The 72,089-nt window shown below is 45.9% G+C and overlaps 1 protein-coding gene across 2 annotated transcripts; it reads right to left on the bottom strand.

Annotated features, from left to right (window-relative positions):
• Positions 1–41,280: 41,280 nt before the first annotated feature.
• On the bottom strand, positions 41,281–44,231 carry her9 (hairy-related 9). 2 transcript variants are annotated; one of them, XM_035380934.1, is made up of 6 exons: positions 43,901–44,231; positions 43,412–43,527; positions 42,919–43,043; positions 42,695–42,790; positions 42,480–42,567; positions 41,281–42,233 (listed from the first exon to the last, which is right to left on the bottom strand). In XM_035380934.1, the coding sequence occupies exons 2-6, from the start codon at positions 43,413–43,415 to the stop codon at positions 41,653–41,655; spliced, it is 894 nt and encodes a 297-aa protein (XP_035236825.1). In that variant the 5' UTR covers positions 43,416–43,527; positions 43,901–44,231; the 3' UTR covers positions 41,281–41,652. The 2 variants fall into 2 exon arrangements, with proteins under 2 accessions (XP_035236825.1, XP_035236824.1); XM_035380933.1 differs by having other exon boundaries at positions 43,412–43,485.
• Positions 44,232–72,089: the final 27,858 nt, after the last annotated feature.

The following is a 72,089-nucleotide window of genomic DNA, read 5'->3' as shown; positions in this document are numbered from 1 at the left end:
TTTTGTATTGTAATAATATTTTTGCACTGTAGGGGGCAGTATTTTGCATAACAAAAGCCTCGATAAACTTAAGGTGAAATAAACACCCTATCATTATTTAAATACAGTTCTAAAAAATGTAATCAAGTAATTCAGAATATGTGCTGAACTCTATGCTAAATTACCCTGTAGGTAAAAATATTAATTTTTCCACAAAATCATGGTGAGAAAATAAATGTTTTCATAAGATTGGTGTGCGTGTGTGTGCCTATGTATGTGTGTGTGTGCCTGTGTATGTGTGTGTGTGTGTGTGCATTTGCGTGCCTGTGTGTGTGTGTGTGTGCGTGTGTAAGTGATTGCATGTGCATGCCTGTGTCTGTGTGTGTGCATTTGCGTGCCTGTGTGTGTGTGTGTGTGTGTGTGCGTGTGTGAGTGAGTGCATGTGCAAGGCTGTGGGTGTGTGTGCATGCCTGTGTGTGTGTGTGTGTGTGTGTGTGTGTGGGTGTGTGTGTGTGTGTGTGTGTGTGTGTGTGGGTGTGTGGGTGTGTGTGTGTGCTTTTATTTGTATTAAAGCCATCAGTGAAGACAGCAGTTGCTTTTTTGGCTTTCATAGACGTTGCCATTTATTCAGCTGTGGGTGACTCCCATCAAGAACAGGGGATGTCAAGGATTCCCCTTCTATCAGAAACAAGCTCCTGGCACAACAGCTTCCTGTGCTGTTTGTCAATAACAATAGAGGCCATAAATTCTGTTAATGACAATGAAAAAAGCAAATAGTCTGGCAATAAAATGGCGTGCGTGGCGCACTTCCTGCGGTGCACTTCCTGTGGCGGCGGGGCACATGACCGGCGCACGCGGGGGCAAACGAGACTGAAACCGCCGCTAGCGCACGCGGGGCCGCCGCGGAGAAGAAAAGGGCAGGAAAACGTTCCCACCGCTCTGGCTTTTGTTTTTCTTTCTCTCGTTCTTCTTCTTTTCTCCCTTGTTTCTTTCAGTACTGCCAAAGGTTGTCCACCTCACCGTGCGGGCGGCAAGGGGGGGGGGATGGGGGGGGCGGGGGTATGGGGGGACGTAAGCCACGAATGAATGGATGAAAAAAAAAGAGGAAAAGAAAAAAAGAGAAAGAGAGAGAAAGAAAATAAATGTGATTCGCCAGACTCCTGAAACTCACCTGTTACTTTTCTTCTTTTTTTTTTTTTTTAATTCATTAACCGTAGGCCTGCTGGCCCCTCCCTCCCCCAGGTGACTGTGGGTCTCAGGTAGAGAGAGAGTTTTGTGAAAGACAGAGAGGGGGGAGGAGAGTTCCCACCGTGTCCTGCCCGTGGTTCTCACAGACGCCGATTGGTGGAATGTTGCCTCATCGCTGTAACGTGACCCCCCTCCCCCCCCCCCCCTCCCCCCCCCCCCCCTCCCCTCCCCCAGCGGAGCGGGGGCTGGCAGGTGTCCGCAACCTGGAGAAAAGAGCAGCACTGTGGAAGCATCCGAGATTACCACTGGAGCGCTGTCCTAAAAACCGCAACGCGTCGGTCCTGGGGAGTGGGGGGGGGGGTGACATACAGTATCAGCCCAAATGTCTTCATATGAATTCATTGCTAGACTAGCGAGTTTGCTCGTGAGACTTGACGTTTCACTACTCAAGATTAGGTGGTCCAGCAGGGTGTTTCCCCCAAAGTTGAAATGAAATCTACGCCAATGCCAAAAACCATTTGTTCTGACAGACCTTCTGTACAGAGTACAGTCTTCATTGATCTGATCTGAAGCTCAGCGTTGCTAAAGAGCTTGTAGACATTTTACATCCAATCAATAAGGAAATGGCTGGATTGCTAGATCAACACTTGTTCGTAGTGTTCAATAAAATTGTTGAATACGGTTAACATAAAGTTCAGAAAAGTCTGGTTTGGATAGTATTGCTAGTACAAGCCATTTCCTTTGACATTTTTAGATACTGTAAGACAAAGCCACAAGCAGTATTAGTGGCTTAATCGAGACATACAGAAAACACCTACACTTGTTAGCCATGTCAGATGTTTAAATCATGCCATCATTGCTTTTAATCCTTTAAGGTGTGAGATCACAAATATGTGATCAGAATTTTCTTAACAGAACATTCTAATGCTGATATAACAACCTCTACTGGTAATTAAAAGCAATGGAGTGCTAGAACACTGCATTTCAAAGAACCTACTCTTCAAAGGGTTAAAAGGGCAGTTTGGTTCTGAGCTCTTGAGGCTGAAGGTTTTGAGCACAGGTTGTTCACTCCGAGCAGTCCAAACTGGCTACGACAGCTTGCCTCAGGCCTTGCTTTTATATTTTACCTGTCATCATTAACAAGGCAGTCATTTTAACACATGCATTTGTCGTCTTCTGTGGTGTGCACCTAAAAAAAAAAAAAATGACGTCATTTTATTTTCCAAACAGACGAGACTGCCGAAAGATTATATGAAAGTGTATCAAACAGGGAAATCATGTGTTTGTTTTCTGGCAGAGGCTCATGGGATTGATGTAATCTGTGCCCCCGAGCGCTGGGGGAGAAAAAGAGGGACAGTTTTATAGGCAGGAAAACACTGCTAAAGACCAGGGTCTCTCTCTCTGTTTCTCTCTCTCTCTCTCTCTCTCTCTCTCTCTCTCTCTCTCTCTGTCTCTGTCTCTCTGTAACTCTCCCTCCTGTCTCTTTCTCTCTCTCTCTCTCTCTCTCTCTCTCTTTCTCTCTCTCTGTCTCTGTCTCTCTATAACTCTCCCTCCTGTCTCTTTCTCTCTCTCATATACACACACACACACACACTCACACACACACACACACTCACACACACACACACACACTCACGCACACACACTCACACACTCACTGAGCCCTGGCCTGCTACGTCATGCTGCTTCCTGGTTTGCTCGTGATCCCTCTACTGGTTTTTTTTTACTAAAGACACGGGCCGCCACTCAACCTGGCCACAACGCGCTTTGTTTTCTTTCTTTTCTGTTTTATTTCTCTCTCCGCGGTCCATTAAATGTGCCGGGCGCTCAGCTCTGGAATGGGTTTAAGTAGTTTATCTTGCACATTATCTCTTTCAGTTTGTTTTTAAAACATGACTTTAGAGTACGCTGCAGCTGATAGAACGTGCTGGAATGGTTTTTATAAAGCTATCGCTCCATCATGTGACAATGATGTGGTTAAAACAGAACACAGGCTTCAGTTACAAACTCACCGCAGAGAAAATTTGCATGTGCATTGGTACACACGACTCCCTTGCGGACTGTTTAATACAACAGCGGTGTGCCTGTGAAATATGGACCCTTGTGTGAGTACGCACAGCTGCATTATCTTCCCCATTTGCTTTGCTCATAATTTTCCTGATATTTTATTATCATGATAATTAGACGTACGCCTGCCAATTTTAATTTCACAATGGCCAGGGCTTAAAAGAGCACAATCATATAACCAAGCTATTATAATATTTACCCCCTTCTCATTGTCTGGATCGCTCGTCTGGAGCATTTTTTTTCTTTTCTTCTTCACCATAAGGCTTTAAGTGCTGGTAACCAGGGCCACTCCCACACTCAGCGCTGCGTGAAAGCGCCGGTCCCCTTTCCGCAGGGATCAGTCTGTACAGAGCGCCGCTCCCCCTTCCGCAGGGATCAGTCTGTACAGAGCGCTGGTCCCCTTCCACAAGGATCAGCCTGTTACAGAGCGCCGCTCCCCCTTCCGCAGGGATCAGTCTGTACAGAGCGCCGCTCCCCCTTCCGCAGGGATCAGTCTGTACAGAGCGCCGCTCCCCCTTCCGCAGGGATCAGTCTGTACAGAGCGCCGGTCCCCTTCCACAGGGATCAGTCTGTACAGAGCGCTGGTCCCCTTCCACAAGGATCAGCCTGTTACAGAGCGCCGCTCCCCCTTCCGCAGGGATCAGTCTGTACAGAGCGCCGCTCCCCCTTCCGCAGGGATCAGTCTGTACAGAGCGCCGCTCCCCCTTCCGCAGGGATCAGTCTCTACAGAGCGCCGGTCCCCCTTCCGCAGGGATCAGTCTGTACAGAGCGCCGGTCCCCTTCCGCAGGGATCAGTCTGTACAGAGCGCTGGTCTTGTTCGGCAGGGATCAGTCTGTACAGAGCGCTGGTCTTGTTCGGCAGGGATCAGTCTGTACAGAGCGCCGGTCCCCTTCCGCAGGGATCAGTCTGTACAGAGCGCCGGTCCCCTTTCCGCAGGGATCAGTCTGTACAGAGCGCCGCTCCCCTTTCCGCAGGGATCAGTCTGTACAGAGCGCCGGTCCCCTTCCGCCGGGATCAGTCTGTACACAGCGCCGCTCCCCCTTCCGCAGGGATCAGTCTGTACAGAGCGCCGGTCCCCTTCCGCAGGGATCAGTCTGTACAGAGCGCCGGTCCCCTTCCGCAGGGATCAGTCTGTACAGAGCGCCGGTCCCCTTCCGCAGGGATCAGTCTGTACAGAGCGCCGGTCCCCTTCCGCAGGGATCAGTCTGTACAGAGCGCTGGTCTTGTTCGGCAGGGATCAGTCTGTACAGAGCGCCGGTCCCCTTCCGCAGGGATCAGTCTGTACAGAGCGCCGGTCCCCTTTCCGCAGGGATCAGTCTGTACAGAGCGCCGCTCCCCTTTCCGCAGGGATCAGTCTGTACAGAGCGCCGGTCCCCTTCCGCCGGGATCAGTCTGTACACAGCGCCGCTCCCCCTTCCGCAGGGATCAGTCTGTACAGAGCGCCGGTCCCCATCCGCAGGGATCAGTCTGTACAGAGCGCCGGTCCCCTTCCGCAGGGATCAGTCTGTACAGAGCGCCGGTCCCCTTCCGCAGGGATCAGTCTGTACACAGCGCCAGTCCCCTTCCGCAGGGATCAGTCTGTACACAGCGCCAGTCCCCTTCCGCAGGGATCAGTCTGTACAGAGCGCCGGTCCCCTTCCGCAGGGATCAGTCTGTACACAGCGCCGGTCCCCCTTCCGCAGGGATCAGTCTGTACAGAGCGCCGGTCCCCTTCCGCAGGGATCAGTCTGTACAGAGCGCTGGTCTTGTTCGGCAGGGATCAGTCTGTACAGAGCGCCGGTCTCGTTCCGCAGGGATCAGTCTGTACAGAGCGCCGGTCCCCTTCCGCAGGGATCAGTCTGTACAAAGCGCCGGTCCCCTTCCGCAGGGATCAGTCTGTACAAAGCGCCGGTCCCCCTTCCGCAGGGATCAGTCTGTACAGAGCGCCGGTCCCCTTCCGCAGGGATCAGTCTGTACAGAGCGCCGGTCCCCTTCCGCAGGGATCAGTCTGTACAGAGCGCCGGTCCCCTTCCGCAGGGATCAGTCTGTACAGAGCGCCGGTCCCCTTCCGCAGGGATCAGTCTGTACAGAGCGCCGGTCCCCTTCCGCAGGGATCAGTCTGTACAGAGCGCTGGTCCCCTTCCGCAGGGATCAGTCTGTACAAAGCGCCGGTCCCCTTCCGCAGGGATCAGTCTGTACAGAGCGCCGCTCCCCTTCCGCAGGGATCAGTCTGTACAAAGCGCTGGTCCCCTTCCGCAGGGATCAGTCTGTACAAAGCGCCGGTCTCGGTCAGCAGGGATCAGTCTGTACACAGCGCCGGTCCCCTTCCGCAGGGATCAGTCTGTACAGAGCGCCGCTCCCCTTCCGCAGGGATCAGTCTGTACAAAGCGCCGGTCCCCTTCTGCAGGGATCAGTCTGTACACAGCGCCAGTCTCGGTCAGCAGGGATCAGTCTGTACAGAGCGCCGGTCCCCTTCCGCAGGGATCAGTCTGTACAGAGCGCCGCTCCCCTTCCGCAGGGATCAGTCTGTACAGAGCGCCGGTCCCCTTCTGCAGGGATCAGTCTGTACAGAGCGCCGGTCTTGTTCGGCAGGGATCAGTCTGCATGCTCACCGTCGCCTGCAGAGCTGAGGCCACGCCCAGTGTTTCCGGCGTGCGACACGACACGCTTCGAAACAGGACAGACGCGGCTGTTACCGTCCCCCCGGTAATCTGTAGCGCGCGTACTGACAGCGTCTGTAGCGTGTGTCTGTGCACGGCGTGCGTACTGACAGCGTCTGTAGCGTGTGTTTGTGCACGGCATGCGTACTGACAGCGTCTGTAGCGTGTGTCTGTGCACGGCGTGCGTACTGACAGCGTCTGTAGCGTGTGTCTGTGCAGCGTGTGTCTGTGCACGGCGTGCGTACTGACAGCGTCTGTAGCGTGTGTCTGTGCAGCGTGTGTCTGTGCAGGTCGTGTGTGTGTAGCGTGTGTCTATGTGGAGCCGTGTGTCTGTAGTGTGTGTGTAGCGTGTGTCTGTGTGTGCGTAGCGTGTGCCTGTGTGTGTGTGTGTAGCGTGTGTCTATGTGGAGGCGTGTGTCTGTGCAGAGGCGTGTGTCTGTAGCGTGTGCGTAGCGCGTGTGCGTAGCGCGTGTCTGTGTGTGTGTGTGTAGCGTGTGTCTGTGTGTCTGTAGCGTGTGTTTATGTGGAGGTGTGTGTCTGTGTGTGTGTGTAGCGTGTGTCTATGTGGAGGCGTGTGTCTGTGTAGCGTGTGTCTGTGTGTGCGTAACGTGTGTCTGTGTGGAGGCGTGTCTCTGTGTGTGTCTGTAGCGTGTGTCTATGTGGAGGCGTGTGTCTGTGCAGAGGCGTGTGTCTGTAGCGTGTGCGTAGCGTGTGCGTAGCGTGTCTATGTGGAGGCATGTATCTGTAGTGTGTCTATGTGGAGGCGTGTGTCTGTGTGTGTGCGTAGCGTGTGCCTATCTAGAGGCGTGTGTCTGTGTGTGTGTGTAGCGTGTGTCTGTGTGTGTGTGTAGCGTGTGTCTGTGTGTGTCTGTAGTGTGTGTCTGTGCGGAGGCGTGTGTCTGTAGTGTGTGCGTAGCGCGTGTCCGTCGCGCGCGCGGGCGCTAGCAGCAGCGGTCGCTATCAGGGCCACACATCTCTGGCTCCGGCTGCGCTGGCTGCTCCGCCGGAGGGGAAGGAGCCTGCAGGGGTTGCGGAGAGCAGCGGTTTCCCACGCTCGGCGCGCTCAGCCCTGGCCCGGCCTGCGCATTCCTGGGCTGCCTGCGCTCTGTAAATGTTTGGACAGCCCTGAGCAAATAACACACCTTGCAAGGCGCAAGCACTGCCTCTCCTTTCCCTCTCACACCCTCAGCGCCGTCCCTGCCCTGCCCTGCACTGCCTCTCCTTTCCCTCTCACACCCTCAGCGCCGTCCCTGCCCTGCCCAGCACTGCCTCTCCTTTCCCTCTCACACCCTCAGCCTCAGCGCCGTCCCTGCCCTGCCCTGCCCTGCCTCTCCTTTCCCTCTCACACCCTCAGCACCGTCCCTGCCCTGCCCAGCACTGCCTCTCCTTTCCCTCTCACACCCTCAGCGCCGTCCCTGCCCTGCCCAGCACTGCCTCTCCTTTCCCTCTCACACCCTCAGCGCCGTCCCTGCCCTGCCCAGCACTGCCTCTCCTTTCCCTCTCACACCCTCAGCCTCAGCGCCGTCCCTGCCCTGCCCTGCCCTGCCTCTCCTTTCCCTCTCACACCCTCAGCCTCAGCGCCGTCCCTGCCCTGCCCAGCACTGCCTCTCCTTTCCCTCTCACACCCTCAGCCTCAGCGCCGTCCCTGCCCTGCCCAGCACTGCCTCTCCTTTCCCTCTCACACCCTCAGCCTCAGCGCCGTCCCTGCCCTGCCCAGCCCTGCCCTGCCCAGCCCCGACCGCAGGCTCGACTGCCTCTTCTGTCACTCACCCGTCTGCAGGCGCTCCCACACACACACTCACACACACACACAAACACACACACACAGACGCGCACTCGGTCTCTCTCACACACACACACATCCACGCACATACACACAGACGCACACAAACTCCCACAGACACACACACACACAGACACACACTCGCTCTCTCTCACACACACACATATCCACGCACACGCACACACCCACACACATATACACAGATGCACACAAACCCCCACACACACACAGACACACACACACACACACAGACGCACACACGCACACCCACCCACACACATACACACACACATACAGACACGCACATCTGCACACATCCGCACACACACAGACACACACACAGAAACCCTATTTCTCTCTTTCTCTCACGCAGGACACAGGAAATAAAATAAAATAGCTGGGTAAAATCAGTAAAATGATATAATAGTATATAAAATCATATAAAAATAAAAAAATACTTATATAAAATATATTTTGGTAATTTGCAGTAAATTAAAGTATTGATTTACCGATTTATTATAGAACCTCATGTAAGTTTGATCATTTTAATATCTCCCTTTTGTTGATAGAAATGACTAATGTTGGTATTATGTTAATACCTAAAATACTTTGCAAGCTGCAAAATGGCAGAACTGGTCCCAGAACATAACAGAAAAAAAGTTCAGGAAGTAAATAAGATCCAGAGAACAGTGGTGTAGCAGGTAACCATATTTTATGGTGCTTCCTGGTTCCTTTTTCTCCAGTACGTGTTAATTCATTTTAACTCAGTCCAGTATTTCTTCTCGATTTTGTAGTCACTCAGTTCGAGATTCCTGTGACTCAGGAGTTGATTGCAGGGCTATGCGGATCAGCTGTTGATCAGTGTCTTGGAGACTGGCAGTTAATTACTCATTGAGAGCAGCTGTTGTCTGTTCTTCTCTTGTACAATCAGGGTGTGACAATACCCTTCAGCTGAGAATAAAAGGGGCAGGAAATTGCCTGTCTGTTTGATTTCTGATCCTATCTTCTCTTGCTGCTCCCCTCATGCCAGGAGCCTGTTCTAGCTTAGCAAAAACAACTCATCTTTTAGAATTTTGATTTGAGATTTTATTTTATTTAGTTGTCAAGCCAATGGAGGAGGAGTAGTAAGAGTATTGGGAAGCTTAGTTGTTTTCTGCCTGTTGTTTTTTGGGGAAAAACTCCTTTACTTGCTCATCTGCGCTAGGGTGGCTGGCAGAGTTTAGCCCTGGCTGTAAATGGTAAACCCATGCAGCTTGCCTACATGATTGCCTTGTCCTGCAGGCTTTATATATTTTTATTTTATTATTCATTTTTAAAGTTAAGCTCTGAAACCCTCATCTATGCAATTGCTTTTGAATAGAGAAAATTTTAAATTAAGGGACAGGGTGGAAAAACTACAAAAATATTCATTTTCTTTTAAACTAAAGAGTCATTTCATTTTGAAGAGATGGGTTTTTCATTAATATGTATTGGAGGCAATTGTGTGTTCAAAAAGTCACCTTTTACTTTCCTGAATAAAAACCTATACCTCTTTTTGTGGAGAATGGTGCTGCCACAGTGTAGTGAGAATCTGTTTAGGGGCCGTCTTTGAAATGATAGGCTATATTAGATCTGAAAATGGTGGATAGTGTAATAGTTTGCCAACTGGACATTTATTAATATAATAATTAGAGAGAATGGAAATGCCACCTTATTGGATCATTGATTAAAGGCAGTAGGAATAACTACATTATTTGAGACTTTTGTGTATCCTCCTAAGACCTGTTCATTTTTGTCCCCCTAATGAGTCTCTGGTATTAATCTCAAGAACCATATATTCTACGATGGTGAAACCTACAATATTCAATACAAATGATTTAATTGAAAAAAACTTCACTGCAACATGTTTTTGTTTTCCACCACTCTTGTGTCAAAAAATTTTAATGCTCTAACTTTTTTTTTTTTTCTGCCGGGTCTTTGCATTAGGAATAATGCCAATGTAAATAAATTACTTGCAGCACATATTATGTGAACACCACATTCTGCCTCTGTAGCAGCCAGTCCGTATGCGCGTGTAATTGGTCAAAAAATATATGCCATTTTATATATAAACGAAAATATTTTTTAATTGCAAGTGATTTTAAACATTCTTATTAAGCACGACTCGACATGGAACTTGGCGAGTCTTGAACAGGAAGGCGTCGGGTGAATCCGAACGTCAGTAGTTACGTTTTCTGAAGAAATACAATGAAGTTAACCAAAAAGTTGTCGAGCTAATTTTAATAGCTTATAGAAAATAAGTTATGTGAAACGTAAGTTAGTCTTCAAGTAGTTGCTTCGTTTCGATTGCCTTCGTTGCACTTGGCAACAGTCAGTTTATCTAAATATAGCCTAACGCTGCAGAATATAATTCTTAGGCTCTCCCGAAATAATTATTAGAACCACACGTTGGCTGGCTTAAATAAATTGTTATACCGGAAATTAAAACACAATTCAAGTCATAACGCAAGATGGTCAGAACGCTGAAAACAAACTATTTTAAGGCTCCAGTCGATTAATTCTCAGAAAACACCGTATACGCCGCCTGAAATGCCGTAATAAGAATTTGTCCTTGACATAATAACCCATGTGCTGTTTTCCGGAATTATATTTATGCTTCGCTGGTAAAACGGCTCTTCTCAGTTTAGAGTGCTTATGTTAATGTGTATTTCGCGGAAAATTGAGTTAAAGGGTGGCTTTGATGCTGTTTAATGTCTTTTGCCTTTGGGTGGTGGCAATGAGTGACTTAACTATTAATACAACAGTGATGTAGTTATGTAACGGAACATGTTTTAGTCAATACTATAAACGTATCCGCAAGCTTAGCCTACTTGTTTAAAGGGCTCATCATTTAGCAATCATTTTTCAACTACCTTATCTGAAAACGTTTTAATTATTTATAATACACTATGATATAAGTATCTGTACACATAACAGTTTTTATTCTGAACAAGTCTCAAATGATTCATTAAAAAATAAAAAATAAATTAATATTAGTACCATTGCATTATATTATAACATACGTCCTATTGTAACTATAATATTATTGTTGTTATTATTATTTATTTAACATAATTTTAAATAATATTTATTATAACATAATTCACTTTTCCTAATGCTGATTGACACTTTGTAACGAGTAATCCTCGCACACGCGCGCGCAAACACACGCGCGCGCTGATGTCTGGCCGCAGCTGTGGCAGTTCCCGTCTCGCGGTAATCCCACGCAGCAGCATAACGCGGGAGCAGTTACGGCTGCAGCGCTCCGCCGGGCCCCGAGTGAAACGCGCCTCTTGTTTTCATTGCGGGGAAGCCTCCGGGTGCATACTTCTGTAATTAGGCCTTTATGCTCCGCAGTTTTGCAGCTGTGATGACATTTGAGTGTCGCCCCCCCGATTCTCACGGTCCCGCTGCCAGCCTTGGCTGCCCCAGTTGCTGGTGGCCAGCCAGGGGCTGGGGGTCCACGTGGCTGCCAGCCCCCGTACCCTTGTGTACACGCAGAGGGAGGCTTTTAGAAAAAAAGAAAAAAGTATCCCTTCCCAACTGGAAGTAAGCTGCCATGCCGTGCCAAAAGTTATGGACGTAGATCCCGGGCGGTGGGATGGGGGCTAGAGGGACTTTCCCAACTTTAGGAAAACATCAAATGGTCCCTCTCCCCCCAATCATTTTATCGTGTTGTATTGGGCGGTACCATTAGCGTCTACTCCAGAAAATTTCATGTTTGTTGTCCGCCCCCTGATCCCCCCCCCCCCACCCCGCCACCCCAAACTTGAAATGAGATCCATGTCCTTGGCCTAGGTCGACTTCGACGCCACAGCTCACTGCGCTCGAGCCAAAAGGAGGGTCGCCTTGTAGACGTTACGGGCTTGACAGAAAAGCAGAGTTTTCAACGAAATCAAGCAGGCCAAGCGCCGTTCGCTATTTCTGCGTCGTGAAGTCTCCCACTTGGCCTGCTTTACTTTCACAGACGTGTCAGTTATCCATGGTGTTAAGACCGTGTTTTCTTCTCTACTTACCCTCAAAAGTAATGTGTGTGTGTGTGTGTGTACACATAAACGCCATTTATAATCTACATTACAGCATTAAGTCATACTCTGTATTTCCTTAGCATGAACCCAGTGGGTTGTTGGGAATGTATTTTCAGAAAGTTTATTCATTTTTCTCGGTATTATATTTTTTTTCCCCCAAGACAATTTCTTTCTTTTTTTAGAATGCAGGCTGTGTAATAACTGGTTAGACCACCACTGTCCATTTCTCCAGTAATGATAGCCTTTTCTTGCCGCCCTATATATACACATAAACTGAGGGGTAGTTGAAGCAATTCATTTTTTTTCCTCTCCGAAATCGTGCGTCAGTTGGTGGTGTTTAGTCCAACGTAAACGTTAGTAAATGTGTGATTTAAGAAGGACGGCTTTGCCAGGCTGAAAATTCCCCTCGCAATTACAGTACAGTGTTTTGGGGTGGGGTTGTGTATAGCATTGCAACAGTAGCCTTTCTGATGAATGATTATATTGTTGCTGTTGTTGTTGCTGTCGTCATCGTCATCATCATCATCATCATCTTTATATCCACATACATGATAGATGTGTACAGATAAATTTGACTTTTAAATGTTTAAAAGTTTTACATCTGGCCTCAAAGAAATCTTGTGTAATTTGTAGAAAAAAATATGACTTTCCAATGTTAGATTTGTTGAAATATTTGACACATTTTTTAAAATAACATTTTCTGCGTATCTGTGAAGAATTTGTACAATTTTATGCTAATGGTGTTGTCATTTACACCAGCACCCTCTTCTGTATGCCATTCCCGATTAGTCAAACTTTATATTCAGGGCCTCATTGCAAGGCCACTCGCGTCCTGAGCCATGACAAACGCTCTAAACTTTCACGAGAGATACTTTTGATTGAACAAGTGTTTTATGCCACAGGCCCTTGGCCAAGGTTCCCTTTTGGGGGGGGGGGGGGGGTTCCCTGTAACCCCCCCTCCCCCCCACCCCTGTTTAACTCTCAGCTGTCCTTCTGGAAAACCCGGCTCCATTTGCTGTGCATTAGGAGAAGAATGTCTCCTTGCGTCGCCCGGACCGTGGTGGCCACCAGCTCGTGCCAGTTGTGAGTTATTAACATTACTGAGGGGGGATCCTTTCCCACCCCCGCCCTGCCTCTACCCCTGCCCCTGCCCCCACCCCTGCCCCTACCCCTGCAGCTGCTGCCCCGGCACAACGTCTGTCAGAGCCTCCATCTCCACTGTGGGGCGGGCGAGGGCGAGGTGGGCACTGGTGCGAAACGTGTCTGGAATCTGGAATAGCCACATGTCCACGCTAATGGTTATTCCTAGCGAGCAAAAAGCCAGAATCCAGATGTCAAGAGGGGTGGAAATCTCGGTAAACTGACTAGGTTAACGCCAATTTAGCCGCTTTAGCAACTAGAAAGCTTTCACTTTTCAACCAAATGTAGCTGGGTTTTCACCTGAAGGCCTGGACAGCGTTCCCTGACTTTTCGGCCGACTTTAGATATTTGATGGGTTCTTGGAGACTGCAATATCAGAAAAGGGGGTCTCTTGGCTGGTCTTCGTAGGAAAAACCCCTGTTTGTTTAGTTTGTTATGAAACCCTGTGTGGTTAGTGTGAACATTGTGAAAGCTCCCGAATCGAACCATTTTTGCCCGACAAAGAACGGTTGAACTAGATGAGGGCTCCTCTATGGAGACATGGAGGAGTCTTCTGGAACACTTTCTTTAACTGTGTGAGAACTCAAGGACAGCTCAAGTTACTTCCATGTGTCCGTACGGAGTTTCCGTTGCATTGAAAAATCACGTTAGCGAGTTTGCTTGTACTACGGAACACAGAGGGAGGGTCATCATGTCCTTCCATTTACTGAGTCTTTTTTTTTTTTTCCAAGGAAAGTAGACATTGTATACAGAACACGGACATAATATATATACAGATTAATTTCCTCATCATCTTCTGTTGAAGGAAGCGGGGGCATTGTACGAGCTCTCAAAGCCAGACGGGGGGGAAGAAGCGCCTTCCAGAGCGCTTCTCAAGGTGTGGGGGGAAAAAAAGTGCTGGGGGGGGGGAAAAGGCGATCCAACAGTGGATGCAGATGAGTGGTATCGATAAACCGAATTTCATCCCAGGTCATCTCTCAGTGACACGCTTGCCAGTATTGTTTTTTTCTTCTTTTATTTTGCCTCCAGCATGGGTGGTTTGGCCAAGCTGTGTAAGAAGGGGAAGTTTGAAGGGGAAGTCCCATCCATAAACACTGGAAAGGGCTGAACTGGGTCTCACTCACTCACTCACTCATTCCACAATGGCCTTTCATTACATTACATTTATTTGGCAGACGCTTTTTTTCCCCCGAAGCGACGTACAATAAGTGCACACCAAAGGTCATTGGAACAACTACAAACACAGGTCATGAACACTTTCGGCAGTCTGTCATAGGGCCAAGAACCATGGAGCCCCAATGTGCATTCAAATGGCTGTTCCTAGCATTCTGCTCACATTCACACCTGTGACAGAGTCTAATGAAATGAATAAATAAATAAATATATGATGTGTCTGTATAATTGTACTTGAAAGAACACAGAAATCGAAACCGTTTTTTTGTTTTCGTTTTTTTCTTTCTTTTGCGGTTCCTCGTGTTCCATTCATCGGGGAGAGAGAGAGAGAGAGCGAGAGCGAGAGCGAGAGAGAGAGAGAGAGAGAGAGACAGAGAGAGAGAGAGAGGGAGAGAGAGAGAGAGAGAGGGAGAGAGAGAGAGAGAGAGGAGAGAGAGGGAGAGAGAGAGAGAGAGAGAGGCCAAACTAAACCACGCTCGCTCCCTGAACCTAAAAACTTCCCCCTAATTGCAGCCGGGCCCGGGTGTGGTGAAAAGCGAGCTCTGCGCAGCGCACCCCCCCCCCCCCCCCCCCCCCCACCCCCCCCACCCCCCCCCCCACCCCTCTCTGGACTACCTCCAGCAGCACGCTCCGCGTGTTTCCATGAAATGGCTTTTAATGGCCGTCATTAGCCAACACGCCCAGTCTGAGAGGGCCTCGTTTGTAGGAGGGGAGAGCCGCACAAAAGGAGGGGACCGCGGCGGCTGCTGTTATGACTGGGTTTTGTGGGGGCGAAATTGCCAGCCACTTCTGGAGGGCCCTGGGGTCCTCGCCGCGTCGGTAAACTACAGTGCAGCGCAGACACTGTACGTTAATAGGAGAGAGAAACCATTTAGCGGCAGCGCTAATCCAATTATTTCCCCCTGAGGTGCTCGAAAGCACTCTTCACCGATTTCGAGGCGTTTTGGGGGAGGTGTTTTCGGAATATTCTACGATCGCGACGACTAATCCAATCCGTCGAATCGTCAAACCGATTTCAATAATCTATTAAAATGAGTTGCATTAATTGTTATAGCCCAGGTATGGCTCAGGTGTTGCTGATGCATCCTGGCCTGTCACCTGACCTTGTGAGCAGAGAAGGGCGTCTTGTGAGACCTGAGAGAGAGGTCACCATTAGCGATCGTCACGGCAACCAGAATGACAAAAGCAGTCGACAGCAACACAACATTTTCAGTCTACATGAAACAATGTGTACTAAAGCCAATATAAGGTGCAGCCTAATGTTTCCTAAATTATCAGAATTATTCATTATAAATCATAACTAACTCGAAATTGCAGCTTTAAATTTTGGTGTATTCTGTTTGTAATTGTTTCTGTCTTAATGCTAACACTAGCATAAACCATGCCTTCTTTTAAAATGTCATCAGCGTCATACTGATTGTACAAATAAGGGAACAGGGCAGGAGAGAAGCACCACTCAAGCAGAGGACTTGCCCCAGACTCTTGAATAGTACAGCAATAACAGAAAGGGTTGGAATGTGAAAAAGTGAAGGCATCTTGCCCGCAGACACCTCAGCCTTAACTGCTATGCTAATTTATATGCACCACAAATGGTGCATATAAATGGTACAAGATTATAGCTCACATATGTGGCCACAGTTTGTCCAAAGAAATGAATATAGCCCTAGCGTTAACTTGTTTTCATCGCACCTCAGTTTCAAGTGTAACCAAATGGTGAAAAACTCCATCCACTGCCGACAGGGAAATTTTTGCTATCTGTGAGATTATTTGCAAAATGGTGACATTTTCCAAGATAAACTGAAAATTGAGGTCATGTCGGGGCACTTGGGAGGTTGGTGTGCTCTGACTCACTGTTCAGGTTGACAGGGAACACGCAGAAACTGGAAGGTGCTGATTGGCTCGATTGGCCAAGTGACGAATGGAGAATATTTTCCAGACCCCTGGGTCAAATACGTATTTGTTTTGGATTCAAATACTTTTCTACGCTTTACTGATCTTGTCTGGTGTATTGGAACCAATGAAATACTCAAAAAAAAGTGCAAAACCCCGCCTTCTGATCATATTGGCAGGCGATTACTCAATTACACCAGGCGAGATCAGTAGAGTGCAGAGAAGTATTTGAATCCAAAAGAAATACGTATTCGACCCAGGTCTGATTTTCAGTCACCTTTAATCTCAAAGCTACATGAGACTTCAGTGCTATAAAAGAAGCAAAACCAAAATCAAACACAAACTTAACAGAACACTTGGTCTGTTTAACTTGGTTGCACCTGGATCTTTTAGCTTCATCAACTCAAAACTACGCAAAAAAGCCACTTCAAAGGCACAATGGAGCTCACAGAAAGCAGACAGGCCTGTCTAGTGATTAATTAGCTACTGAATCAGTTGGGCGGACTAGCGGTCCAGTTGCCCCTAACCAGAGGTGGAAAGTCCAGGGGTTCGGAAAGTGAAAGTACTGCCAATGCGTTTATTCCACTCGTGACCTCAACCTGATTACGTTAATTACTCTTACCTCCTGGCTGAAGAATTGTGCAAATTGGCAAATCCTGGAGATCGGAACAAAATACTGAGAATGATGTTTACTTTCTGAATCTGGATTTCTCGCCTCTGCCACTAATACGGTATCGGTCAAATGGTTGATAAACCCAATAAAGGTATTTGGGCTTGCGTAACTGGTTTTTTTTTGTAAATATTAAAAGAGTGAAGTTTTCCCACAGATAATATTAATTCTCACTCTCTTACACAATTGAGCAAGGAAATGCAATCATCATAATGGCGCTTAAAGGTTATTTATTCTATGAAGGAGGTGGGTGCGGATTATTAGGCAGATAACTTTAGCAGACAGAAATGTCGGAAATAGTTGTTGTCCCCCCCTCTCGAGTGTTAGAGTACTACCCTACCCAAAAGTGGAAGAGTCCCAAAATAACAACCTTTAAAATGGCAGCGCAGAGGCGAAGTGACAGGGGGCTGCTGGGACTAAAGCAGCGCTAAGCAGGGGGAGTGTGGGCGTGGGCGGGGCTGCGCTGAGTGAACCGGCCCTGTGTTAAACTGCTGCTCGGAGACCGTCACAATGGCGGCGTACAATGGAAGGGGTGCTGGTGGCCCGGCTGGGGAGCGCAGTGGCGCAGCTGCCCCCCAGGCCCGCTAGGCCCTGCTCCGTATGGGCTGGTCCCCCGTTCCTCCTGGGGAGGGCCCCCGGCCTCCAGCCCAGGGCCCCCAGCCTCCAGCCCCCAGCCCGCAGCCTGCAGCCTGGCCTCCGCTACCGCCAGACCCCCAGCCCAGCACAATGCAAAAGCCCCTGTAAACTCTTTGTGTTCCCTCCCAAGGTTTCTTTTACTGAAAATCTTAAATATTTCATTAGGGCTTTTTCTCTTGGGCCTTTTGTCTTCCTCTATAATAAAGGCCGCTTCTTGCCCCAGTGAAACCCCCCCCCCCCAGCTGCCCCCCCCCCCCCCCCAAGTTAATCCAGCAGTTAAAAGGGTTCCAAAACATGTTTTTGAGTTCCTGCACACTGCTGCTACGCCACAAACACAGCATGCGTTAGTCTGAGCTGTGCAAGAAGATTCTTATTATTCATCCCCATCACTGGTTCTTTTGACTAAGTATTTGAGGATAGTTATTTTTTGTATTTAGGTGGAAAACCTTTCTTCGCTTCATCACTTGAAACATAGATGCTCCTATTGAATCAAAGACGGTATGTCTGTAAGTTTAATTGTTAGACTGAACAGCCCTCAACATACACTATCACAGAAAGGAAGTGAATTTGTGCCAATGGGTTGAGAGAGAGAGAGAGAGAGAGAGAGAACTCAAATGGATATTTACCATTCTAACAAAATGAGAATGAAAGTGAAAGAGAAAAAAAGAATGATTATTTAAAAAATTATACTCTGATGATCCCTATAAAATGTATGCTGAATAACCAGGGGCTTTGCTGTGTAAAAAAAAGAGCAACCTTGCGGTGCGGTGCCTTCGACCCGAACGCCAGGCGGGAAGAATGACTGAGCTCCCCCCCCGTACAAATATTAAAGACTTGTTAATAACGTTTCCGTACATGCGACAGAGCTCCCTCAGGATGTCTGAAAGGGATTCCCCTTCATGAGAACGTTTAAACTGTCTCGCGGACTCGCGGCGATCTGTCTCGGGACAAAGAGCACCCTTTGTTAAATGGGGAGAGGGGAGAGGTTTTGGGGGGGGGGGGGGGGGGCGGGGTGGGTAGAGTGGCATGATTTATCCAGCACTTTAAGCACCCCTCCTCCCTTATGAATAATTCAAGGTTATCATTCAGTTTGATACTTGATTATTATGTTTTTATTCTTTTTTTTCACACGCGGGAGAGCTCGTTGGACAGGGGAGTGGGTGGGGGGGGGGAGAGAGGGGGGGTTGCTGAAGGGGGGGGGGTATCGTGCGGGGCACTAAGGGGGGAAGCAATGTGCGCTGAGGCACACAACACGAGAGGCCATAGAGCAGGACTCTGCTGTCAGGTTGATAAATATAACGTGTCACCAATTAAAAACTCATCGCCTTTCCCTAATTCAGCCCGCGCCTTGTTAACCGCGGCCTGGCAGGGAGGCTACCGACCCCCCCCCCCCATCCCCCCCCATCCCCTCGCCACCGGCACCCACCACAACAGAAGAACCCGGCTTTCTCATCCTTTAAAAACCCACGTCCCGTCCCCATTGGCATGTAAATAAGACATTCATTCAGCACTTTTTTTGGATGGGGGGGGGGGGGTTTACCAAAATGGCCATCAATGTCTTTGATTTCATCTTTTTTTTTCCTCTCTTACTCTCTCCCAAGAAAACAAAGAATTGAATAGTTTTGGATTTTTTTTTTTTTATTAAAAAAAAAACCCTTTTCTGTCCGTTCTCTCTCAGCATTGTCATGGTAATGGTATTGACACAACTTGGTGCAACGTGGGTATACAACACATATGAACCCTAGCAGGAGTCCATAACGGAGGTGCCATTTAGCAAACTGTTTCTGTGAGAAAGTCAAATGTTTAAGAGTGCTTTTTTTTGTTGTTGTGAACGTCGGGAATCTGGGTTTTTTAAGATGTCAGTGGGAGTCCTTTCTGTGGGTTTCTCTGAAACTATAGGCCTTTCAGGACCCTGAGATGCTAAATAGCCGAAGTTAAAAAAAAGTATTGAAATTGTGAGAATGTGAAATATTCTTTAGCTTTGTGTGACTCCTCCTTCCTGACATGGTTGTTTTCCCTCTTTTCTTATTCCGTACATTCGCTGATTTTTGTAAATTCTTCCGTCGTGTTGTTCGTTTTGTTGAGTAGCGCCTTCCTCAAACTCTGTCAAGTGTCACAAATAACGTTAAAGGCGAAACAAGAACTTAACGCGAAAGAAAGACATCTCACTTGCTAAGCCCTCCAAGAAAACAATGAAAGCTGTGTTAAATCGGTTTTTAAATGAACTGAGTTGCATTTGCAATTGGCCCATTTTCAGTATCAGTGAACAGACTTTCAGTATCACAGATGATCTTTGTTTGGAAACGATGGAACACTTTCCTACACTTGCTTGAGCATCGAGTCTAGACAACTATGAAAGAATTTTTGGTTTTTGGTTGAAATGATAAAAGGATGCTCCTTGGTTAAATGAATAAAACAGGCTTGAAATTATAAAGATTCTCATTATAAAGAGGGATGCCCTCATGCACATAAAAATGAAAATTACACCAGACAAATTTACAGCACCTCACATCACAACATTTTTTTTCATAGTAGGTATATGATAAAGGTACCATAATAGATGGATAGATGGATAGAGGATTAGATGGATAGATAGATAGATGGATGGATGGATGGATGGATGGATAGATAGATGGATGGATGGATGGATGGATGGATGGATGGATAGATAGATAGATAGATAGATAAATTAACCTCCGAGAACATCTCAGTGCCGGGTACCGTTTCAAAGGGAGCTCATGCCATCCTCGTCTTGTGTGTTACTGTACGTCTCACGTCCTACAGAAAGAAGTGGCCCCTTCACTTCTCAGCGCAGAGAGATGTGCCTTTGTGTGCGCGCTGAATGCATCAGTGGAATCGGCCTGGACGTCCACCAGCAATAAAGCCTGCTTGTCTCCCCCCTTGAAGTCCATCTGTACAGTCGTACAGGAATGTGAAAAATGCCGTTTTAAAATAGGGGACGAGCTGAATGCTGCCTGGGTATTTTCAGCATATCAAAGCCTTTCTCTTCCTGAGTGCTGGGAGTGCGGTAAGGAGCCAAGAATTAGAGAACACCCCCCCCCCCCCATCACCCCCACCCCCCCCCATCACCCCACTCCTCCCTGAAAAGAGCTGGCTGATTATCACTGTCACACTAGGGCCCGGCCCGACTTGGCACAGCCTTGTGTCCTTAATTGAATTAGACATACCCGCTTGTTTAGGCATTGTGCGATGGCATGAGAATCCCCAGACGCATTTTCATGATAAAAACGGGCGGCCCTGGTAACACTTGTTGAGAGATCTGAGAGTGCCGACCGCAAGGGGGTAGAGGCACGAGGATTTTAGGGCGATTCAGCGGTGGGATCTGAGGCACAGGCCGGGCCCCGTGCCCCTCTCCACACTTAGGGAGTACTGGAGATCACGTTCAGTAAAATAACTGCATTTAAAACACACTTACAGGGTACTGGAGATCACATTCAGTAAAATAACTGCATTTAAAACAGACTTACAGAGTACTGGTGATCACATTCAGTAAAATAACTGAGTTAAAGTCTTTGGAATATTTGAACATGGGGGGTTTTCAAATGGGTATCTTCAGGCTTGTATATAGCTTAGACCTGTGATTCCTTTTGCTTTTGTTTTTTTTCTTTCTCAGGGATCTGAACAAAGCTATTTATTTTAATGGCAACCATCAGAAAGTGCAACACAAATATTTCTAAACAGTGGGGGAAAATCGCTTTTTAATAACTGTCCTATCATCAAGAAGTTCCTGACACAACTGCAGTTGTGGCATCAAATGGGCCATTAGAGACAGTTCATGTGCTGTCCTTAATAGTGTCACTGTTTCTTAGGCAACACCAAGAAAAACACTTTGTCCATGTATCTTGAAACATCAGTATTTATTATATTTGATTACATTAAAGCATCCTCTGGACCAGCTAGGCCTTTTAATTCATGTGTTTTAGCTGTAACACCCTATGTTAGAATGTGGTTTAACAGACACCGAAGTACAGCATTGATTTGGGTCTCACCGATCTGGATTTTTATGAGCCTGCAAATGTACGTTTGGTTTTGTTGTTGCAGTTGTTGATGTAGATTATTATAACTCTGTATGTAAAGTATGTGGACAAGTTCTGTCTGGTAATATTGACTTGTGTCTATAACCTGAGGTGGGCAGTCATTGTGTGTGTGTGTGTGTGTGTGTGTGTGTGTGTGTGAGAGAAACTCAAAACCCAGCACTTAACAACCGACAGCACTGGCTCAAGCTTGGCTTGGTGACTTTAACATCTTGTCTTTTTATCCCTGCAGTCTGTCCCCACTCAGCTCAGGATTACTGAATTTTGTTTAAAAAATAAAAGGGGGGGGGGGGGCAGGGGGTGGTGGTGGGACAGCGAGGAGGAAAACAGCCTAATGTGATTGCCCTCTCCATTTATGGGGCCTGCCCCTTAAGAGGAGCTAAGATGGGACACCTCCATGCTGCCACTACATAATGTCACCTCACTAACCCCTTGGGGGGGGGGGGGGGGAGGTCACCCCGAGATTGACACCGTAACCCACGGCCCCCCTGATCCGCCCCCTTGCCCCTATAGTGGTGCACCCATCTGTCAGTAACGCGCCCCAAAAACTTTTATTCAGCCAGAGATCAGGAGATAGTGAAAGGGTAATCTCTGAATAATTGCAGCTGATGGACCTTGGGACCTCCTCTTTTCGTGCCCCTTCTTAATTTTTTAGTGGCCTTGTTGCCTTTCACCGAGCTAACCAGATGGACAATTATATTTTGCGACGATACGTAATGGGAGTTATTTTTCTTATTTGATTGGGAGAACGGGACCCGCTGACCGGTATGACCTGTCAATCGCAGCCCGGAGGAAATGAGGTCATTCCTTAATTTATTCCAGATAGCCACCGCTGCACTGTTGACAGATGTGGGCATCTAGGATCTGCACGGACACCAGATATGTTATCTCAGCCACTTTCACCGGAACAGAATCAGTAACTCTGATGGTGTTTACTGACAGGATTAAGGGCTGATTGGCTGACTGCCTATCACACAAATTTGAGGATTAAAAATGTTGAATATTTGAAGAAAATATATTGATGTGTATATATATATATTGACCTGTATTGATATGTTTATATATTTACTTAATATAAAAGTTTGGGAACTATCTCACAGATACAGTAAATATTGACGTGTCAATGCAGCGGGCCATGAATAAAGCTTTTCTTTCCCCAAGGGTTCACTTTGGTTCCTTTATTAATGACTAATGCATGAATATGTAAATGGTAAAAATACATGTATATGGTGACAATATACTGTACAGCTACTTCCCTGGAACAGGCTGCTAAAGGCCAAATGGGAAGTTTTTAATCAAAGCTAAATTAATGTCAGCATTTTACTTTAGGGGGTTCAATTATTGAAAGTGTGTCCTCTAGAAATTCTTGGACATATGGTTACATGACAAGCCATCCTTCAAGGTACATGCTAATAATCTCCTTAGCAATTATTTTTAATTAGGTTTTTTTTACTTTAGAAACGGATCTTGTTTTTAATTTGAGGCCAAGAAAAACTTTGTTCAAGCTCATTTTGCCTGCAGTTGATTGTGGTGACGTGTTGTACATGCACACAGCTTTTGATTGCTGTGTTTGTGCTTGATTACATTTTATTACCTCCACGGTTATTACCCTAACCGCCATTATATTGTTTATCTAACGATTGGCTGGGCCTCATTCGCCACCTGCAGGAAGCAGTATTGGTATTGGCCGACTAACTCTTTTCTTCATAATGTTGAGTGAGAAAAGTGTAGTTGAGAAAAGTTGTTTTGTATTGCGTGGCGCTATGTTCTGTAGGCTTGAATAACTAAATAATAAAGTATAGGTGTATAAATGGTAAATGTAAATGCTAAATATATTCTCTGCATTATTTTGGTTTTGTGTATTTACATTGAATTTGTGGCCAAGTCTCCCCTTGAAAAATAAATCTCCAGGGACTTGATTCTGGTAAAATTGAGCTTTACGATTCAAAAAGAAGACGAAAGTGAGTTCTGGAATTGATTGAATACTTCTTGTGAGTGGAGACTCTGGGATTTATAGTCTCTTTTGTGATTGGCTCGAGAGCCTGTGAAAGCACTGGAAAGAATTAATGAAACAGAAGAAAAAAATAACTAAAAAATTAATTTCACATGCTTTGAGGAAGAAAACACACATGGGATAAATGTATCTTTTGTATTAAACCCCTTTTTTGTGGAGGGCTCTGTAAAGTTGTGCAATACGCGAGTGCCTTTGTGCAAACGTGGCCGTGAATGTATCCCTACGAGCGGCCCTGCTGACCGCGGTGTAGCGTGGCGAGCTCGACGCAGTGACCTCACGGACGCTGACGCTCGTGAGGGCTTTTTTTATTAATGAGACCCCCCCCCCCCCCCATCTGAGCCGCCGCGCAGCTGTGCACGACACGTCGCCCGGCTGCAACGGGAAGACGATTCGCTAGCGCGGGTTTAAAACTTCTTCAGTACCGCGCACACCAGTCGCAACAAAGCGACGCCATTACATTACATTACAGGCATTTAGCAGACGCTCTTATCCAGAGCAACCTGCGCAACTTTTACATAGCATTTTGACATTGTATCCATTTGTACAGCTGGATATATACTGAAGCAATGCAGGTTAAGTACCTTGCTCAAGGGTACAACGGCAGTGTCCTGACCAGGAATCGAACCCGCGACCTTTCGGTTACAAGCCCAGTTCCTTACCCACTGTGCTACACTGCCGCCGCGTGATGGAAAGGGCTGTCGGTGTGGAGGTGCTGCTGTGGCTTTAATCGCTAATTATGCTGACAGATTCATATTCTGCACTGTCCCAGGCCTGACTGTGGCCCAGAGAGAGAGAGAGAGAGGTGGAGGGGGGAGGGGTGGGATGGGGCGTTCTCCTGAGGGAGCTGAAAGTTAGCCACAGGTGGACCACACGTGTGTGACTGTCAGCAATGAAGTGAGCAGCCAATGGGCTCTCTCGTTTTTTTTTTTTTTGGATGTAGCGCATATTATTGGTGCATCAGGGAAAAGTGTCAGGTTAGTGGAAATGATGTTGCCGCTGAGTTAAGAGGATTGATGTGATCTCTTGGGAGTGTGTGGGTTCCTCCTTGGAGTCCTTCAGGATGAGGGTGGGGGTGGGGGGGGGGGTGGTGCTGGGAGCCGGAGAGAGAGAGAGAGAGGAGGAGGCTGTTATAGTTTTCTTTTTCTTGTCTTTGTTTTCACAAACTTTAATTGATGACCCTTTTATATTTTTTAATTTTTTTCTAATCCGTGCTTTATCCTGTCCACCCTCCTGTAATAATATAATAAAAAAATTTGGTCGCACACACACACACAAAAAAAAAGGTGACTGGCAAACAAAGGGGAACCCTTGTGCACTGGGGCAGGGACGTTGCCATATTAAACAAAAAGAGTCCCGCGCCAGAGGCCGGAGAGTGAAGGGGTGTGTCAGATTTAAAGCCCTACCAGTCCACCGGGGAGACTGCATTACTCATTAATCAGGCCTGAACCTCCACCGGCTGCTTTCCAGCATGACAGTGCAACAATCCACGCACCGGGCCCTGCTGCAGTTCACTCTTAACGGGCTGGAGAAATCATTGACCTGACTGAGACCAGCAGTGCCTGGAACTTCAGTCACTTTTGATGAAACGTCGCCAAATTGAAATATTTGTGTTTTAATATGTAGGGTGTGGATTTTCGAGTTAGGGGCAGGACTGTCACTCTCGCCGAGTGTGGCGCTTTCAGATGCCGCCGCATGTGGGGTGTGGATGGAGAGGGTGAAACTGTAATGGTGGCACCTTTAGTATTGCACTTGTTGTACGTCGCTCTGGATAAGAGCGTCTGCTAAATGCCTGTAATGTAATGTAATGTAATGTATTGATAAACATGTAAAACACCCATGTAGTGGAATGGTTTGTGTCCTCTGTAGCAAATTAACCACAGCACAGCAAGCGTAGACAATATAGGTAAGCAAGTATCGGATGAAGGCCTTGCTGGTCAAAATGTGGTAGCAATAACTTTGCTTGTTTGGAAGCATTTATTTCAGTGTGCAGACATCTTTTTCTTTTTAGTGGTTTATTTTGGCCTGTACCTGTGTCCAAATTGGGTCAGATGTGCACACCAGCCTATTGTCTTTGCCTAATACAGGTAGGTAAGCCATAAAAAAAAACAATCCAACACATCAGGAGTCAGTGACCCCAAAGGGCCATCTAGTTATTACTGTTATGGACAACGGATGGCCTTCATTTCTGTGTCAACAAGATCTTTCCCCTTCACCATCAGCGCTGGAAGTGTGTGAATTTTATGGCATAAAATTAAACTACATTTTAATGAGATGAACTGTGCCAAAAAAATCCACAATGTTCCAGGTGTTTTGTCCCGATTTTGAATGTGGTCGCTGCTTCAGCTTCAGTCAGTTTGAGAGAGGGCGGACAGGCAACTGCAGTACTTCCAAGACACCCAATTCTTCTCTTCACCCTACAGTCCACCAGATAAACCCAAACGGGCACTGAGTTGGAGGACACTTCACCTGCAGCTTGAGCTGGCAGTTAGTGGGTTACCTGATTGACTAGAAAAGGTTATTTGGGGGGGGAGGGAGCCCTAAAAACAGTCGTAGAGGAGACGGTTTTCTGTGGCGTGGGCATCCGCTGGTCTCCGTGACCTTTGCGTTTACGCTGGATAAATGTTTGCGTGAAGCATAATGGAGCTCGGCACACTGTAATAACAGGAGAGAGTGCATGTGCCCAAGACAAACAGGGCCTCAGTGGGCAGCACTTGTAGAGCACTCTTACCCTGGAGAGAAGCAAAATATTTTCACTGCCTGGACATGGGGGGCGGGCGAAGGGGGGGTCAACAGGGGGATGGGGGTAGGAGGGGTGCCAGCGAAAAACTCCGTCCACCATCCGTGTTTTCTGTCCTCCAGCTTCCTGCCTTTCATTCACTTTTCGACAAACACTGTAGAATGTCAGACAGTCACCTCGCTGCTGGTTCGGGGCACCACCGTGACCGCTTTTTCAGTTTTTTTTTTTTTTTTGTTGTTTTTTTAAACGGGGAGGAGAGAGGAGAGGCCCGCGTGTCCGAAACGCGAGACTCCGTGCGGAATGCAGACGGTCATCCCAGGCACAGCTGACGGCCCGGCTCGCGCTGGAGAAAAGTGGTCGGGGGGGGGGGGGGGGGTGGGGGGGTTTGGGGGTTGATAATTTACGGCTGACTCCACTGCGAGGTGTGACTGCCGTGCTCCCTCCTCGGACAAACAACTGCTCCGTGCAGCCATGCGTACTGTATGACGCTTTCTGCAAAAAAAGCATTTCTTGCCTCACAGATCTCAACAAAATGTTGATATGTCCGTTTTGAACATAGGTGTTTTAGAGCAGTTGACATGCAGTGACATTTTGATGTTATTGTTCAAAAGAATTCCATACTGTTAAGTAAATAGAACAATTCCAGATGTATTGAAATGTATCTTTTATTTTATGTATATTTGTTTTTTAATACTGATTTTATGGGTCTTTCTTGAGACGTTGAATATGTGATAATATGTTTATCAATTTATATAAAATATTATCTCAAATAACTTTTATAAAGAGGAAGTCCTTTAAATAGCATTTTCCCTCTGACAGTTTAAATGGAGTGAAAGATGGTGGTATCACAGATGTCCTCCTTAAGAGCACAGATATTATAAATCAGCGAAGTTTTGTAATTCTGTTCATTTAAACAAAGAGGAAGCCAATAAAAAGCCATTAAAATGACATGTGAATCGGCAAACAAACTGTTTAATTTGTGTCTGAAACGTGAAGGGGATCCCAGTCTGTGAGCCGGGGTGTGGGTGGGGGGGGGCGGGGGGGGTTTAGCCGAAAATTTGCATCTGATTGGAGTTTAATGGCCCATGTCAAGGCCCACTGCTTTATCCCCATGGCAACCAATCTTTTCTCAAGATTTTCAACAGGCTTTTTTTTTTTTTCTTTTTGAGATGTGTCATGTGAGCCCCAAAATGGGGGCTGGGGGGCTTGTATGTATCAATTTGTTTCTGTTGCAGAGGCCCCCCAATAGCCCGGCAATGAATATATGGGCCATTGAGCCCCGCGGCACAATGGGCCCATGGCTGATGCTGTTGCCACAGAGACCCGCCCACACAATGGCCCGGAATGATGGCATATGGTCCCAACCTGCCCGGGCTGCGGGCCCCCAATAGCGCCCCCCCCCCCCCCCCCCCGCCCCCCCTTTCGCCTGACAAACCCCCCAAAGTTGGCCATTTATCCGTGCCTAGTCATTTCATGGTAAAATAAACTTTTTTATAAAGTTTCAGAAGCCAAGGGCACACACACACACACTCACACACAAAAAGAAAACGTGAAACAGAACCAGAAAAGCCGCCATTGTAAAGTGGGGGGAATTAATCACTTTAGTGAACTTTACAAAAGGGTCTTTTTTTTACCCACCTGCTCCTACATTAATATGGCCATTATGGGGCATTTTCCTCTCACTTTAGAGAGGGGGAAATTGTCAATCTGTTTTGTGATATAAGAAAGGAAACTGAAAGAAATCTTATTAAACAATTCCTTTGACGAATGCATATATAATAAGAGGAGCAAACGTACAAATGCCCCAGTTTTTTTATTTGGGGGAAAAAAATGCATGACGTGTAATGTAATGTAATAAATAAAAAGCTGTCCAATTTCCAGATTAGATTTTTCAGAAGCAGTTCTGAAATATGTTTTCATTTTTTATGACTTTATTTGTATTCAGTTCACAAATTACGATCACACTTAATAATCTGACAGACGAATGACTCATACTTCCCTCTCTTCATTCACGCTGTGATCATCTGGAATGATGGAATGACGATGAACGGCGGTCGCAGAGGATTGATGAATCGCGTCATTCCCACGGCTGACACCCAAATTCCTAGGATGCTTGGAGTAAAAAAAAGTTCACCCCCTGGAATTCCGGAGCGCAACCTGACTGCGGTGCGAGGATTCTCATCCTTTATAGACCCGTGCGTTCCGGTCACGTCGCTCGCATTCCATTTTAAACGCGAGAATAGAGCCGCTGACTTGTGCTAACTTGGGTTAATACGAATCTGCAATTTAGATCTTGACGAAAGCTGTCGCATCTGCGTAACCGCTCAAAACAATATGCTAATATAGAGTTTCTCGCACTGCAGTGCAGCAGTCTTAACTCGGAACACACTTGACTGAGGTGCACATGTTGAATTACTTAATAGATGCAACGTTCATGGAACGCACTGTTTGGTGTTACATTACTCCAATAATTCATAAGCAAATTTTAGTTGTGTGTATGAAACTAAAATCCAGATTGCTGTACCGTATCTCGACACAATGCCAGCATTCTTAAGTGTTCACATTGTACCAGACGCTGGCAGTGTGATTACACATTTATTCAATGCCCCAGTGAGGTGTGTGGAGTGGCAGGTGAGTGAGTCATGCCATCCGCTGCCCCGCGGCGTTGCTCGTAGAAACGGGAATGAGCCCGAAGGTGTGGGAGGAACCGGCTGTCGGGAACGCTGTGGCCTTGGAGGGTAGGTGGCCGGAGGCCTAGGAGCCCCCCCCCCAGCTTGAGTACATCGGCCTGACAGCTGCCACACACCTGCTGCACACCTGTAGTGAGGTGACCTGAGGCCCAGAGCGATGGGAGCGCAGGAACGTGGAGCAGCTCCAGCCCGACCACGCCCGGGACACTCCAGCCAATCACAAACCACTGACGGCCATTGGCCGTTTTCAGCACCGGTGGGGTGGACAGTTCCCACCTGCCGCTTACCTGGAGAAAGCCCAGCTAAAAAGGGACCCTTCCCTCCTGGATGTGGTTTAGAATTGCATCTGATCACTCTGCAGCCTCATACGGTGCCAAGAACAACACTATGATTCATTGAAACACGAATGACGAATGCAGCACTATAGGAACTATGAAGGGAATCTACCATGTCAGTCGGTGAATACTGATGCGTACATTCTGTCTTCACAGAAAAATATCTATATTTTTTGCCAGTATGGATTTTTGCTACTGTGACATACTCTTGTGACACCACTAGCCACCTGTATCAGCAGAGGCAACCCAGGACAAAGCCAGCTGTGTTCCAGCACTGCCGACTGTGAGGTTATGAGCTGTATATGCCTGTTAATAACCACTACAGCTGGCCTGTGTGGTTCTGCCTGTGCCTTTGCAGTCTGTTGCTCCAGGATCTGCGAAACATCAATTTTGTCGTGTTTCACTCTCCTTAAAGGGATTAATCAACTGCAGATTTGAAAAATGTTTAACAGCGATGGTACAGGCTGAGAAGTGTTAGCAGGGTTTGGATGTCTGCCAGGGTCCATTGTTTGCTTAATTTGTGAGTTAGAATTGAGGAGGGCAGTGTGTGCTACAGCAGGCAGAAAAATAGGGTTAAAATGCGTAAAAACAATGTAACCTTCCCTATTTTATTGAAACATAGTTTTTTTAAAAACCATATAAAGATAACCAACGAGAACACACTTGCGATAATTACCAATATTTTGCCATTTTGAGCCAGCCTGCTAGTGAATGTAAGTTGTTTTGGGGGACAAAGTCCTTCAGCACAATTGCATTTTAATTACTAACCCGAAAGAAAAGTGCACCTTTTTGTGCCTCATTCTGTCTGCGTAAATGTCAACCAAGCATCATTAAGCTTTGGGTGTGAAAAGACAGAGCAGACATAAGCTTGTCCACCCTTGTCCATCATGGCCCCCCCTACATGCACTTTGTACTATTAACTGACACGATACTATGTACTAGCAGGGATGGATTAAGACATTATTAGTGCAGGGGCAAAAATGAGAGAATGTGTGTGTGTGTGTGTTGGGGGAGTGGGTGCGGACAGGTTTTGATCACAGACCAGGGAGCCCTTCACCCGCTAGTGCTTAGCTTCACCCGTGTGTGCTATAATGGCATTTTTGCTATTGTGACATACTCTTGTGACACCTCTTGCCACCTGTGTCAGCAGAGGCAACCCAGGACAAAGCCAGCTGTGTTCCAGCACTGCAGACTGTGAGGTTATGAGCTGTATATGCCTGTTAATAACCACTACAGCTGGCCTGTATGGTTCTGCCTGTGCCTTTGCACCTCTGTTTAAAAAAACCTTCTTCATGGTCAGAGGAGCTTTTTCTTCTTCTTTTTTTCACAATTGAAAAAAGCGCATTCAGAAACTAGGTCTAATATTTTTATTTTTTTATTTTTATTTTTTTACAGCTCTAACGATGCTTTGTGGACAGGCCCCCCCCCCCCCCTGGGTGCCTGACCTGGTGCCCAGACCCTGGGCCTGTCTCCCAGTGCTGGCATCCAGCGAGAGAGGCGAAGCCGTCAGCTGCAGAACGCGCCACTTCCTGTCAGGTGACCAGCTCCGCAGTTCCTCAGGGCAACGCTGACGGAGCGCGCTCACACGCCACGCAGGTGACAGCCTTCACACGCAGGTGACGGCATGCGCACGCGATACAGAAGTGCTTTATTGCCAGATGTTTCCTCTGGGAGACCCTGCCCTGCCCCATGCCCATAACGGGCTGTAACACATCAGTGGAGCTGGGTGGGTGTACATGTGAGTTGATAGTCTTGACAAGTGATTCTTGACCATCTTGACAAATCTGTTGACTAGACCGCACCTTTTTTTTTAATTGATTTTTTTGGTCATTGTGGTGGACTCCCCACCCCACAGCTGCGTGGGTGACCTAGAGCTGGAGAGGTACCACCCAAGGTCAAAGGTGGAACCCTGAGTCTCACACTAGAGCACGGATGCTCCTCACCCAGACTGACCCCCTAAGCTACACGCCCAAAAACATCTGCCTCATTGCTGGGAACATTGTGTGGTGCTGAACCAGCTGTAGGTGTCATACTCATTTGCTCAATGTCAATGATCAAATAAATACTTTTTTTAGAAAAAACATTTTTTTTAAAATTATATACTCATCCTTACAGGACCTTGTGTCTGATGCAGGGTCCAAATATAAGCCAGCAAGAAGAAACTCATTCAAAAACTACAAAGAAAAACGGAAAAATAAACCCTTTTCCCTTGACTGGAATCGTTAGAGACAGTAAGGGAAGAGAGGGGGGCCTCAGAGGGCTGTGTGTCCCGGAACAGCCGGTTGTCGCCGCGGAAACGGAGAATGGCTAAGTGGGGACATCAAACAGGGAAGGACGCTGGACGCAATAAAACGGGGTCGAGCCGCGCACGGGAAAGGGAATCACACCCCGGCCGTGGATGGGCGGAAGCCAGCGGACAAGGAGCACCTTCCAGCTCCGTGTTGCCTAACGTGTGTCACTGCAAAGGCCAGGCTTTCGAGGACACGGCCCAATCGGATTACGGCGTCGAAATTCTAGAGCTGAATTACAACGAATAATTATAGAGTTGAACAGAGTCGAATTAACAGTGTTAGAGTTGAATTAACAATGGACGTTGTACTGCGTAGGTCTGTAATCAGAGGCTTATAGGGGCTCGTCTGTGTGTGAGTGATTAATCAGGGGACGCAGACTTTGTGTGTTGGTTCAGCCCTTGCGTTTACAAACGATTTGCAGCGTCATGTATTCTTAAATGATCCAGAATCATACAGAGCTGCACATGCATACGTCTCTGTAAATCTAAATGGGCTAATCGTATGGATTTGCTGTAGGTATGGACGCAGTACTTCACAAAAATGTTGGACGGACTTTCGTGAGTAATTTCAGGATAAAATAATGGGGGGGGGGGATTCGGGGTCAGAACTTAGCCGTGATTGACAAGGAAACAAAAGATAAATTAAGCGAGTCGATGGCTAAACATCCACAAGTATTGAGCAGCTTGAGAGAAAGCAGTAAAGGACAATGAGGGTCCCTGCGGGAGAGGAGGGGCGGAGGTCGATAGCAGAGTTCCCTCCTGGTGTTCATGCCGTGGGGACCCGGAGCAAAGGGGTATCGATCCCACAGCGGGACAGACATGTCAGTCAGTGTGGGAGAGAGGAGGGTGCCGTCCCCCAAAACCAACACACTTACCACCGCCACCTTCACCATCGCCCCCCCCCCCCCCCCCCCCCACCCCCCCCCCCCCACCCCAGCCCCAAAACCAGCACACTAACCACCACCACCCCAAAACCAGCCACTAACCACCACCACCTTCACCTTCCCCCCCCCCCCCCCCCCGGCCCCAAAAACCAGCCCAGTAAACACCCCCACCCCCCCCAAAAAAAACAGTCTACTAACTACCACCGCCTCCAAAACCAGAATACTAACCACGCCCCATCCCCCCCCCACCCCACACCTCTGCCCTACCCCCGTACAGGACACACCTGCGACTTCCCCTGACCTTCTTTCTAGGTCTCTTGTATCTTTTTAGGACTCCCTGTTTCAGGCTGAGAGTCGGGGTCCCAGCTGCAGAGTATGGGCCGGTTCACTGTGAGGGCGCAGGTCTCTCTTACTGAAGGGTTTGCACACCGTCACTGGCCTGCGTAAATGTGTTTGCCCGCCGCAAACAGGAAGAGCCTTGCTCTCGCGTTATTGCAGGGGAAACCCCTTTCAGCCCAATTTTATGGTCTTTTTCATCCATGTGTCAAAGGGGACAGAGGACAAGTATCTTCTTACTCCACGCCTACATTAAAATGAATGATTAATACGGTTGCTTTTAAGCAAATCAGACATAATTATTATAATAGTTATTATTCATTATTCTGCCCATGATTATCTGCATATGATTTTGGAAATGTATCTTAAAAATCGTAACTGCACAGCTTATTTCAATCAAATCAGCTTTTGCTTTTAATTTTCGAAACATGAGTAACAAAGAAAGAAATGACCAATAGCTTAGAAGGAAACACTTCTACCTTGAAAAAGCAATTGCGTTATAGTTCCTGGTCTGAGTAATAGTTGCTCTGGCAAGTATTTGCTAAATACCCATAATGCAACGTAAAGCAATAAGACCATTTCCTCTCTGTCTCACCCTCTCCATTAACAGCACTGAGGGACAGGAGACACCCTGTGTGCTCCTGTTTGCTTTTCTCAGGCTCACGGCAACACACTCGACCTTTGACCTTGGAGGCAGGTGCGCGTATCTGCGCCTACTCGTGCGCGCACGTGTGTACGTGTCAGAGTGTGTCTAAGAGAGTGTGTGTGTGTGTTAGTCTTAGTCTTATCTTGCCACACACATTTATTACTCTGGCCTGTCTCATAACCTACTTAAAGAAGGTTTAAATTAGATAAGTGTCACTGGTTGGCAAGAATGATTTGCCCTCTGGGAATTGTCAGCAGAGGTGATAAATGGGGCTAACTCCATCCGGGGGTACGGGGGGGGCACGTTTTTTTTTTAACCTAATACCCTCTATTCATCCCATGGGAGCAGCAGTACCTTACATTACAGGTATTTAGCAGACGCTGTTCATGCAGAGCGACTGACACAATTTACATAGTATCCATAAAATACGCACAACCGGGATGTTTTACCGAAGAGATTACGGTCAAGCGCCTCTGCTCAAGGGTACGAGGGCAGCGCCGCACCCGGGAATCAAACCCGCAACCCTTTTACGAGTCTGGTTCCCCAACCTGTTACACTACCCCACCGCCCGGCTGAGCCACGGTTCCCTCTCAAGCTGCTCGCTGAACGCACAAGGACGTATGGACGCTCAGCGGCTCTGTCTTTAATGCTCTCTGTCGTTCGTACCCGGGGTTCGGGGGGGGGGGTGATGTGGGGGGGGGGGGAGGCGAGCGACTGTGCGCCCGACCGCACAAGCCGGCCTCGCCCGACCCTTCACCACCGCGTCGCTTTGTTTGGAGAAAAGCTCTCCACTCACGGACACTTGCCCGCTCTCCCCCCCTCCCATCCCTCCCCCCCTCCCCCCCCCCGGGGCTTTGCATTAGAATCAGCCCAATAAAGCCATCAAGTGGAGCACACACCGCTTCGCGTTTTTACACGAGAGACAAAGAGGGGGGGGGGGGGCTGCGCGGAGCGGAGCGGAGGGAGAGCGGAGTTCGGCTGCTTCCTGTCGGTCCTGTTTAAAGCAGGCGCCGGGGGAACAGAGAGCGCAGGAGAGGGCCGTCTGCGCTAACTGCTCAGTGAGGCTTTTTTTTTGTTTTACTGTCAGCGACGGGAGGTTTTTGTAACCCAGAAACCGCACGCGGGGGGGAACGGGAGTGGGGTACAAGAGGAAGGAACGCAGGCCGGTCCTCTTTTTAAAAAAAAAAGGGGGGGGGGGTGGGAGTGTCCAGCTTGAAAGCAAAATGGCAATCTTTTGAAAATCTAACATCTGGCAAAGAGGTTTGTCACCACGTCCTTCACCCCCCCCCCCCCACACCCCCCCAATCGTTGGGTGTGGTGCAGACACCGGGACATCCTGCGCGAGGACAATGTGGTGCCACACGCCTGCATCCGCACCCCAGGAGCGGGACTGCAGGGAAGTCGCTGCCGCCGTGCGAACATGCCGTTTCCCCTGTGACCCTCACCTGGTCCAAGGCTTCGGGGGGTCTAAATTTAAAACGGCTAAACGAGCCCCTCCTGTTTAATTGTGTCTCAAAGGCCACTTTTCAAAAAAGCCACATTTAAAAAAGTTTTTAAATCTTTTTTTAAAATTTTGTCTCCTCAAACACTGTTTCCTCTCTTCTTGGGTTCCAGTGCACAACTGTTGATCAAAATGGCCTCCTTGAGCAGTAAGAACTAGGCATGGTAACCTTATCTGACTTCACTCTGCTTGAGGTCATCGTAAGACACACACACACACACAGACACATACTCACACACACACACACACTCAGACACACACACACACACAGACACATACTCACACACACACACACACTCAGACACACACACACACACAGACACATACTCACACACACACACACACTCAGACACACACACACACAGACACATACTCACACACACACACACACACACACACACACAGATGAATCAGAGCTGGGTGTAGGATCATCTCAGGTGTCTGTCTGGGACAAGCCCAGACATGTGGCAAGAAGGCGCCTGACTCGACAGGGGTGGGGCCGGGGCAGCTGTGACTCCATGCCCACACCTCACAAGCCCCTGTCCTGAGTGGAGGGGCCCACAAAACAGCCCATTGCCATGGGGGCGCCATAATTTGGGTAATGGTTTAATACTGACGGCTGTAAAAAAAAAAAAAAAAGCAAATGGCAACCAGCACACACACACACACACACGCACACACATACACACACACACACACACACACACAAGTAGCACGTACGCAACTGCAATCTGAGACACAACAGCCTGACTCACTCTGCATTCAGACAGGCTGAGTCCAATGACATCACCACTCTCTGACACCTGCATCCTTCCCTCCTTGCTCTGAGCAAAGTCTAACATTTCCACTTCCTGTGAATCTAAGTGATCGCAACAAAAGAATCTCCAAGCCAAAACAAGACTTGCAATCTCTGAAAGCTCTCAGCCCCCCCCCCCCCCCCACCCCTCTCAAAGAGGGGAAAATTCCCTGGGTAGAGTAGTTTGTTTACATTATAAAGCACAATTAATTTATGTTAATTTTTTAAGTGCATCAGTCACAGAAAAGGGCCACCTTTTCTGTTTCAGCCAAGTGTGTTTGCAGTCATACTTACACACTGACAAACAAACAAAAAAAAGATCCAATTTAGCCTGCTTTATTGGAAAACTTTTTACAATATAAGATACTAGCACAAAGGAAAATTAAGGATAATCACTCCCCCTCCCTAGCCCCCCCCCCCCCCCCCCCCCCGCCCCCCCCAGCCAAATAAAATCCTTTTATGGCCGGATATCAGCCTTTCCACATTCAGCCTTCCTGGGAGGTCATGGTTAAATCCATGGATTTGTATAGAGGAAAATCTCCTAATCCCCTCTGGCCCCCATCTCAACCGCCCCCCCACCACCCACCCCCCTCCCCATCCCTCAATGACACATAGGACTCCGAAAGGGGAGGAGCCAAAACTGGAGGACTCCCAAATGCTCCAATCACAGGAGTGAACCACGGGCAATGGATGGCTGGCCCAACCCTTTTCATAAGTTCACAGACTCTCTGCATATGGTGATTTTTCACTTCATACACCAAACATATGAATAATAAACAGGCTATTTTGAGAAGCCATCTGGGTACAACACTTCGAGCACTGTTTTTTTCCCCGTTCTATTGACCACATATCTGCAAGGGTATGAAGGGTATATTTTCAACAAAACAAAAAAAAAGAATTATAAATAAAAATTTGTGGAAGGAGTTTTACAATATGTTTAACGGAAAGGTACTGTATATAAACTGGACATAACAAACACACAGACTGATACTGCTCTCAAGTATTTTCATCAATGGATTTTGAGATTCCTTTATGAAGGATCACCACTACAAACAGGCAAACATTTTTCCAGCTGCGCGGTCAGTGTAAGTCTCAAATGTGTGTGACTGAAAAATGTACAGGGGAATTGAAGCAAGAGATTTTTAGAAGTAATTAATTCATTAAATTAATTTTTAGTCATTAATTATCCTAGTTGAACGGGATGAAAACTATTGTTTGAAGGAAAATAAAAGGGCTCTTGGCCAGTTAAAAACATGCATAGTAAGGTTGGTCTCCACTCTGCTTAAGACTTGTTGAATGTATGAATGACAATGTGTGGAGGGACACATTGGAAAAAAACCAACGTAATTAGCTCTTTTTGTCGTGCTGAAGTGGGGCAAGGTGTGCCTAACAATAGAATGTTAATGAATGTTTTTTTTTTTTATCTTGTTGAAAAATACGGAACACGTAGAATGACGAATAAATGAATAAATAAATAGTTTCCCTGAATTATGAACACCGCAGTTTAAATCTATTTTGGATCTGCCTCTGTTCGAATTATCACCCAATGCAGCGCGGGGAATTATCTGGTGACACATTCTCTGGTTTTTACCGGGATATAGCCTGGCTCCGTCAGAGTCGGCTAGAAAACTTTCACTTTTCACAACCAAATGTAGCCGGGGTTTCACCTGAATGCCTTGGCGGCATTTAACTAACTTTTCGGTGACATTTCACCTCAAAAGTGTTCACCGGGTAGACGGGAGTTGGGTGTACAAATACTTTCAGAGAAAAACCTTTGACCTGAAAAAAAGGGGGGGGGGGGGGGGGGGGGGGGGGGGGTCTTCACTCTCATAGAATCTGTGCCATTCGCGCGCCTTAATCCGAACGCGCCCCGTGTCCTGAAACCGGAGACCCTTCTGAAAAGTGAAACCTGGTGAAGCAGGAGAATTATGTCCTGCAGACAAGTGACAAGGATCTGTGCCCCGCGCGGCAGCCAGGGTCGTGATATATGACGAGGGCTGGCGCGCCCCGACATGACTGCACGCCCCATACCCCCTTCCCCCTCGTGCCTTCACCCGTTCCCTCCGCCCTACTCCCACCCATAGGAATGAAGTGCCTAGATCCTGGGTTTTCAACAGGGGGGTCCGCGAAACCCCTGGGGGGTCCTTGACGGTACTGTAGGGGGTCCCTGGCCAGACATGATATACAACGAATACATACGGATTTTTGGAAAATATTTCAAAATATAAGCCATGATGGGGGGGTCCTCTGGATGCATTTCCACACTTTTCCATACCCTTTCCTTATATATAATAAAAAGGCTAAGATTGTTCTAGATCAACGCTAGGACAATCTTAATGAGACAACGCTTTAATGTTTGCTCAGAGCAGCGCCCGCTCGGCTAAGTTGATTGTCAAACTCGTATCCCTCTCCACATTCATAGCAGTTTGCGGAGTGAAGCGGGAGGGTATGAAATGGCGAAATCGACGGCGTTTTAGTAAAGGACGTTTGAGGTGGAAAAAAGATCCTCGGGTCCTAGCTGTGAATAATTAATATAGCTAGAAACAATACCCCTTCACCTAGCAGTCCATAATACACGACGCACAAACAGGGACGGAATCAACGTTTGGGAAGAGGTTTAAGCTTGCAGACTGCACTTTTCATATAGCACAATGGGTTTTAAAAAATGAATAATCTCTGCATGAATGTAACTATTGAAAATCCATGCGCCGGTGCCATAGTAACATTTTTAAATATCCGCTTCACGTGCGGCTATAGCATAACTACAAACAGTAGGAATATAGGATGCAATATACCTCCTCGTGGTTGAAACAAATATTGCATGGGTCCCATTACCGCTTCTCTGTCATCTCCAAACTTGTTTAAATGGCCAGGGTGAGTTGAATTTGTGGACAATGACAATTCCCCAAGGACCGATAGTGAGAATCTGGTAATGTGGTCACTTTCAGATACTACTGTATTTTAGATTGAATGATCAAAAAATATAAACAATAGGCCTACGACAATAAGTTAAACAATGAGGCAAGAAGCAAAACGTTTTCCACGCAAAATACATGAAGATCTGTCGATGTCACAAATGAAAATAAAAACGCGTTCTAAAAATTATGTAGCCTGTGTGTAGGCTATTTATTTGTCAATCATGTATCATTAAACTAAAGTATCGTTTTGGGTAGACAACGAAGAGTTGTAAAACGTGTGGCTTTGCTATGGCCTTCGCGTTGCAATCATAGTCTAGCCTACATTACTCGCTATTCGAGAATTACGGCAGATATGTAGCCATCTCAAAATTCACAATCACGATTTGCGAAGAATGACACTGGCTTGGTGTTTGTATAATTTAATTGTATAATGAAAGAAAATTATTAGTTGTAATGGTTGTTTTTTGTATTTTTTGCGGGGTGGGGGTACTGGATTCATACTTTTTTAACTGATGTGTATTTAAATGGGTGCGATGACAATAAAACAAAATCATCTTAAAATGTTAAATTGTTGAGATTTATAACAATAATTTTAAAGTGAAACCGGATTCACAACCGCGTCCTTCCTCTTCTCGACTGCCCCATTAAAAAGGCGCCAGTAGCAGCATTGTCTGCATTATAGACGATATACAATTGCGAGGAATGCGGGGAGTACGGCCCGTGCAATAATACGGCTGCGGGTGGGTGCGGACGCAGCTAAGTCCAGGCGAAGGCTCGCGCAATCATTGCAGACTCCGGGCTCACATCCCATCCCGGCGGTCGCGCGCGTGCGCCTCCTCACCTCCAGCGAGCAGTGGCGCGGCCAAAAGCACGACCCGGACTGCCAGCGGGGATTTAATGATTGGCTCCCTGCCCGGCCGCGAGCAGTCTAGTTCGCTCGGTTCTCACGACCTCAGCACCACACAGGCATCGCTGAACTATTAACTCAGACACGCAGGCACGAGGAGCGGCCGCGAAGCCCACACACTGCCAACTAGCGTTCCAGTTGCGCATGCGTGCTGCAAATACAGACTTTTATACATTGTTGGCTCGCAGTTTTTGCGACTCTGTTAAAGATACTGAGTGAAAGATACTGAGTTCAGTTCAGATGAGACAATAAACATAAAGAATAACGCGTTTTGGGTCGTGGAAATAAAAAAGAAGACAATTTCTTGACTTTACTTATTTGAACTCCTCTGTGAGATCTAACGTCAATAATATCTGATAGCAGGAAATGCTTAAGTAAATGTAGAAATACGCCTACGCCTATTCTATTGGGTACATATACAGACACGGCTGTTTTTCCCCATGAAATCCCAATTTCAAAAATAGGCTAAACAAACTGACATAACAGCGAATGGCTATAAGGATAAGCTATGGGCTATTTCACACGCTTCCATGACAGAACGCTTCCTAACATTCTCCGGCCCCCGATTAAGGTAGGCTATGTGGTACCTGAATGTGGAACCACGCTTTTCTAAAAAACTTTTCAAGTTCGTCAGTTTACAGTTAAAAGCGCTGCCTGTGAAATACGTCGAGACGGGCCTGCTGAGCTCAGGTGTCAGGCACACGGCAAGCGCTATACGCCAACACCCAACAGAAACACGACTCCCGAGGTCCGTACCCCTAGTCTGCATGGGAAAGATAACCTTGAATCCGTTCCAGAGGGAAAGGGCGAAAGTGGGATAGACGAATGGGGTGACTATACCTGAAGAATGAATGTGTGTATGTGTTGACGAGACATCTAAACCAGTACTGTAGGCCAGATGCCCCCGATAACTCATCTCCTTTTATTTTCTGGGCTGCTAAACTATTTTCTTTAATCAATTTAAGAACTCGAGAGCGAAAGCAGAAAAAAAACAGCTGCTAAAACGCGCGAAAATGCGCCCCATTCACATAGGAGAGGCACCCTCCCGCGCATTCAGGTATCCCTGGTGGAACTGAGCAATTGAGGCACAAAAGGAAGCGAAGATCCTTCCATATTCTCTCTTTATTCTCTTTTCAGCGAGGCAATCTGTTAGTGACATTAACCCCAAAGCGAATTTCCCAGGCCCATGAATGGGGCTTAAGACTTCTTAAAAGATCCCGCTGCATACAGGATGGGACCCCCTTTCAATATTTTAATTACCTTTTTGCAAAAGAAAAAAAAAATATTCTCCCGCCTTTGTCACTACAGTCCATTATTATTTTGTGAAAGGACATCTGAATTTCCCGCCAAGAAGAGATAATAAATAAAAAAATGCTGCTCTATTTTTCGCAAGCTTGACTATTTATTTGCTTTCTGCATAACCGACTCTGCTAATACGTGCAAGCAAGGCTTCACGTTCTTTCTATTTACTTCAGTCGTAAGTGAATGTCATAAAATACCACACATAACTACACTAAGTAAAGGTGTAACTCTTATAAGAGGTTTAAGAAGTTTAGAATTGTAATCCCATGATTTATAATTGCGTTTTTGCCCTGTTATAGACGGAACCACAAAGCGTTTATTATTAAGTTTTTTTTTTGTTGTATTAAATTAGCTAAAACACTTAAAATGTTCCTTTGCCCTTTGGCATTCGTTTAATTTACATACTGAAAAGAAAATACTAAGGAATGCCAAATTGCCAACACTTAACCCATTTTGAATTTCCCTAAACACAACTTTAAAAGTAGGCCTACACTACGCAATGCGACATACATAGACCAGCTTTGATCAGTCACGTAAATCAAACGAAAATTTTTTTTTTTCCAAATATGCACAAATAATTTCCGCTGTACAAAAAAATCACATAAACACAAAAAGATAGTTCGCCATTACGAGATGAAATGTAAAAAAGAAACAGCCTTGTATTTTATATCTTTGATTTATTAATTCCAAAACTCCCCACTTGGGAGACAGTATGTAAAACTAACAATGTAAAACAGCTTTGGCATGGAACAATCATTGACATGTTTGTAAAAAGGAACTAAATCTTTTCAGAAAAAAAGAACTTCAGTATAAACATTTTTTTATTTTCCAAAAAGAATGAATACCATATTCATCACTAAGATCCCAAATTTTGGAATTAGCCAATAAATTAAAACAAAAACTTTTAACATAGGTCTATTCCACCAGAGGAGAAACGCTGTTCCTTAAAACGGAACGTTTCAGTTATTTTTCCATTTTAATGAAAAAGTTAAGTGTTTTGTCAAGTCTGTAAACTTCCCTCTGGTTAGTTTACCAAGGTCGCCAGACCGACTCGCTGCTCTCCGAACCAACGTTTACGCTCATTGGGCTGACGGTCCGGGAAACGCCGGCAAACGAAGTCATGCCCTGGACTGGCGAGGTCATTGCAGGCGCCGAGTTGGCATGGACCGGGCTGGCGTTGACGGTTACCGGCACACTCGCGTTCGCGTAGAGGGGTATAACGGGGGTGGTAGCAGAAGCGAAGGCCGGGTTGGGGATGAGGAAGGCGAACTGTCCGTCTGTGGCCGGCACAAGCTGGAACCCCCCGTAGACCTTCGGCGACACCGCCTCGGCGGGACTCAGTTTGCCAGGCATAGGGACGCCGTTGATGGGCAACGTCGGAGGTAGCTGCACGTGAAGGGGCTGCGCGAGCTGAGCCTGTTGCGCCGGGCATGGCTGTGGGTAGTTCATGGCGATCGTCTGGCCCAAGCAGCCTGACAGGTGCGTAAGAAGGCGGGACCTGACCTCTGTGTTCACCCCTTCACAACTGGTCAAGAAGCGGGTCACCTCGTTCATGCACTCGTTGTATCCTGCCCGGTATTTACTGAGCACCGCTGTGTCGGCTGTCAGCGCTGTTGGAATAAAGGAAGAAAATACATTTTAAAACACAGACATATTTAAAACACAGAAAGTCCCCAAGAGATCTTATACATAGTAGCATATTACATTTTTTAAATGGTTAATTTAAACAGATATTAATGCTTTTAAACAACTGGACGTGAAACCTTTAAAAGGTGAAACTACCCTGCCGCTCAGGGCGAGCGATAAAAGGATCATAAAGCGACAAAAGCTGTATTCTAATAATGGAAGATACTCACCAGTCATCTGTATACGCTGCAAATTCCGCAAGTGTTTCACTGTCATCTCCAAAATATCAGCTTTCTCCAATTTCGAGTGTCTGGAACTCTGTAGAGACAAGAACCCCAAATCACATAAATATATCGCAATATATTATCAACCCTTCTCCAAAAAATACCGTTTTAAAATTTATTAAATGAGCACGTGTTATTTTCTTCAGTTAAAAGTGACTTACGTCTTTCTTAAGTGCATCTAGGATAAGCGTTTTGAGTTGACCAAGACTTTCGTTTATCCTCGCTCGCCGACGTTTTTCCATGATGGGTTTGGAAGACTGCAAATAATAACGACACAAAATAGCCTGGTTACACACTGCAAAGTAACAGCGACGAATGATTGTATACTCAAATATGCAAGGTTCACAGACTCGTACTGAAAACCTGAGAAATAAATGATAGTTACCTTTCTGTGCTCACTGGCGTTTTTTGGTTTGTCTGGAGTGTGAGTTCCACAAGCAGGGGCACCTGCTATTGGGGATGCCGTAGGTTTCTCCATGGTGTCTGCTGGCATCGTCACTATATTATTTCCTTAAATTTTCAAAATATTGGTTAAAAAAAAGAAGTAATATCCTTTCTTGGGATTTCGTGGGAAACCGCTTCGCAAAGTCGGATAATCCCTATGTTCTTTCAGAACATCGAGAAAGAGTGAAGTGTTAGGCTACGACCCAATGATGACAGGAAAAGATAAAGGTCGACTTGATCAGCTATATCCCTACGCGCTGTGATCTGTCATGTGTGCACGAGTATGCGTAACGCAACACCACGTCTAGCAAGCCTGGACTCATGCAGCCACACGCCAGTGGTATTTATAGCTGGCTCGCGAGCTGCGAGTTCGTGTGAAACCTTCTCTGCATTCTTTCCCACACTCGCTGCAGCCAATAGGCGTGCGGACTCACCCATTGGGCGCGGGGCAGACTGCTGATTGGACAACACCCCCGCGGGCTGTCAGTCACGCGCTGCTCAATCAGCCCTGGAGGGACAAACAACAAAGCGGCGAGCGCAGTCGGGCTGGCTGTGAAGTGATAAGGGGAATTGGGGGAATGCGTTGGCTGTTTGCTTCCAATTCCTTTCCATATTTCAAGAAAGAATTTACACTTTAAGCTTAGCTTCAGTACATAACTGTCCTCAGGACATACTAGTACATTTTGATTAGTGCATAAATGATGATGATGATGATGATTATTATTGTTATTATTATTATTATTCAGAACATAATTATAGTTGCAGTTATATTATTCTTATTATTATGATGATTATTATTATTACATTTTCCATTTTGATTTTATACAATTACATTCTCCAATAAAAGTTACATAAACTCAACTAATTATCATTAAATAAATAGCCATCAAAAGGACGATGTAAATGGAAATATATTTACTTACAGATGCTTATTTGCATACGGTATATTCGTTTTGCAATCTTAACTTCTAACTTCAATCGTTTCAACCAGCACGTTCTAATCTGCGCACAGCTGTTTCGGCACGCGAGGCGGTTCGCAGCAGCACGCAAAGAAACCAGAGGCAGCAGGCTGCTTTATGTTAATTTGTCTCCTTCCCCTGTGATTGGCTGGGTGAATGTCTTCTTGTCAATCATTCCAACTAGAGCGGGAGCCAAGGAAGGGTGGGTAGCCAGGCGACATCTGTCCGCGTGCCAGCCGCCTGTGTGCGCTTGCTCGGTGCACTCCCTCCTCCTCGGAGCACGTGCCAAAGCTGTGTTCGCCGACTGCAGGCAGAGCGACGGCGACCGCTTCTTTCATGAAGAATCCACCCCCTTTCCTCCTCGCGCTCCGAGGCTGGGAAAACCACACCTCCCGGTCTGCGAGCCTGGCTGATCTCGTTCTGAGAACACCGTAGTCTCTGTGTTAGCGGGATTCATTTCAGCGGAGCCGGTTAGGTAGCATGTCCTGGAGCAAACAACTAAACATAATAGCTAATAAAAAGGATCAAAGCAGCAATGACAGACGTATTTGTTTTTAGCCTAATGCTTGAGGTTATTCAGGCGGGCTATATTAGGCAATAACATTTCAGAGTGATATAAATTAAAACCGTGCTATTAAAAAGTAGGCCTATAAACTTAGTAACCCCCCCCTCCCCCAAAACAAATAAATAAAAATAACCGCATGCTTTTGACTTAACGTAGCCTGTAATACGATTGTAACAATGTTATGAAATTTGGCAATTCAGTGAGAGCTATGTGCATTTTTGAATATCAGTGGGTAATAGCAATTTAATTATTGACCCAACTATTACGGTAATACGGTTCCTTTAGAGTTAGAATAGTCTAACTTCGTGAAATGTATATTTTGGCATCACTTCACCATATCATCTGACAAACTAACTTGTGATTACCTCTCAGGTAACTTTTTTATTTTTTCGTTAATTCTGCGGACTGTTGTAGCCCACAAACAACAAAATAAGGACGCTGACTAATTTTACAAGGCATTGATTTTTTTAGTGAACGAGCGCCATCAAGTGGCGATTTCAAATAAAATGGCCTCACCCCAGTTAAATTTCGCTGTCTTGGAACAACTCAACCTTTCTTATAATTTTGGCCACGAGGTGACGCAGTATATTCTGTGTTCATCTTTGCAACGTGCCGCACGCCAATGAAAACATAGCATCGGTATTTCCGTCGAGTGTCAACAGATCTGAGGGATAAAGCCAACGGCTACCGACAACTGTAAAATCTAACATAAGCCTAAGTGTGCGTAATAGAGATAAGATGACATTAAGCTCTCTGGATGTTCTGGGGTATCCTATGCGCAAGCACGTTATCATTAGACTATATACAATAATTTTATTTCACATATAATTCTTTCGGATGTGTTTCGTGTGTGTATATTTAAGGTGTACATGTTAAAAATGTGATATTTCCAATACCTTCATTGTTCAATTGTGTGGTTATCTACAGTATATGCATTATCTGTATGTGCGTGTATCCAAAAAAAATTGAATCAATGGAACTGTCAGTCTCCTCTTGTTGGTAAACAATTCAGGTATTTGTTTAGGACTACAAATATTTTTTTTCTGCCTATTTGTAAATTATCATAGACTAGAATATAAAACAAATAATTTAGGTTCCACGGGTCACAGCATAAATTGGCAGATAAAGTTGCTGTTGTGCAGTCCAGAATATTTTCAATACTCCAAAATATGAAAGTAAATCCAGAAATGTAAATCTAAAAAGTAAAGGTCTGATGATGGAGGTCATAATGGCAAACCTCAGCCTTGCTGCCGACTATTGTAGCTACTCTTATCGCCATAAGATGAGCTGTGCTCATTTCTATGGCTTTTTTCATATGGCTTTTTGCCATATAAATGTGAAGATATAAATATATATTCAAAAAGTGTCCTTTTGAGACTCTGACACTGTTTTTTTTATTTCTTACAAAGTCCTGATTTGGTTGAATTTTGCTCTTGACCGAATAAGTTTTCTTTTGATCTGCTTTAAATCACTATGAGTATGTGCTGTTGGAATTGTGTCAATACATATGGAGAGTAAAGTTGTTCAATTAATTTCTTTATAAACATCTCTCACTTGAACAGACCTGGGATCAATGTCTGACTTAAGTTAAATTTATTAAGAGTAGTTTGATGTTTAATTGTCCACGACACATCAGCCAAATAGGCTACTCAGTAAATAAAGTTGAACATTTGTCTTTCTAATTTAAGGGTTTAATTGAACAGAACAAAATTGTTAGTGACAATTTTTAAAAACAATTATAAGTTTGTTCCAGAAATAGCCAATGATGAAGTGATGGCAAAATCTGTTCAAAACAGAATAGAACACTTGATTTATTTTTGAGTGGAATTTTAATTAAACATTGGTCAATGTAGTTGATAATTGAGCTGGGCTGAACAGAACAGCATTCACAGCATGACTCCTTGGTGGGCAACCACTGTTTCCCAAAAACCAGGCACATAAGTAATCAATGACTGATATATTATCAGTTAAAAATAGATCAACTTTCAAAAAATTCAGTGTGTAGCATCATGGCAGCAGAATGGAGATAAAGAACTGAGGTGACGCTCGTTTTTGGCCTCCGTCTGCTTTTAAAATGAACAATGAGGTGGAAGAGAAATGCAGTTGACTTTAAATCATCTCCTGTCCTGGTTTTTAATTATAAAAGGCTTATTTTCTTTTGGTCAGCAGTGGCCATTGATTTATTCATTTTTTAAAAATATTGACAAAACTAGGCAAAGGTTCTCTAAAGTCTGGAGTGCAGTGGACAGATGCCATCGCTATAGAAAGGGGAAGGGGGGGGGGGGGTAGAGTTTAAGCCTCACACAAGTGGATGGAGCACTTGTTTTCTGACTGGGGGGGGGGGGGGGGTCAAGAGATGAGAGGTGGCTGAGATGAAAAGCCATCGGGGAGGCGGCGGCTGCGTTTCCAGAATGATCCGCAGTCCGGCTTTCTCCGGGCCTTTCTTCCCCGGGCCCAAAGCCCGCTCAGCAAACGCCCTTCCACTCGCGACTTCTTGTTAATTTGTTGTCGGATAATGAGCCTCATTCCATCCCCCCCCCCACCACCACCCCCGCGCACCCCGTAAATCCGTGGGTAGAATGCAGAAAATAGAGTCAATTATATCTGCATTATCTTGGCCGTGCCGAGCCCAATCCCCTCACACGCTCCGGGGCTCTCTCTGCTCCTAATTCTGTTTGCCGTGATGAATCCCCGACGCGGACGACGACGGCCGGGAACACAAAAACGGCGAAGAGGCACGCTTCCCTCAGAACCCTCCGTCATCATCTCGGAAGCCCCTGGTGAAACGTTGCTTTTTTTGTTTGAACGCAAATCGCTGCTTTTTGACTCGGTGCAGTGAGTGGCCCTCAGATTGAGCAATAGGTGTAAATTAAAGAGATGATTATCTTTGCAAGCAGCTGTAGGTTTAGCCAAGCCCAGCAGCCCTGCAGTCATGTGACCAAGATGCTAGCTGTACTCTTCCACTGTATGGATTGTATTGACAAATGATTGTATTGACAAATTGCTTAATTCGTAGTTAGGGTGCGAAAGCGGAAAGTATGTTGACCTGTTGAGACCATGTGATATCATAAACATCCTTTTTCTAACTTACTTACCCACCTACAAACAGAAAATGAACAATATTGAACCTTGCTTTTGAGAGGTAAATTAAATGTCCTGACACCTACAGCATACACTAGTTGCATTGTTTTGATGCTGCAGTTCTTCCTGTGCAGACTTAATGTTTTTAAACTGATCCTTGGAATCGCGTATCTCCAAAATGTAGAACTCTACCTCTGTTAACTAGGGTCTCTGAGGTCAGTAGTATATTTTGTATATTGACTGGTCCAGCATGAAACAAATTTGTACAAAATTATTGATCTTCCAAGCGGAAGAAATGGACTCCAACCAACAGCGAGTTTGTCAAATGCTGCATGAGAAACTTCACGAATGAAGATCCTGTTTCCCACCCGAGCCAAGAACACTAGCTTAAAAAATCTACCGAATGTGTGTCCTTATGAAACTGCTGGCATGAGGCAGTCCCAGCAATGTATTTTGGTAAAAAAAGACACATCCTGATTGTTCTACCCTATATAAGAACAACTAATCTGAGCACATATACTTATGATGATGTAATACTCTTAGGGGCAGAACTCCTAGCTGTGCTTGGCAGCAGTGTAATGTAATGGGTAAAGAACCGGTCTTGTAACCTATAAATTGCAAGTTCCATTCTCGGGTAGGATACTCTTGTTGTGCACAAGGTACTTAACCTGCATCGCTCCAGTATAAATCCTGCCGTATAAATGGATACAATGTAAAAAATGTTGTGTAAGTCACTCTGGATAAGAGCGTCTGCTAAATGCCTGTAATGTAATGTACTGAAAACCTATGAGATGTTTTACTGGCCTTTGCACTTTACCGAGCAAATTCTCATGAACAGGCCACATGCATAAATGGACTGGCAACTTTAATTCCGTACGGGAAAATCTTGGCAAAAGATCTGAGGGGAGTTGCTCTTGGCATGAGACTATCATATCAAACACATAGTTGCCAGGGATTTCTTAAAAACCAAACAAAAAACTGGACATATTAAATTTTTTAAAACACATTTACGCATTGGCTTTTTAAAAAAAAAAGTGTTTGACTTCCTTATTTGATCCTTTCATCTTTTCATCTTTGATTAATTATAAACTCTGGGGGGTGATTTATACAAGGTCCAAATCCAAATCAATTTATTAAAATATGGAGATATTTCCTCTCTGTTGTGTTTGGGGGGAGTCCATTGAATATTAAAAGACTTCAAAGCTGAACTTCCACCACACAACAACCAGAGCAAGTGGGTGAAGTATTTCGCGGACTTTCACTTTATTCTTTCTTAATCTCATTACTTCTTTTCTTGTTCTTATACCTGCAAAAAAAAAAAAAGGGGGGGGGGGGGGGGGGGTAAGGACTTGGATCAATTATATTTGCCTCGCTTTTCAAGAGTTTGTTGTCATTTTGCCATCTGTGGACCAGCATGTCCATTACAATGAGTTTTATTCACTGACTCCTCATTCTTCTGTGTGCAGAAAGACCCCATTTTCTCACCCTCTTTTGCCCGATTCTTGGCTTTCTTCTCTCTCTAAAAATTTTTTTTTTTAAGTGTGCTGCTGATGAGGTTAGGCTAATCAGATTAATTCAGCTCACATCGCCCGCGGCAGTTTGTTTTCCCCCTTTAAAGCCTCCTGACATGTCCAAATACGTCCTTTCTCCTCTTTCTTCCGCACTTTCAACAAGTCCACCCCCCCACCCCCCCCCCACCGCCACCTCCCTAAAAATATCTTTTGAAAGCAGATTCCAATGGACTCTTTTATAAACCTTCTTAGCCCGAGTGATATAGGATATTTGGGAGGGGTCACTTCACTGCAATGCCAAAGGAGAAGGCTTTAAAGATGTGCACTCACACATTCGGACATCTTGACTGGTGTCAAGAATAAGGGAGAAAAAAACCCACTGAGAAACTAAATTGAATTGTGCAAATTACTGGAACCTTTAATTTGACTCTTTGGGGAAAGCTTTAGAAAAATCAGCGTTATATACAAAACTAATGCAATCATGCTTTACTTTTAGACATGCGGCCTATAAGACAGCCTGTTTTCAAACTTTTTCTTTAATGAAATAAGCATCCATGCTTTTGTCAGTAAATATTTGGATGTATAGATTTAAACACTATGCCCATTATGTTCACGTTTTTAACAAGTGCTTAAATGGATATTAATTATACGAAATTGCATATGCATACAGTTCTCTGTGTGTGTATATGTTTGTGTGTGTGTATATTCGTATATATATTTATTAGTTTATACATTAGTTTTTTTTGTCTTGAGAGTTATGCTGTTGAATGTAATTTATTTATGTATTGTTATATTTAATGTATTAACTGCAAGTACATCTGTCATATTTGAAATATTGAAATAAAATATTTGTCTCATTTTGTCATTTTGGCATACTGTGGAAATTCAGAATAAGTATGCATTGCTAATATCATGTCATCCTTCAGTTTTGCAATGACCTATATAGATATTAAGGAGTTAAATTGTGCATCAAGCAGACAGCTTACTAAGCATTATTAGCAATTTCACATATAGTTACCAAGTTACCATCAAGCTATACTATGTCTGGTATTTATTGTTGAAAAAAAAAACAACAACTGTCAAATATTGCAAATATCTAATATGAATGCATGCTTTACCATCTTTTCTATTTTTTTATTTTATTTTATTTTATTTTTTTACTTTAGACCTTCAAGTAAAACAGAATGAACTGGTGGACTGGGGTTCATTTCGGATGAATTTGTTAAACGGTAAATGGAGGATAAATATGGATTTATACTGTAAGTGGAGGGATCTGAGAAGCTGTCGGCTGACGTCGCGCTCGTACATCCCGCGTAGGGTGGATTCAGCAAATGTAGGACACTTTTTGGTATATTCAGTAGGAGACTATCGAAAACTTTTTTACTTGCACCAGTGGTGTTTAAAGACGTCAGTCCAAAAAAAAAAAAACAATTGTTGAATGACAGTAACTATTGTAGCAACAATTCAAGAATGCTTTTTTTGATTGGCTGTTGATTTGTACATAGAGTAATGTAAAGCTTAAGTGTCCCACTTCTGCTGATGTCCCACATTTGCTGAATCCACCCTATTTACGGCTCGAGTCACTGACCCCGTGGCAGCGCTCTCCTTTCATTTCCTGCCTTCGCACGGAAATTCGGCACGACAGATACGTCTCTCTCAGCTACCGCTACACAAGGCTTCGCTGTACGCAACACCCCTCATCCCTCGCTCCCCCAACCCCCCCCCCCCCTTCACATTTCCTAAACCCCTAAAATCGAGGGACGGAGGGTCAAAAGAACTCCTAAAATAGATTAAACGGAAAGAAAAGATAGGGGGGAAAATATAAATCAAATTATATCGGAGGATGGCGTCTGAGCACGACAGTTTGACCATGTCTCCTGAGGACTACAGCATTTGATATACCAAGTAGCTGCTACAGAAAGTATCTTTTAAAATTGTTTTTAGGCTTCTGAAGTCAGATGACTTATAAGGTTTGAATAACAGGCTGGAATTACCTTATAAAATGATTTGATTCAGATTCTGATTGTTTGAGACAGTTAATATTTTCATTAATCATCCACGCTGAGGAGTCAGTCTCAGGAATTTTCTCATAATGTGTCAAAATAGTGCAAATACACTTTTTGCATTTGGAATGGCAATTGGGTAAAATGTCACATTTGTTTAAGAAAAAATTTTCTTTCCCAACACAATAAATGACAGAATCAGCCACCTTGGGGTTATCACCAGTGAATGTAATGCAATGTAAAAAAAACTAACAAAAACAAAGTGTGATGCCATTATGCCTATACAGCGCAAAAAAAAGATTTTAAATTCAATATGTGAACATAAGAATTTGAATTACATATTTGTACTATTGCCTATGAAATCTTATGACTTACAGTGCATCTGAAATGAACAAAAGCCAGAGCTGGGAAATTTATTTTAAAAATCTGCTGCACATTGTGATTAAATTGAATGGAGCCTTGAATTAAATGTTTATATTCACAATGCATGTGCTAGCTTATTAAGAAAATATTTAAAGAAAACTGATTTTAACTTGCATTTGTGGAAATAAATATAAAAAACTAGAGAGATCAGCTGTGAAAATGTAGAGCGTTCTATACTGTTGAAAGCTAGAGATTTCCTTTCCCCTTCAGGCTGTTGAAGGGAAGTGGTTTGGAGTAATGATACATAACCTGCCTGAAGGTCTAAACGTATTACTGCTGTGTCTAAAGTTGTGTCGAATCCATTCTGCCTAAACCAAACACCGAAGTTAAAGGAGAACAGGATCTTTTTTTGTTGTTGTGGTAAAATCACATCTGTGGCTAATGCTGTTGAGTTAACTGGTAAAAAGTCTGAAAACAAACCAGAAAAATGGGCATTTGTCAATGCTTTTACGCGCTGATGAATGTATTTCAATCTTTCAAGTTGATAAAAAGAAGTCCATTCAAGGGCCCGCTTTCACATTGTGCACTTCAAATGTGGAATTATTCAAATTTGGGATGGGCGCTCCCAACCCTTTTGCTAAAATTAGCACATTCCAGGGAAAACCGAAGTGTACGCTATGGATACTGACAAAGTGGAAAATCGTCAAAACTAATATTGTATAAACGGGGACAATCGGAATATATATTTCCTGATAGCCGTAGTAATGGTGCCATTGATCATTTTGGGTCCATTTGGTCAGTTAGGGGACTATGCATTTCCATCCAGTTCGCTTCAACAAAAACCACTCCTTTTGTGGAGAATCAAAAATCAATGCAAATTGCCCTTTATATAGATTCTTTTTCTCCTCTGTGAATAATTTAATGTCTGCATACTTTTGTTGGTTTGTGGGTTTGTAAACAATACAATTTCCCCCACAACAAAATGTATAGGATCTGAGTATTTATTTGGAGGATGAGAGAGGTAAACCTCACACTCTTGCAACAAAGAGCCTATTGTAGTAGCAGCACATTGTATGATCTGACCAGCACCACGGGGGAACTCTAACGGTTGATATTGTCACCCCCCCCCCCCCAAAAAAAGACTATTTACTCTGATAAAAGATGAGTAAAATGAAGTGCAAAGCCCACGGGCGTGGCCCGCTCTTGGTCAGCGCTCGGACGCGCAGACAATACGAACAAATGCGCAGACAAGCGGCCGTTTGCCGTTGATTGGCTCTCTGTCAGATCGGTGTCAGGACGTTGAAGAATCACCGGTATAAACTAACGATTCTAGCTCAGGACGAACGCCCTCTGAGAGACTGAAAACAAGGGACAGCGGTTAATAAATAATCTCAGACTGGGTCCCTACCCCCCCCACCCCCCCTCTCCACAACTGAGGCCGAATTTGAGAGCATGGAACTGGGATAAATAATTAAATGGATTAATTAAATTTTATTCTTCAGTTGGACGCAACTGTAGTTATCAGATGGCTGACAAATGGTAAGAAAAGGACTGTCGTTACAGCATTATAATAGTTAAGATATTTAAAACATCTTCAGAAATGAATGACGTCGTCAGTGCGTTCAGCGCTCCGAGAGTTTTCAACAGCTCCGGTTTCAGCTCCGTCACGCCTCAGAGGCACTGAAAAGCGGTGGAGAAGAAGGCCACAGATCCAGTCCAAGACCAGCAGAGCTGTGGACGGACGGTCAGCCGAACACCGAACCTGCGTGGTGCTGTGTGACCTCACTGGGGTAGCAACAGGCCGGCTCCAGCCCCATCAGTGTCTCTGGAGTTGTTAGGACGGGGGGGAGGGCAAGGGGAAGGGGGGGGGGGGGGGGGGGGGGGGGAGGGGGGCAGGATCTGTGACTAATGCCGCTAATTACCAGGCCTGGGACGTTAGACAATGGCATTCTTCTCTGCTCTCTGGGGATGAGCTAGCGCGCAGGAAAGGTCGGCGCGGTGGTGTAATCATTAAATGAGGTCACATTTTGAGAGGGCGCTTCGGGTGCATTTAAAAAAATGTTTTTTTTTTTTTGACAGAGCCAGGGGAAAGAGCGCAGGGCTTCAAAAAGCAAAATGAAAAAGACAGGAAGAGAGGAAGCGAGGAGTCCAAGGAGTGAACGTCTGACTGCGGATACAAGCCCAGTCTCACAGGGTAACACGGGCCACGTGCCTGTCTTCTTATCACACAAAAATCACACAATATAGTTGAAGTCACGAAGTCAGGAGATACACCACTGTGGGAAAAGTGAACGTCATGTTGAGACTGCACACAGCTTTGTAATCCTTTTTGCAAATGATTTAATTTAATTTTTTAGACTCGCGTTTTATTTAATATAAATATGCCAATGGAGACTGAAATGATGGAACACACTGTGTTCTGAATGGCTATACTGTAACATTTTGGATTGAATATAAGCAAATATGAATTTTTTTAAAATTAAGGCATTCTGGAAAGCTGTAGTCTTCTGCTGCCAACGAAAGTATACAATTAATTCATTATTCAATTTTATTGACAAATGTATTGTACAATCCAATTTGTACAACATTACTCTAGATAATATTTAGTCTTATTTAATCTTTAAATAAGATTGTAGAATAAATGTAATCGTTTAATTGTATTTAATCTTATTTTTCTTACTTTTTTCTAAATGTTTACTTTTGTATTTCTACAGAGAAACTCTTTCCATTCTCTGTTTATGCTGCAGACCTCTCCCATTTGTACCGTTCCTTTGTTTTTCATTACGTTTTGCAGTTTTTTTTTTTCGTTTGTTGCATGCTCCAATTTTTATTTTCTGCCTCCTCTCTGCAGGATGGGATCATTCAGCATCATCATCAGCTAAACACACACACAGGGCCCACAGATTTTAGTTTGCATTTGTCTGCACTCTCCACATGTGAATGCTTTTAATCTTGTGTACTTTTAAAACGTTTTTTTTTTTCTGGCATGGTAACTGAATAAACAAGCCCTGGGGAAAGGACACGTTCACATTTGCCTGCGTGTGCGCTGGAACGGTCGTGCGTCTCAGAATTCCATCACCGGGTGAAATGTGAGTGAGAGGGAATATGAGGTGCTGGAGTCCCAGCCCTCGCGCCCAGATGTGTGTTTTTTTTTTTTTTTTGCAAATGAATTCTGTGATACACACTCCTCAGGTGGGTGACAAGCAACATTTGAGATCTGCCAACCACACCCATCCCCCCAATAAATAAATGAGCATCCTCTGTATTTGCTCCAATATGGATTTGTTCTTGTAAAATTGCAAATGTATGTCAGGTAAAACTGATGCATACACAAAGCTAATAAATTGTTTGTTTGGTGAATTAAAAAAAACCAACAATGCTGTTTATAATTGTAAAGTACAAGAGCACAAGATAAGAGTTACAAAAGTGTTCAGGAACTTTTACTGGTGAGTGAACTAGATATATTTCAGGACACATACAGCAGTTTAAATAAACGGACAGCGGTTGCCTGCTGTTTGTGTTGAGTGTCGCTTTATTCAGTGCGTCGCCTGCTTGCTCTTGTGAGGCTCTGTTTGAGCACAGATGTGCAGTCTTAAGAGCCTGAGAGACGCTCAGAGAATATGTTCTTTGTAGTTTCAGGTCTGTGCAGAACTGAGAGTCCTAACCAAAGTAGCTCACTGAATAAGCCCGCTGCGTTCTCAGTTCTAGTTCCAACCCCCCCCCCTCCATCCTACCCCCATCCTCTTGCTGCCAGTCCCTGACCCCGCATGCCCGGCGTGTGACTCCGCCTCCATCACTGCCAGTTAGGATGAAGCTCCGCCCCCCCCCCCCGTCTCTGCCAGTCGGGGGGAAAGCCTGCTGAGGGACAGCGACTTTGGGCTCATTAAGAGTGCCCACCTGAGGGGGGGGGGGGGCGGGGTGGCGGCCGGCCGGCCGGGACGGGCCCCTTCATGTACCGGGGGGGTGCGAGCGGTGGGCGCGACGCGTGGTCCCGCTGAAGCCGCCAAACCCGCCAACCCGCCAACCCGCCAACCTGCCGAATACAGAGCCACACCACACTTGAGCGCGCTCACCCCCAATCACTTTAATTACCCCTCTGCCCAAAACAAGACGCCCTTTATTCCCTCTCCAGCCCCCACCCCCACCTCCTCCCACCTCCGCAGACTTTCCGGGATTAACTCCTTACATTAGGCCAGACTGTGTTTTTTTTTCTTTTAACGAGGGATTTTTTTAAAGTAAAACACAGCTGCTTTGCACAAAAAGGATTAGTGGCCATTTTGTGATACTTGCCGGGGTGTTTTGTTGATAGTTGCCAAAACAAGCCCTTTACCATTCATTCCTTAACATGGGAAACCCCTGCTGCCCTGTCCACTCATCACTCACCAAACACTGGCTCAGATGGTCCGATGTATGGACTTTTGCTTTTACTTTACTACTTGTTTTGACAATAACTTATCAATAATTGTTAGGGAGGCATGTTTGCTGTACATTGGTGTGATTGTGATTAAGTGACTACAGTGAGTTCAGCCAAATTAATTTTATTACACTGGACAATTTTAAGTTCATGATTTTTGACAAGACACTAACTTTTTATCCTGAAGTTAATTCTAAAATCCTTGCATTCCATCCCTCTGTCCCCCTGAGCAGCTCATGTCAATTTCAATTTCAATCATTTATTGCCATAGAAAACAATGCATGAAATTTCAAAACATTAAAAACATGACAACAGAAAGACACACACAATTAAAACACAACAATACATTCAGTGGAATCAGCAAGACATAATACCCCTGACTTCCTCAGATACATCTATAAACAATTAACCCAATTATAAATATTGTAGCAACACTGTAATTGTATATAAGGGGGCATCATGGCACCATTTTCTTTCTTCTGTGTAATTTTGTCATCCCTTCTGCTCCCTCCATCCGAGTGACTCCACAGAGGAAAACAATGGAATTCCGTCAGTAGTGGAAGATCAGTAGTGAGGATTCCCGGAGTGAGCCGGACCAATAGCGTCGCTGCTCCTCCCACCCTCTAAATCCCACTGAGTAGACCCTTCTGTTCCACAATCCCGCTCAACTCTCCCCATCTGATCAAAAAAGCGCAGAAATCAACAGCTGTGCTCTCGCAACAGTGGGTTGTTATCACACCTTAAATTACACAAATGTCCCCCCCCCCCCCCCCCCCCCCCCCCCCCCCCCCCCCCCCCCCCCCCCCCCCCCACAGTTATAGGTTGTAGAGGTAACTTCTTCAAAATTCAATGTTCTAGAACTCCATCGCTTTCAATTTCCAGAAGTGGCTGTTACGTCAGCATTAGAATGTTCAGTTAAGGACATTCTAATCACATTTTTTGTGGTCTTACACTTTAGTGGGTTAATAAGTGGCATGATGGAAAAGTCAGGGACAAACTACTGTCTTGTTATAGACAGAAACACTGGGTAGGAACGAAGCACTAATTCTTCATACACTGAAATATTGTAATAGTTTAAACTAAATTTCTCTTAATTTTTTATTATAATAAGTGTACATGTCGTATCAAATAACAATAATAAAACACACTTTCAGTTCATTTAGGCTGATCGCTGAACTTCTCAAACTGAGTTTGGAAGAATAAATGAAAAGATGTGCAAGAGATTTAATAGGCAACTTAAGAGAAACTTCAGTTATTGCAGAGGTAGAGAATGACGCATTACAGAGCACAAAATGATACTTTACCCAGTTCATTCTACATCAGAGTTGTATCAAAATTCAATGAAGATTCTTCATTCAAACTTCGTTAAATGTTTTGAGGGGGAATTGTGGTCTAGCATTCTATTTCACCCAACAGCCCATCAATACACCTCTGTTCCCCTCCCCCGCCCCGTCCCAGTTTTAGGGAAGGTTACAGACGCCTTGGGGGTGATTGAGACTTCACGTACACTTTACCAGATTATACCCAATCACTCCCCAATAACGAGACTTTAATATTTCCCACTTAACATCTTACTTTATGAGGGTACGTAAATGTTCCTGTAGCCCAAAACCAATCAGGCTAATGGAACAGACAATTCACTTTTAACTAGTAATAATGATGATATAATAATAGAATATGCAGAATTTGTTCAGATGCACATTTTTTCATCTAATTTAATTACAAATGAAGATGTTATCAGATATAAGAAGAGATTCATTAAGAAATTTAGAAATTTTAGAAGTTGACTTTTTGAATTTAATGGGAATAACCAAAATGGTTTTATTCACTTAAGAATGGCTTTCAATTGGCTTAAGCCTACTAAACAGTATACATTGAACTTCAGCGTAGAATCATAAATGGGGGGGGGGGGAGGGTGGGGGATGACATCATATTCTTACTGATGCATGGCTGTGTGAATGAGAGAGGTTGAGAAGCATCGGTAGGTGCGGCTATTAACATGTTTCCTTCCTCACGCCGCGGGCAGGAGGCGTTTTGTCTGCAGCCCCCCCCCCCCCGCCCCGCCCCGCCCCGCCCCAGATGGGAGCTCCTGAACTGCGGGACGGTAGTTACGGGGGGGGGGGGGGCACAGCGGGTCTCCCCCCCGTTCCACTCTGCCCCGACTCTTTTAATTACAAAAAGTTAGAGTGCTGACAAAGTGTAAATCCTCACGGGGGTAATCATTACCCCCACTCTCACACACAAGGACAGGAGGACTCTCAACCCTGCCTCCCCACTGACTGACCCCCCCCCCCCCCCTCCCCAAAACCCCAGCCAGACCCCCCCCCCCCCGCCCCCCGGCTCCAATGCACACAGTGTCACAGCTTTCGCCACTCCTCACACCCAAACTTCTTTTTCTAGCCTGATTTAATCCCCTGCCGTTATGTCTGACTACTGCAGCATGAAGCCTGTTGCACAACTACAATCCCGTGGGTGTTTTTTTAAACGCGACTGACATTAAGTGTGGTGGGTGTTTGCAAACTCTGCGATGCAAGGTACAGAAATGTAAATCGCATGATTTCTGACCATTGTTTTTTAGTTTTCTTTTGTAAAATCAATCTTCTTTTGCTAAAATTGAAATGCTTTCCATGAAATTGCCAGAAGAAAAAGAAGCAGAAGAAGAAGAAGCAGAAGAATAAGAAGAAATATTTGCCCACACGGGGCAGTTAATTAAAGAAATAAAAGTTTAAAAACCCACACCACGGTGGAATGCATTGTTCAGCCGCCTGTTAAAATAGAGGGTCTGGAAGTCCCTGGTTACCTTCCTGAGAAATGTGTGCTTCAGTAATAAAGAGGGACGTCCAGCTGGACCTGTGATTGGAGCATTCCTGGGCAGGACAGCGTGTCAGCCTTGTGTGTGTGTGTCTGTGTGTGTGTGTGTGTGCGTGTGTCTGTGTGTGTGTGTGCATGCGCATTTCTGTGTATGTGTGTCTGTATGTGTGTTTGTGTGTGTGTTCGTGTGTGCGAGGGTCTCTGTGTGTGTGTGTGTGTCTGTGTGTGTGTGTGTGTGTCTGTCTTTGTGTGCGCGTGTGCGTGTCTGTGTGTGCGTGCGCATTTCTGTGTATGTGTGTCTGTATGTGTGTTTGTGTGTGTGTGAGGGTCTGTGTGTGTGTGTGTGTGTGTGTGTGACTGTGTGTGTGCATGTGTGTGTGAGTCTGTGCATGTGTGTGCGTGTGCATGTGTGTGTGAAACCTTTATTTAACCAGGGTAGTCGCATTGAAGTTGACACCTCATTTGCAAGTGAGCCCTGGAGCCTGCATGTCTCTGGAGTGCAGTAAGATGAAACAAAACCCGCGCAAATGTACAGTATGAACGCCGCACAGAGATAACAGCCTCCGGGACTTGAACCCGGAACCTCCTCACGAGGCAACAGCGCTGACGGCCGTGCCAGAGTGCCCCCCCGTGAACCCGGTCACTCTCCCACACCCTCCTCCTCCTCCTCCTCCTCCTCCTCCTCCGCTCCTGCACCTACTCCGTTCCCCCAAATTTCACAGGAAGGAGACCCCTGGGGAACTGAGATATTGCGCTGCGAGGTGCGCCAGAGGGTGAAATCCCCGTTCCTCTCACTCAGAGCCAGGGGGGACTGTAATCTGTGGCCGGATGCTAACGGCGCATTAGCGCCGCTTCACACTAGCCCTCAGGCTAATGAAAACGGGGGGACGAAATCATGCAGTCGAAATTCATTGAGGCGCAGCGCATGTTGGTCACACTTCGCTAATCCCTAAGCTTATACGCTGGATACACTGGGGCGGCAGTGTGGTGTAGTGGGTAAGGAACTGGGCTTGTAACCCGAAAAGTCAGAGGTTCGATTCCTGGGTGGGACACTGCTGCTGAACTCTTGGGCAAAGTACTTAACCTGCATTGCTTCAGTATGTATCCAGCCGTATAAAATAGATGCAATGTAAATGCTATGTAAAAAATGTGTGTAAGTCGCTCTGGATACTAGCGCCAGCTAAATGCTTGTAATGTAATGGATACATAGTAGTAATGTGTATCACAGGAATAATACATTAAAAAAAATTCAACCGGCCATTCTCTTTTGACAGATTTATTATTTCTTACATCAAAAGGACCTAATGTGACATATGTCTGGGTATGGACCATAAGCATGCTATAAACACCAGCTTTATGGATGCTAAAGATTTATGTACAAGGCAAGAGATGACAGTAGCCAGTAACAACAGCTCACTATTCTCTGTCATAGTCAGTCAAATTCTAACTGCTTTAAATATTTATTACAGGTCTTTTCAGACTTCAGACAGAAAGATGTTAATTCCATGTCTACAGTTAGTTTCCTGGATCTTTTGAAGTATGTCTGTCATGTAAAGTACTTTTACAGAGTCGATATATTAGTTTCAATAGATTAGACTGGAATCACTCGGTAGATTTGACTTGGATTATTTTTCAGTTTTAAATAGGAGTTCTGCTCTTCTTCAGAAAAACACACATAAGTGCAAAAATACAGATTTAGGCAATAGCGAGCTATCGGCCAATAGCAGTAGCCGTTACATAACCTTACAACGTAATGTTAAATGACATAGAAGCTGCAACAGGGAAATAGCGAATATAGTATTATTAGGAAGCAAATGAGTTCGTGGATAGAGTTTTAGAATAAGAACACGTAGGCAGGCTAATCCAAGAGAAATGCAGCTATTGCTATGTATAATTATCTCATTTTTATACTCATTTTATACTGTTCAGACATTTTATGCGTATAAATTCTTTGTACAATTCTGAAATGTATGGCCTGCAGGGTTTCTCTGCAAAAGAGACCCCTGGTCTCAGGAGGACGCCCTGCTTAAATAAAGGTTGAATTTAAAAAAAGAAATAAAATAACATTAGGTTGCAAACTGTTCTGGGTATCAAAAAGTTTACCAAATTTGAGGTGGTGTCCCACCCCCAGCTCATACTGAAAGAAGGGACAGGGGAAACCTGCTGCCCCCCCTCTACCCACCCTCCTCCCCCAGCCAGCCCTCCACTCCCCTCCCCCGGAGCGCCTGTCCCAGTCGGGACAGAGACAGGGGGGTGACTCCAGACTGACCCTGCGGAGCAGCGGGACACTGGGAACACTGAGTTCACACCGGCGCTGCTCTCTCACCACAGACCCTGGGAACCTGCGCAGCAGCTGATCCGGCACATTCTTCACCGGGAGACAGACGGAGAACAAAAAAACCCAAAAAAAAAAACCCCCCAAAATGTTTAAAGAACTGTGGTTTGGAAAAAGAAAGTGTAATGGAATTATCTTTTCCCCAAAATGTTCAATCTTCATTGTCTATCAGTCTTGTCTTGACGCAGCTGATTCCAACCTGGCTTACGAAGGTGGCATTAAGGCACATTCACCTCTGTGACCTCAGATCCACAGAGTCATAGCATGGATCTGACACATTTAACGCATGACAAACCTACCCTGATAAACTAGTGTATGACAGGGTATCATCTCTGAATCCAACCTGTTCATCCAGCCGGAGTCAGATAGCACCTAGCCGTTTATGCTATATAGATTGGTTGTGTAGCACGGCCATTAGTGACGCCGACCTGCAACTCTGAGATTGTAGGGTTGATTTCCGGGTGAGGAACCGCCTCTGTACCTACCTTTGAGCTAGGTATTGAACGTTAATTGCTCCAGTAAATACCCTGCTGTACAAACGGGTTGCTTCTAAATAAAAAACAGTTTGGTAAGTCACTTTCAATAAGAGCATCAAAATTTTTTTTGAAAATGTACTACTATTATCTGCCATTAAGGTGCACTTTAACCTATAGTCCCTATGTATCAAGGAGAGAGTGCATCTTACTGATAGAACATCTTCCCTTGCCACAACAAACAAACAACCACAACTGATAAATAGCTGAACGTGCCCCAGTGCGTTGTGGGATGGGGAGGAGGGGGACAGCCGACTGAAAATTCCAGGAATGCCAGACCGCCACTCGATGGGAGACCTTGTTACCCTTATGGGCGACTGGCAGGGGTGATCCTCATGGGGCACTGTCCAAAATGAGATCCCAGACAATGGGGGACAGGACATTTACGACTCCGACGACGTCAGATAAATGAGCGATGTTCGCGCTGGTGACACGCACAGCTCCGTACCCCACCCAAGCCCCACGGCACCCCCGGACGAGAGCGCTCGAAAGTCTGAGACCGCGGCGGTTCCTTTTTTAGCGGTACAGATGGGGAAGGGGTTAAAGGGCACGGTCACTGGTCGCAATAAACCCAAATCAACCAATCGCTGCTGCTCTGATACGGAACGGTTTGGCGTTCATCGGCCTCTTATGAGCAAATACCTCAAATTATTACCATCACAGCCCGTCACAGGGGGAAGACAGAATTCCTGCATTTCATTATTTTCTAAATGAGTGTCAGGAGACGGTCCAGGGACCATTTCCTACAACACCACAGGAACTGGCTGCAGGAATCTCAATCGGGCAGCACAGGCTGGGGCAGGGAAAAGTACTTTGGATTCAAATATGCCATCATTACTCTTTCATTAAATCATCAGGTCATGTTCATAATGTTTGAATATAGAAACTTCACTCTGTTACCAACTTCATGGGCAGTGGGAGAATTGAATGTGTTAGAGAAAAATTGCACAGCATAAAAACAAAGAGACACGTGAGGACTGATTATAAGCACTTGTTGAAATCCGAAATGCTGCTCCCCATCACATCACACTTGGCCCAGTTATTAAAAAATATTTGTTCAGACATCCAAAAAAGTAATTAGAACAGTCGTACATTAAATGTTCAGTTTTGATTCACATAAAGAGTATTTTGCTGTGCAGAAAAGACCAACTATGTTTTAAAACCTTCCATATGAAATTATTTGAAATAATGGGCATAATTTTGATAGTAATGTGGAAAGTAGGGCACACAAAAAAACATTTGCAACTTTAATACAGGGATAACATAACATCGGTGTGTGTTTCATTACATAGCAATAGGCTAAAATACTTTGATCTGATCGTGTAGGACTAAAAAGATACTAAACAACATGCTCTTCTTTATTTTCACAAAGATATATTGGAGTATATTTGGAACATACATTTAATTCAAGATACATTTATTACTGATCAGTATCATTTACATGTTGTTCTATAAGCAGCTCTTAAATCAACAAGTTAACATTGCTTAGTGTAAGATAGAAGACCCAAGCTAATATTTATTATACAACATTAAAGTGAACATCAGTAGGTGAAGTTATTTTGTGAGACCAGCATTTTCTTTGATGGGTATGTGATGACTGCATGAAGAATGACTGTCCAGCTGTAAAGAAAGTTTTTAAAAGCAAAAACGTGATCTAGCTGTGGTGAGCCTCCCTCCCTTTTAAAATTTTTTTTTTTTAAAATATGTCTCGCAAATAATAAATCAGATGTTTTCCTTTGAGGTGTTGGCATTTTGAGTATTAGTCCTATTTTGCATAAGCTCCATTATTAAGGGAAAACGTGTGCACTCACTGAAGGATTCGATCACGGAACTGGAATGTCATGGACAATAGCGCCCTCTTCTGGTTCACATTCACATTAACTTGGTTAATTAGCCTCCGCAGCCAGAAGTGCTTAAGTAGCAAATATCGGTTGTCCACAGCTGTCAGATTTCATGATTCTTGAGGGATAAAATGATTCTGAAATAAGTGTAGTGAATTCTCTGACAGTGAATTTTTCTTTTATTTGATATGACACAGGCTGACTCCTATACTCAATATTGTATTCATTCCTTCTTTTTTGCATATTTCTTGTAATGAATAAATATCTTTAAAGAGAGTGTTTCAGTAAGTATGAAAAATGGAAATATATATGGGGGAAAATAACAGCATTTGTATGATTTGCTGCAAGATCTGCTGCAACATTCTTGATTTGAGTCAATAGATTTTCGATTTATCAAAACCACCCCTATTAAAACGATCAAACCGTATTTTCCCAAGATTTTCCTTTGAAAAGATGCTGGACATTCTTCCTACCAATTAGGAGCATACCAGCACCTTTTCAGAGACGGATGCTACCGTTCGCCCTTCGTCGTTTCTTTTGTATGATTCAGCTGGTCGGCTTGCCGTTTGAACCTCACATTATTAACCTATCCCTCCTAATTAGAACAACCCTTCCTGCTCTCTTTGGAGTTCTGCTTTGAAAACCCGAGGAGGAGGAAAAGAAAAAAAAAAAAACCCACCCGTTTAACAAAGTGCGCTCCATTCTCCGATTCGGGGGAAGTTTACCCACAGCTGCCCCGGTCCCTAACCGCCGCGACAGAGGGGGGTCACGGGGTGAGGTCAGGGGTCCCCCACTTGTCCTTTTGTGCGACAGAGCCAACATGAACCTCTGTCCACCGCTGCCGTCCGTGTGTAAGCCTGTGTGTGTGTGTGTGTGTGTGGGTGGGTGTGTGTGGGTGTTTGGGGGGGGTGTGTAGGGGGCTTGTTCAGGTTCAGGAAAGAGAAACGAACTGGAGCCCCTCTGCCTCAGCTTCCTGTTCAGAGGGTAGAAGGGTTGTGTGGCTTTTCTAATTGGGAGCAGAACAAAATGGACGCCAGGCCTCTCGGGGTGCTGTGAATGAAAGCAGCGCAGAAAATCGAATAAAATGAAAGAAATCGGACGCGAGCGGAGGCTGGGAAACACGCTGATGTGCGCCGCAGGCCCAGAGAAAGGACGCGGCGAGGCGGAGGGGAGCGTCACGTCGTTCCCCTGAGCGACGGGCCGCCGTGGGAGCGGTTTCGGTCGGGAACGTCGCAGCGGGCCCTGACAACACAGCCTGGCGGGACGGGCGGAGCCGGGGCACGGGCCCCGGGGCCTGGGGCGGCAGACCACCCCGCCCCCCCCCCCCCCCCCCCGGCCCCCCGCCCCCCCCGACCCTCATCAGCGAGCCGTCTCCTCTAATTAACCTGGTTCCCAGAGCACCCCCCCCACCCCCCCACCCACACACACAAACCCCCCCCCCCACCCCGTGACCACCCTAGCCGCTGAGAAATGGGCAGCATATATAGGTGACAGAAATAGCCCGAGCAAAAAAGAACAGAACAAAACAAAAAAAAGAATGTATTCCTCTAATAGGTCCTGAAAGGAGAACAGGAATATCAGTATAATGGCCCAGGTCCTCCCTCCACCCCTCCCCTCCATCACATTCACTCGCACACGCTCTCTCTCCCCTCCTCCCTCCCTCCCTCCCTCCCTCCCAGTCTTGATTAACCTCCTCTCCCGCTCTCCCTCTCCTTCCCACACACATTCACATACACAATGTGCTTCAGAGGCCCTGACAGATGGGAAGAGGGCTTTTTTTTTTTCGGGTGGGGGGTACAGGGGAGGGAAAGTGGTCCTCTGTATAAATGGCGGCCCGGTTTAATGTGGTGTTGTCAAGACTTGAATTGATCCCCGCGACTATTGAGACCCCCCCCCCCCCTCCGCCCGCACGCCACAATAGCAACAAGTGCGGAGGGCCGGGGGCAAGCTTGTGCTAGCCTGGACCCAACCCCTGAATGATAGCCCTGCTAAAATGGCCTTTCCTTTCACCGTCTTTCACCGGGAGCCCATCCTTCCCCCCCCTTTCATAACCCCCCCCCAACCCCCCCCCACCCCCCCAAAAGCGAAACCTGCGCAACGTTCCTTTCCCCTGACTTGTTTTGATCAGTTCGGGATTCAGAATGTGATTTCTATTGTTTTTTTATTGTTAGTTTTTTTTTTGTCCTGGGGTAAGTTTGTAGCTGCGGGGGTAAAAGAAGGGAGAAGCTCTCCTGGGCTCTCACGGTGAGGCCGGTGTTGCCTTGAAAAGGTATCTGTCATCTGTGAGGGATTTTTAAATGCGATTCATTGGCAGAAACATGAATGGAGCTTGCTGGGAGGTCCTCATCGAGGGGTGGGGTGGGTGGGTGGGTGTGTGTGTGTGTGTGTGTGGGGGGGGGGGGTTCATGCTCTGAAAAACAGAATTTCCATGTGTGTGTTTGTACACCGGTTACAAAGCACATCCTCCGCAAACATGTCACAAATCATAAAGGTGCCGGATATGTAGGCTAAAGAGATTCAGGCACCCACAGACCACCCCACCCCCCTCAACAACAAAAAAAAGTAAATTAAACTATTTCTGGGAAATAAAAGCATCAGTTTCATGAATATAAGAGTCCCACAAGGGATCCCAAGTTGTTTTTGCCTTTAAAGCAACGCTACATTGCTACTCGGTTTGTAAAGCATAATCATAATCATAATCATAATCATAATGCATGGTTGTGTAACCGTGTGAGAGTGATGGAATTTGGCCAGGGTCTGTGTCCACTCGCTGCACACGGGGCATCCCAAGCCAAACCTGGCACCCAGGATGACCTCATCGACCCCAGCGGCGTCCCCCCCCCCCCCCCAGGATCCGGGACAGGTTTACCCTGTGCAGGCGACGCTGACGCCCCCCCCCCCCCAGGATCCGGGACAGGTTTACCCTGTGCAGGCGACGCTGCCGCCCCCCCCCTGTCCTGGTGCGCCCCCGTGACAGCCACCGGGGTTAATGTTTCACCCGGATTTAATCCCTAAACATCAGTCTGGGGGGGTGACGGCGGGGGGGGGGGGAGACAAACGCTTTGCTAATCGCAGAGAAAACGGGAGGGTGATCGATGGCCTGATTAACGGGGTGGGCGCCCGGGGGGGGGGGGGTGGGGGGGTGGATGACAGGAAGGCTTCCTCCGGTAGCGCCTTACGGAACAGCGATTCATCACATCGCCAGTGAGGACACGCCCCCCCTTCATCCTTTCACACTTCCTGTTCCTGATGCTCTCCTTCTGTGGTAACCAACCCTGCTCCTGGAGGTCTGTACCTGTGTCCTGCAGGTTTTCATTCCAGCCCTTACCAGCCACACCTCATTCAACAGCTAGAGATCTTTGTTGAGCTGCTTATCAGTAGAGTCAGGTCTACCAGATTAAGGGTTGAAATGAAAACCTACAGGACGGTAGATCTACAGGAACAGGGTTGGTTACCACTGCTCAATCCAAGTCAGCACGCTTGCCTACTGTTGAGTATACAAGCTCGATATAACTTGTAATACTCAACAGTATGCAAGTGTGCCACCCTGGGGTGAGTGGGTGTCCCATCTGTATTTGACATGGCTCAGGAGGTAAGACCGGTTGTCTGGTAATCGGAGGGTTGCCGGTTCAAACCCCACCCTGGGCATGTCGAAGTGTCCTTGAGCAAGACACCTAACCCCTAACTGCTCTGGCAAATGAGAGGCATCAATTGTAAAGCGCTTTGGATAAAAGCGCTATATAAATGCAGTCCATTTACCATGGATGGAATTATTATTCTTTTTTGTGCAGGTTTTGTGTTTAAAATGCTGCTTTCTGAACTTCCTCCTGAGAGAGACAGGGGGGTCCGGACAGAAAGTTCTGCAGAACCCTGCGCAGAACCGAGCCCTCGCTGGTGAGAGGGGTTCAAACGCACGGCTGTAACTCAGCAACATAAGGACGCTGCGTTTCGTCGCTCCCTTCCGTTGTGATGGAGACCTTTCAGTGCGTACGTCCGTTACGTCTCCACACGGTAGCGTGTGGGGGCTGGATGTGTGGGAGACCCTGGTGTGTATTGCGTCGAGCGGGGAGGTCTACATTAAAACAAATACGCGGGGGGGTGGGGGGGTTGGGGGGGGTTTGGGGGAGGGGGGGGGAAGGTGAAGCTGTCAGCATGCCTGAATGGGGAATCAATTAATTTTCATTTAATGGAAAAACAAAGGGGAGCTTGAATTAGCATCAGAGAGGGGCTAGTCTGACACCTGAAGACGACGCAGAGGGCAAACTGGGGAGGGGGACACGTTAAGATAATGACATGATAACAGACCGGGTCCCTTGTCTGACCGCCCCCCCCCACCCAAACTCCCATTAGCACCACAGTGTCCCCTAAACTAGCTCCCGGGTAAATGATTTACCCCTGACTGGGTGGCTGGGTTCTAATTGGCGGGTGACACTGTGGTGAGCAGTATGGCTTAAATAGGAGCATAGGGGCATGGTGAATATTTATTTTTGTTTCTGAGCAGATGTTTTCTGTCTTCAGCAGGTTGCCCTAAGCAATTCACTGTATGTTGAGTCACATTGAAATGATTTGAATATGTCATTATATACTTACTTTCAGCAGAGCTGTTGTGTATGTTGAGTTCTTGTGCATGATCTGTGCTTGTAGAAGTCACCTTTCTGTGTTGGTGAGCTTAAAAGGAACTGCTTTCTCAAATGTCTAGTTACAAAACCAGCTAAGACAAAATGTTTCAAGAATGTTGAGGAACATTCTAATAAGTTTGTAATTTAATTGTGAGATAAGCTCTCATCAAAATCACAGAAAATCAATTGAGGAATGTTGCTTACAAACTTAGTGGAAACATCCCTTGATTGGATATCATTTAACCATGAAGGATCATGGAGGATGTATTCTGAATGAAAGTGTCCAAACGGAAGATTTGTTTGAATTCCTAAAAAAGGTATGACCATCCACTCAAACTCAAATTACAAATGTGCATGGATAGACTACCCAAGATTCGAATTCCTTCTCGACTTGAATTCAAACAAATTAAAAATGTTTTGAGGTCATTCCGTCAATGGGCCTTCTGATCACGTCTTTGCGCACTGCAAAGGTTTGCCTTAACTTTTAAACTTGTAATGTAAAAATGATGCTGATGTAACAATCACTACAGGCAATTGAACGCAATGGAGTTCTAGAACATTGGCTCAGAATTATGAGAAAGAAACATTCCAAAACCCACACCTACCCACGAACAGGACATTACATTGCCCAGGGTTCATGAATATATCACCCTCTTCCCCCAAGAACAAAGCACAAAATCTTAGCATCTCTGGAGTAAACAAACACGCCAACAAGCATCCATGTTGGAGACCTGGATGAATGGATAGATGCACATCCTGTTCATGCGCCACCGTTCTCAGTTCAGTGAAACGCACATGTCTGTGTGTGCATGACCGCCCTGTCCACCCTGTCCGTGAGGAGCCAGACGCGAAAAAGTGAAATAAAAGGATTAGGAAATGAGGAGCGTGTGCAGGGGAGGTACCGGGGGACACCAAAGGTTAGGGGAGGGAGGAGTTGTTGGTGTAACTCAGTGACCCCCCCCCCACCCCCACCCCACCCCCCCAGACACGGGCACGTGCTGAGGGAGGGGGTGCGACGGAAGACCCCGGAGAGAAATGCGGCGGAAAGATGAAGAGCAGGAAAATAAAGACAGAAAAAAGAAATAAAGAAAGGGTGATAAAACAGTTGCGGGGAAGAAAGGAGTGTCTGGGCCACATCTGCGACGGCAGACAGGACGACCGCGTCGCGGTGAGAGCGTGCCGACACCATGTCATGGCCGAAAGCTGTCCCCCAGCTGTCTGGGTCCCCTGTCTGTCAGAGGGGGTGTATTTCACTCTGCAGAGAGGGCCGCTGGCAGCTTTATGTGTCCTACACGAGGGTCATCCCAAAGGGGACAGTTTAGACATCGCAGGTGCAGTAAATCCTTGTTGTTGTTTCGACTTCCTCACCCAACCAAAGTAAAGGCTGTGATGGGCCTGCAGCCCTTGGGCTGAGAAATGTGAGGGAATTAATGGTAGACTGCTCCAATTTTTCAAACAGAAACATACGTACACACACATACACACACACACACACACACATATGCGCACACACATACACACACACACACACACACACACATGCACACACAAGCACACGCAAGCAAACACACACACACACACATGCATTTGCATGCACTTGGGCGTGCACATACAGGTACATGCATACACATACACCTGTATGTGCACACCTTCATACGTGTATGCACAACTACACTGTAATAACACACACACACACACACACAAGCACACACACCCACACACATACTCAGCTGTGCACATTCAGGTACATGCATATACATACTGTACACCTACATGTCTGTGCACACCTGCACATGTGTATGCACAACTACACTGTGATAACAGACCCAGTCATAAGAAACATCTGTGAAGGAACAAATGACATTCGACCTTCATAGCAAAAACACTATCCGTCTGTCACTGTAACGCTTCTCTGTAAGCACAAGACAGGCCTTAACCCCGTTCAGTACTCCAGTAAACACGATAATGCACCACGGAAATGGGGCTTAATGACTCTCAGAAATCAGACGGCTCGATTGTTCGCTCCCCATCGGCTCCGTCGCCCCAAAAGAACAGTTACGAAATTACCCAGGAGCAGAAAAGGGAAGAATAAAGGGATGAAAGAGGAGCACTAAAAACACCTACCGCCGCGTGAAAGGAGGGAGAGAGAGAGGGAAAGGGAGAGAGAGAGAGCCGCTGTTTCTTTTGTGAGCCCGCCTCTGCATGTAAAAAGGGAGAGGAGCGGTTTACAATACTGTACAATGCTGTTCTGCACCATTAACCGCTGTGGGGGCAAGGGGCCCAGGACAATGCGCATCTGTCCCCCCCCCCCCCGAGACGGCAACCCCCCACCTCCCTTACCCCCCCCCCCCCATATGGTTCCACACGGCTCGCAGGCTGCTGGCCGGCCGGGCCAGCATGGCCGGCATCTGGACACAGATGAGGAACCCAGCTGTGGTCACCTCGGTGACAGGGACATCCGGCGGGGGGTCCGGTTTCCTTGGCAACCTCAGGGGGTAGGGAGGAGGGAGTGGAGAGGCGGGGGGGGGGGGGATGGCACAGCAGGGTAAAGAGAAATGGGAGGATTTAGCTTTCTCATTTGCCATTGTGTATGTATTCAAAAGGGCTGGACATTCATTAGATATTCTATGGGGTGTCTGGCCAATAATCGCAGGAATACTTTTTGTTTGGTTTGAATTTGTACCTTATACTTAAAAAAAGTTGAGTTTTCCTGATCAAATAAAGCATACATTAACAATGATCAATTAAGGTTGTTTCCAGTTAACTCATGACCTGGTTTCACCTCGATTACTGATTCTCCAGGACCAGGTCTTATGACAACTGGTCTATATTAATAGATACTACCTAACAGTATATCTATTTTTTCATGAAGAGGACAACATTCTTTTTTTACATGTTCATATGAGTTGATTAAGTACAATCTTTATTCTCCTCAGGGACATATTTTTGAATTTCTATATAAACAAAAGTGGTTCACACTGTACCTTCAGAACCAATGCTAAAATAATTTTAGCAGCACTGAAAAAAGCTCTCAGCTGTCAAAACATCATTGGGCATAAAATATTCCAGAAAAGAAAATGAAAAAATATGAGAATGAGTCAACGAGTTAAAGGTCTGTGTGTGGAATGTGTTAACTTTAAACAAGTTAATGCGTTAAAGATGTGTGTGTGTGTGTATATATGCATATATATATATGTGTTTTTTTTGGATTGTCATGCACCCTGTTGTCCCTGTATTTCCTCTCTACGATTTGGGGGCCTCTCTGCCCAGCAAATGTGTCAGTCACAGAAGAGACGGACCATGCAGCTGTCACTCACAGCCACGACTGCAAACTAACCTGCCCCCACACCTGTCCGTCAAAGAAAAAGCACCTGACAAAATGGAGGAGAACAGAAAGCAGTAAGTAAGCAAGTCAGCAAGCAAGACTCTCTGAAGCTGAACTGTCTCTTTACCGTGTTTATCCATCATGGTGTAGAGTAGCAGCCACCCAAAGGAGGGGGGGGGGGGGGGCGGACCCTGATCCCTGTAGAAAGACCGGGTCCCGGGGGAGGGGGGGGGGTCAGGGGTCGGTCGGCAGCGGCTTTCTTCCCCAACGAGGGCCAGCACACTTCAGCCTTTTCTCCTCCTTTCAAAGAGGGCCCGGGCTGGAGGAGGAGGAGGAGGAGGAGGAGGAGGAGGAAGAAAGACAGGCCCCCCCAGAACAAGCGGGTCAGGGCCCGAGGTCTTTGTGCCGGCGAGGGGGGGGGGAAGAAAGGAACGAGGCAGAAAAGGTTAAACGGGGAGCGAGAGGGCCCTTCTGTCCAATTACGGCGGGACGAATGCTCGCCGCGACCCGCGGGGGTCAGAGGTCGCGGCGGCCCGATGGCAGCGGCACGCTCGGACCCTTTGTGCCCGCGGAGGAGATGAACCTCCGCGGTGTTTATCTAAGTGACTCCTGGCCCAGTCGTCAGGGCGTAAATATTTTTTGGGGGGGGCTTGAATGCTGCCACTCTGCAGAATTAATTTATAGGCTGGGTCACCTTGTTGGGTCAAACTCTTTACCGGTCCTGTCTGTGTGCACGCACGTACACGGACATA

This window comes from Anguilla anguilla, chromosome 11 (genome assembly GCF_013347855.1).
Source record: "Anguilla anguilla isolate fAngAng1 chromosome 11, fAngAng1.pri, whole genome shotgun sequence".
Classification (NCBI taxonomy): domain Eukaryota; kingdom Metazoa; phylum Chordata; class Actinopteri; order Anguilliformes; family Anguillidae; genus Anguilla; species Anguilla anguilla.
This window is presented reverse-complemented; position numbering and strand designations above follow the sequence as displayed.

Coding starts and splice junctions, on each gene's coding strand:
- her9 (XM_035380934.1), bottom strand. Junction 42,568..42,694: donor TAGATGCACTTAAGAAAGAC/GTAAGTCACTTT, acceptor TTGTCTCTACAG/AGTTCCAGACACTCGAAATT. Junction 42,234..42,479: donor GCAGCGTATACAGATGACTG/GTGAGTATCTTC, acceptor TTATTCCAACAG/CGCTGACAGCCGACACAGCG.